The sequence below is a fragment of the Sturnira hondurensis genome, unplaced genomic scaffold, assembly GCF_014824575.4.
Source record: "Sturnira hondurensis isolate 20B ecotype Veracruz unplaced genomic scaffold, ASM1482457v3 Scaffold0006413, whole genome shotgun sequence".
Classification (NCBI taxonomy): Eukaryota; Metazoa; Chordata; class Mammalia; order Chiroptera; family Phyllostomidae; genus Sturnira; species Sturnira hondurensis.
The window spans coordinates 37,567,254-37,639,342 of record NW_028079044.1 but is presented as its reverse complement, the minus strand read 5'-3'; the positions used below and the strand labels follow the sequence as shown (position 1 = coordinate 37,639,342).

Genomic DNA, 72,089 nt, shown 5'->3' with positions numbered 1-72,089 from the left:
AAGCTTTGTTCTTCAGGGCAGATTAAGAATACTCTGCATTCTGTGTCTTCCATGTAGAAGATTTAAGAAATGACTTCACACTGTTCTATGACCTGTGTATTTGCAAGTGGACTAATGGACGTCCACGTAGTTCTGTTAAAGTCTACCTTTTAGGCAAACCCTGGGACTTGGAAACATTCTAAGGAAGCACACATCAGGAAATGTGGGTTATGAATTGAATAAAATGTAGAGTTTTAAATCTTTTTTTCCCTTATTCATTACATTTTAAGCTCAAGTGGTTTCCCATCTGGACCAAGAAATCGCACTGCTGAAATGTTAACATTCTCCCCTTTAGTATTATTTCATTATAATTCATGTTGAAGAGGCACATGGTGTAACAGACTAGAACGGCCATGGATTTGAAAGTGAGAACGTGTAAAACAATCTTTATCTTGGTAGAAGTTACCAATGGTTTAATGTGGACAGCCAGCGGTTTTCTGTGAAATGATTTCTTTCTTCCTTTTCCCCATTTCTCTCTGTCCATGTTTCTCTGCTGATTTTCGTCTTGGAAGCTTCGCTGCTGAAACACAGGTGGGCGGGCATGGAGTTTTTAGTTTCCTTTTCATGGTTTCGTTTCTGCGATGTGCTTTCACATCGCCGCTCATTTGAACAGTCTGACTGCTCCTTTCAGTACTGGTTTCGAGACAGGAGACAAAGGGCTGGCAAAGCACGGAGGAGTGATTATTGAACATAGGTCGCATCGTAGAAGAACTATGTTAGTGGTTGATTAGTAATAATACTTTAGACCTTTCAACCACCGTATTCTTATTATTTTCATTTATAATGTAGTCAACCTATGGTCGACTGAACTTTTTATTTTTCACCCAGAGAATTTGGCACGATGTTGTGGCATGATTACGACAAGGGAAGAAATATCGAAGACTAACAGAAAACTTCAGAAGAGAAATTGTTACTCTCAACCTCTGTAACTTATCCGTGTAAGTGCACAGTGTGAACTAAAGCAGCGATATTTATTTAACAAGCACGCATCAATTTCTTACTACACAGGAGGCACGAGAGTGCTAGGCGGACAAGCTACAGGAAGTCTCAGACCTCCTGGAAACTCCTGCGAGACCAGCTATGGTCCCCATCCTGTAGGCACTCGAGAAAAATTACGGTTTTAAAAACCTCCCAAACCATACTCCGTGGTTGACATTCCGTGGCATTTGCGATGATCATTTTCACTTCCAGGGGATTATGTCTTCGTGACTCGCTTGCCTCCATACTGTACATTCAGTCCAGACACAGAACTCGCTTCCGTAACAGTCTCTGCAGTAGATTCATTCTGAAGAAGGTTTCATAACTCTAGTAGAATTTACAGTCAATTTGGAGTCATAAGAAACAGTCACATTTTACACTAAGTAGGTCATTCACTCCCCTTCACCCTTTTTTCCTGCACTATGCAGACCAATTTATCTCTTCTGACTCTGAGCTTCAGGACTATATAACCAAAGAGTGAGTTGCTTAGCCTAATAAGTACTAATCACTTAAAATCATCACCCCCATGAGGCAGTTAGGATAACAAAAAACATAATGAATAATAACAGTAAGCAAAATAACAACAGCAACAACAATGACCGCTCTGTTCTGCAGATTTCCGTGTTTCCCCAGCTCCCACCCCACCCATCCACACAGCGCTGCTTTCCAACTTCAATATTGCATTTTCCTATTGAATTTCAATCACTTGGAGAAGTATTATATGGAAAATAAAACAAGTAATCTAACCTCCGCATTAATATTATTTCAAAGAGAAAATACATCAATTATTCTATATTCTGTGTTCATAGAAAGATTGTTCACATCCTGAAATGCATTGATCTCTCTCAATCATAGTTTAATAAAAAGTGATCTCGTCGCTTGAGCAGAATACAAAGTAGTTTTTTTGTTCATGTTTGTCCACCTTTAGTTTTTGCTCTACATTTCTATCAAGTCTAAGTCTCTTGATTTTAAATAACGGGCATAAAAAAAGAAATGAGCATAATACAACTTTTACATCTTTTAGGTGACATGTTCCATCAACCTTAAATTTGAGGGAAATTTTTGTGAGTTTCTTGTGTAGTCATTTGAGTCATTCTAATGAAATAAGACTTGAGGTTCAGAAAAGTAAAATCATCGTGTATTAGAAAAAGTGTCACTTAGAGAATTTATGTTTAATATATAAATTCAACCAGCTGCCCCAGACATCATGATTTAACATAATGACCGTAAGTTAGACACGAACCACACCTACATAATTTTCTTAGTGATTTGTCTGTATTGGTTCCAGTTTGATTTCTGTGACGATTTATTAGGCTTGTTTGAAAAGTATTTAGATGTTTAATATAGATGAACAACCCTAGGGAAGGAGTAAGCAAAATATCAGTTTGTAGCTTCAAAACACAAGTTAATGATAGCTAAAATTACTATGGGATCATAAAAACTATGGTAAGGAAGGCGGGAAGGACAAAATGAAAGGCCAATTACTTTTCTATTACATGTCACAGTGGAGAACGTTGTGAGTATAATTGAAACCTGTTAGAGAATAAAGGACAAATAGTAATAAAAACTGAATAGCCAGAGAAGAATCAGTTTTCAGACATTTCAAATACTTGATTGCTAAAGGAAATTTTAACGGAGACAGGAAGTTGCCTTTATATATCATTCTTAGTATGGATACCATTTGGAACATGAAAACATTTTGCAATGTACTCAACTGAAGGCCGTCACCAAAAAGAAAGAAAGTATTTTAAGAAAGACTACCATTGGGAAATATCAGTTTTACCTTTACAACCTACAATATTTAGACTCATTTCCCTGAAGCATATGAGAACAGTGTTTTTAACAAATATAATATATGAAAAAAAGAATGTTTCATTTTTACTTAGTTGTTAGCCAATTTTTTTTTAGTGAAGTAGTTACTTTTACTATATCCATGGAGCCTATGCTAAACTAACCTTCATCAGGTATTAAAAAAGAAAGCAATTTTTCCTGTGAAAGCTGTGAACTAAATCTAATCACATGCATTCAGATATTGCCCTTGATTTGTATCGAGGCTCTCTCATGAGTCGTAGGGATCCCAGCAAGAAGTCTGTTCACTCTTTTAAACATATGTCTGATTGCTATGGGGGGAAAGTTATTTCTCTTATACAATTTAAATATAAATGTCGAGTTTTCTAACAAAGTCTTACATCTGTGATTATAAAAGTCAGTAAGTGCCTTTATGGAAAGATAAGGAAATTGAGGCTGTTGTAGAGCCTGAAAAATAAGCCCGATACCTCTGCTCATGTGTGTTGCATATACTTTAAATATAGCCTGTGTCTTCTATTATAGTTTACCAATTATTGGCATGTTCACTAGAGCTAAGTGTTGGGCATAGAAACTTGGTGGTCTTTGAGACTTTGCTTTGTACTCTGGTTTTAGGTTTTACCAGGTCTATGATCTTAGACAAAATACTTACAGCTCTAAGACTCAATTTTACCATCTATAAAGTGGGCTGTGACTGCTTTTCCACCAGATTTATCATAAATAAATTTACACAACTTAAAAGTGAATGAACTAGTGTTCATAAACTTGTTTTACATGCCTGACATGGTAAATGTTCACTCTTTTATTAAATGGCATTTAGAAAAAAAATGTATTCAGAGTGTAGCATTGTCACACACCAATTCCAGCTCTCAGAAAACAGTGGCATGGAAAAGTGTAAATAAATTCTTGGGAATGAACATTAGTGCTGTTAATTTCTCCACTCAGCCCTAACCCTTAGCAGGTTGCTTTTTTATTAAAAGCAACTTGATTTCCTACAGGTTTAGTTTTAAGGTTATTTTTAAGGTATCTGATGGTTCCCATGTGAGCTCTGGCACTAGGCAAATTCTCACTTTAGCTGTATATCAAAATCGAGGTTATGTCCACGTGGAGCCTCTATCGTCAAAACTTCAGTTAAAAAAATTAAAAAAAAACATTTTGAGATAGACTATATGTGGCAACAAAGACACACTTTTGGGGAAGAGGATATCTGTCATTTGCCGCTCCTTTGGCATGTCCTCCTTCACGAGACCTGATGTCTAAAACGCTGTTTCTCAGGCTCTCTTGCCTACTGGCTTTCGGTTAGGTTTTGGGCTGGGGAATCGCTAGTGGGAGACAGGAGGTTTGGAGAGGGGCGGGGGGACCAGAGTTCCTGTCACTGTTCCTCCTCTTTGAGCATCATCTTTCCTTGTGGTTTTCTCTCCTCCAGTGTCCTAGCCTGGAGCAGGCAGCCTGGCTCCTGGCTTTGGTCCCACCTTGGAGCGCTCTCATCTGGTCCTCCCTCTTCTTCCTCCTGTGCTAGTTTCAGGACTGCCTCATGGAACCGCATTTGCAAACTCCGGCTCAGTTAGTTACAACAAGTCCCACACATGGGCTTGCTTTCAATGAGCTACGTGGTGGAATTCTGATTACTTGAGTGGATTCTGGAAGACTGGCATTTCTCTGTTGAAGCAGTGATTTCCCAAGGAGGGGCCATCCACAATTTATGAAAGAACAAGATTTTTGTGTCATCCTTCATAAATGCACGGTTTTCTAACACCCGATTCCTTCAGATTACTGACCATCAGCAGCTGCCCCACTGCTAACATTTTCCAAACATGGAGCAGTGAGCCCGGAAAGAGGCTGCCCTGCTGTTCTCAGGAATTCAACATGGCTGTCTTACCAAGGCGAAATGTGGTCCCTTCAACACACTTTTGCACTTTCTCTGTGTAGATGATTGTGATGGCACTTTTGACTCAAAGATTCTCTGAGTTTTGATGTCTTGTTTTTGATTCAATTCAGTCTTGTATTTTCACCTTTTTTCTAACCTGAGAAATGCGACATCAGTTAGTGTATATCAGCCAGTAGTTTCAGTAATTTAAAACACACCTTTAATTATGTACATTCTAAGAGACTTCAATGTGGGCCTCAAAGTTATCTTTATCAAATACTTTAAATGAAAAACCAGCTCCCACACCACCAGCCTTCCCCCCACCCTCAGCCGCCATGAAAAAAAGTCTTTTTAATACTATGTGAGTCAAAGCTTGCCTTAGTTCTTTTTAAAAAAATATTTATTTATTTTTAGAGAGAGGGGACAGGAAGGAGAAAGAGAGGGAGAGAAACATCAATGTGTGGTTGCCTCTCCTGTGTCCCCCACTGGGGACCTGGCCTGCAACCCAGGCATGTGCCCTGACTGGGAATCGAACCAGTAACCCTTTGCTTCACAGGCCCGTGCTCAATCCACTGAGCTACACCAGCCAGGGCAAAGCTTGCCTTAGCTCTTAAAGGATTTCATTTTACAGAGCATCATTTTGTAACTCGAAGCTCTCAATTCCTAAATGTATTGAAATTTATACGGAGTCTGCTAAAGACCATGTGCATTGATCAATCACTGGCTAGTTGCTTTGAAAACAAGTTTCCTCAGCTTTGCACTCACAAACCTTGTATTTTCACGGGCAGGCTCCAGCCCTCGGATAGAAGGTTGCAGTGTATCACTTGCAAAACACCTATTAAAACTCTACTGTTTAGTTTTGAGCATCTTGTTAAAACCCTCACGTTTAAAACTCTTTGTGACATGCCTACATGAAAACATAATCTTTCTTATCAGGGGTCATAAAAAATGTATGAAGAACCAAATCCTGCTATTTAAGATAAAAGAGAGGTTTATTGTGTATCACTCAAGTGCTAGTGGCTACCATGAGACTCTTTTAAAGATTATTAAATTAAGAGAATTCTTGAACATACATACACATTTTAGACCTTAGGATTTCCTTCTCATTATCCTTCCACTTTTCCCCTTTCTGCTTAAAAGCCCAATTCCTCTTTACGGCTTATTCCGCCCTTGCTTCTCATCAGTATTACCCTGTTGTGGAGGCCCTGTCTTCCATACCTACCGCCTCCTTATGCAACGACAGACATTGAATAATGCTCTTTCTTACGGCTCCCAGTCCAAGCAAGGGGCATCATTCCTGGCTACGTTCCATCTCGTTTCTTTATTATCCTTTTTTTTTCCCCAGATAAAATGCTTCATAGTATCCTTTTGTGTGTGTGCGGGGGGGGGGGGGGGGGGGGGGGNGGGGGGGAGAAGAATGACTATTTTTTGAGATGTCAATGCATCTTATTAAGGCTAAGTAGAGACTTAAATGGCCAATTCTGTGTCACATAGCAAGCACTTAATAAATGTTGGCCATTATTTTTATTATTATTATTTCCACATGTCCTTTGCTTTTCTCTAAAATTCTTAAGTGAAGGGGTCGGGGAAGACTTCAAGGTGAAAAGAAAGATGGCTTTGGCCTTTGTGTTAAAGCCTGTGGAGGGTTCTTTCAGGGTTCTCAGGTAGAGGCTGTAATGGTAGCATTGGGAAGAAATCAAAGAAATAAGAATATTTATGGTTTGCTGCTAGTGAAAACCCTCGGTGTGAGAACTTTCACACTTTGTTAGCTTTCTCTTTGTCTTATTTACTCTTATTTTCACTTATTGTTAGTTCCTTCTTGTTACTGGCAATAAAAAGCAAAACTGTAGTGTATTTTCTTCAGAAAGTAGACAAAGAAAATCTATAAAATCCAACCTTGATCTTGCTATCTGTGTGCCCTTGAACCAGTTACTTAACCTCTATGAGACACAGCTTCCTCTTTGGTAAAATAGGAATAGTACAATCTCTTTCTCCGAGTACTTGAGGTGTTTAAACCAGATAACATTTAATGCTCCTAGCACAATATGAAATGCCTTCTTATTCCTCCACCTGACTTCCCCTTTCCCCAAATCATATTAATGATGGTTTCTCTTTATGGTAACTCAAGAAGGACAAATCCAAATGGGTGTCACATAATTATTACTTTTAGATGAAAGAAAAGCTAAATGATTTAATATTCGCTTACATTTATCGTTCACTTATACAAACTAAACAGACCATCTAATAGTACACTGGTCTTGCATAGACAGCAAGGGGTGAGAAGCAGGGTCCTCCTTGTAGTAACTCTTCGTGGCCGCAGAGTCCAGGCCGCTTTCCTGAGCAGCTCCTGAGGCTCACAGCTGTGGGATAAAGATGCCAGCAGCAGCAGTGGGGATGGCATCTCAGGGATGAGGCACCTGCTAGATGCGGGGGCATTGTGACCTGGCATTCTGAGGATGTGAGTAGAAGGCCATAGAGCCTCTGGAACTGGATTCCCAAGGCAGGTGTTGACAGGTACTGAGCGAGCTCTTTAGGTTATATAGTGTCAGGAAGCAAGCACGAGTCTGAATTACACTCACCTTGCATGTTGTACTTAGGAATTTTTTGACTATCACAAGCATTGAATAGCCCACCCCTTTAAAAAATAACTAGCGCCATTCTTGTGCCATCCTCTTGACATCAAGATTTCTGATCTATTCGGCAAGTGAGCAAAACTGAGCTCAGCTCATAAAAACCTGCAGGGCTGGTTGGAATGCCAAGAGAGCAACGGCCCCGCTGTTGTTTGCTCTGATTAGCGAGATTAGGTAAAGGGGAATTCTGTGGCATTAGTCTGCCAGGGTTCATGTCCTGCCTCTGCCACTTACTACCAACATGACCTTGGGAAAATCACTTGGCCTCTCATGCTTCATCTGTACAATGGGGATGATAAAGAGGATTTGGTACTTGAGGGTTGTTGGGGGAATCAAAATGTGTGAAATACTTAGAACTTGCTGTCGTGTGCCAGCTGCTCAGTAACTATTAGCTATTTTAACTCTAGAACATGCTTCCCAAAGAATGGCCATGGGATGTTCTTTGTGATATATCGACCATTAGTCTTATCATTATTGTAATTTTGTTTCACTATGATTAGAAAAAAAGAGATTTAGTGTATTATATAATAGAGCTTTTTGTTAACAGATGCCATTTACTTTTAAAATGTATTTATGTAAGTAAAAAAATTATAGTGAGTTGATTCAAAGAACAGGAAAGGTTTGCAAAGTCTAAAATAGATACATGGTAAGTACTCTGGATGCCCACTTAGAGCCAGGTCTCTTCTCCTTCCTGCTGCCTGGAAGGACTTTACTTCCCTGGTGAAATGTCACATGCATCTGGTGATGCATCTAATTGCCAGGGGCAGGCCCTTCAGCATTCTCTTCCCTGTGCTTTCTGTCCTTCCCTGGAGATTTGTCTGGCTCCGCAGACGACTTTATGTGAGCCAAAGTAAAGCACAGTTTTGTTAAGCCATTGAGATTTCACATTCTGGCTATTGCAGCTTGATGGAGTCTGTGCTGACCAACCCATACATGGTGGTAGAGGATATGCTAGAAATCACAAAGTGGCCAGGGAATGACTGAGGTGTGTGGAACGTAATAGAAATCTAAAATACACTGATGAAAGCATAACAGATTGGCCTTGGCAGATTCTGAAAGGCTTTATAGAGAAACTGGTACTTAAATAGCTCCTGTAGGCTAATAGGAGGTTAACTGGTACAAACAGGAGTACAGAGCAATGGAGCAATGCAGGGGGTGGAAAGAGCACACCAGTGCACGGAGTAATGGAATCGGTGATGCATCCCACAGGCGGGAAGAAGCACAGTGTGGCTAGGCCTTAGGAACAACAGGTCGGGCTTGCAGGAAACAAGGCTGGCATATGAGTCAGTAGACCACTGTGAGTCAGGGAAGGGGAAGCACACTCAAATGGATGAATTCAAGGGAGTTTAATGAAGGTCTGATTTCCAGAGGTGTAGATAGCTTTAAGGAAACCAGCAAGGATAGTGGCATGTGGAAGTCTTTACCAGTCTTTAGCAAGGAGGAAAGAAGCCAGGGAGTGGTTACCTAAGCTCAGAGAGAGCTATGGATACAGGAAGATGGGGGAGAGCAGCCATTGCCAAGTTCATACAGGCAAGGAGAAGACAGGGAGTACTAACGTCTCAATGCCTCTAACCTATTGCTCTTGCCTCCTTAACTTCCCTTGGAAAATTTCACTGCCCTAATTACAAAGTTGTAAAAAAATTATTATAACTGCATACTGGCCCAACTATCTAGTGCTCTTCATAATGAATTCAACTCTTTGTGTAATGTAGTTCCCTGGAAAATCATTTGAAAGAGACAAATGGAAAACTCAATTTTAAGATTTTGAGTGTACCACCAGGTCCTAATTATTCAACACCTCTCTCTTAGAGTGGTATTAAAGGTTCTGCTGGTTCATTTATTTATGTATTTATTTTTCCTTTATTTATTTATTTCCTTTATGTATTTATTTTTCTGGAAGGTTTACCTTTTTGTTTCCTATCAGCAACTGTCGGGTCCAGTTCAAAAGATAGCTTCTATGTGTGTTTAACAAAAGAAGCCTAGACATCTTAAAGTTATCATTACCATCCCCTTATCATTACTTTATGAATGAGGAAAGTAATCAATAAGGGCTCAATACAACGAACTACAAAAGCAATCATCATTCTACATGTCTTAGGAATTAACTTCTTTTTTAATAGGAAAATCAGCACCCCCCAGTTGATACCTAATGAGGGCCAATTATTATGGCCAAAGGTCCCTGTGTTTATATGTACTCATATGGCCAAAAGAAAATTGTGAATGTTTGTTAAAAATGTCCTTTGAAATAATGCCCCAAAAGTTCAGGGTTTGTGGGACTGTTGTTGCATGTGTTTTAAAACATGTGTGTACACAGTAGCCTAGTGGTCCATTGCTGTGTTCAGTGTCAAGCAGTCCTGGCTTGTGTTCCTAGGTGTGGTATTCCCTGGTTGTATGCGCTTGGCAAACAGTTAACCCGTTTAGACTTCAGTTTACTCACTTCTCATGTGGAGATAGTACAGAGGATCTTAGCTTTCTTTTGGGGTTGTTGCGAAGAGTGGATTAAGTCTGGAAACCTATTAGCATGATGCCCCGCACATAAGAAATGCTCAAGAAATATAACCTGGACTTATCATTATTTACTCTTATTCAAGCAGAGTTTATACTGAAAAATAAGTATAGTCCTAGGCATAATTAGTAGGGTGTCAGCCTCACAGAACTGTCAAAAACTGATTTTTCTCATTGCAAGATCTTGTCCTATAGGAAAAGAATAATTACTATTTAAAAAATAAGCAACTTATACTTCTATATAACGGGTTATCTTTCTCTCCTTTCCATTTCCTCCTATGACAAGAAGGAGTTACAGAAGTTATCATAGGAAAAGACTTTATCTCAGTTCCAGGCCTGATAACTTTCCATCCCTCGTGTCACTGCCCCACACTGTCCCCGACACCATGGAAACAGCCCCCAAATCAGTATACCAATTCTGTGTCACTCGAATCTATTGTCTGCAGAACAGCCAGAGTGATGCTTCGGGAACGCGGTGTGGATCATGCCACTGCCCAGCTCAAACCCCTCCCGCCACTACCTACCCAGTGTATCCAGAACAAACAGAAATACTTTACTCTCAAGATAGCCAGCTGCTGAAGAGGCTCTGCCTTTATTTTCTACAGCTCCCTTTTCCCTCTCTTCGCCCCCTGCAAAATTACACTCACCCCAGACCTTGGCACTTGTTCCTGTCCTGGGATTCCCCTTTCCTAGATGTCTCTACAAGGTTGTATCCTCAGTCCATTTAGGGGCCTACTTAAGGAAACTAGTCTCGACCATTCTGACTAAAACAGTGATGACATCAGCCTGCCTCTGCTTTCTCTGGTCTATTTTTCTTCAGAACTATCAGAGTTTTAGGGGGGTTCTTTTTCTTCTTTTTTTTTAAATCGCCTTTACCACCTGTCTCGAACTCCAGCGGGCAGTCTCCATGTGGGCAGGTCTTTGGTTTCCTCACTGCTCTCTTTGTACTTCCTCGTGCTCAGATTGACATGTAGCAAGTGATCAATAAGTCTTTCTGAATACAAAGTGAATGTTCTGTTAGGGAGATAACTACTTGTGTACTTGTCTGAAGTTTATTTGCTTTTTTAGGCTATTCCTTCATCACTGGGAATAATCAGTATGTCACAAGTTTTAACCCAAATACTATCTTTGTAAGTGAATAAACCCAATAGTTATTATAAATGATGCTAAAGCATTTTCATGGAGAACTTTTATAATATAAACCAAGAAATCAATAGAGAAAAGTTCTCTATATTGGTCCCCAATCAGGAGATGTAGTAAAAGAGGGGAATAAAGTTCACAGGCCATCTAAAGAGTGATGAATACTAGACAAATGCAACTTTGTTTGGACAAAAGCTTTGATTGTCCAAATTGTTCTCATTTATGACCAGGTGGAACTGTAGATCAATCATTCTTTATTAGATAAATATGCTATTCTGGTTGACTGGCTGAAAATAGTTAGCTTTTATTCCAAAAACATTCCCACTAATTCAAAAAGTAACTTCCAGGTCTATGTTATTTGTTGAACAATACGATGTTCTCATCTAAAACATAGGAATCAGCATCTTTATGAAAACCCCAGACTAAATGACCAGACTTTTTTCTCATCCTTTTTTGTATGTGAGCAGTTGGTTGGTATGCTCTCAGGGTAAGGCAGGGTTTATAGACCCAGGTGCTGTATTACCCTCTGACTTCATGTCAGACATTCTCAACTCTGCCCTTCCAGTGTTTGTTAATTGGGTCACTCCTGCTTGACCAGCCAGTCACAACGTCCCCAGTCCATTCTCACTCAGATTCATTCTCCATTCAACCTCTGACCAGCTGTGCTTAAAATTGGCAGTGACCCCTTAGTGTCTGCAGGAGAAAGTCTGAGCTGGCCCCTGTGACATGAAGACCATCTGCTACAATGACATGTCCTGCTGCGCTAAGCCACTTATGTCTCTGAAGCTCTTTTCTGTACTAATATTGCCTCCTTCCCTCAACTCCCTTCTAGCACAGAAGGGTCAAAAAGATGACTCAGTCAGTTGGCAGCTTGGTGCATTTGCTTGCAGATGTAACCAGATTGGAAGGCTTTTTCCAATTTACTAGGTTTGTAGTCTCAGCCTCCGTTACCTCGCTGGAAAAAGGTGAAATCACTTACCTACCTCAGTTGTGGAAATATATTAGATGGCTGTAAAATAAAGCACATGGTACACAGCATGTGTCTGGAGGTGGGAACTGTCACTGATAATTGTTACGGACAGTGTCTGGCAGCCCAGTATGCCCGCGCTAACTGTGAGTTCTCTTCTCACCTCTCGGCGCGGACAGAGTTTCATCAGAGAGCCTCTTATCCAGTGGCTTTCTCTGCCAAATGAACCACCCACCCTTTGGAGCCGTTTAAACCCTTTCCAGGAGCTTTCGAGCCCAACTCGCTTTCGTGTTTGTTTCCAACCACATGGGATCCTGCAGGGGCCAGTTAGTAGCCATGCTCTGGAAATGAGGCAGAGTTCAGATTTCTCCTGCATTTCATGGGCACAGACAAGTCAAACTCAGTAAACACGTTCATTGCCACGTGGAGCAAAGCATACTCAAGCTTTGATACCACACATTCTGATGTCTTAAAAAGCCAAAGGGGAAAAATAGTAAATTGGAAAAAAAATTGGGTCCCAGCAACAGGACTCGACTAAAACAATAATAATCAGTGTACCAGCATTCATAGGTAACCTTTCTCTCCCATGGGTGATGATACTAAACCTTCTGGGATTAACTTGAAGATATCTGTAGGGGGAAAAGGCCACTCCTGATGCTAGCCCAAGTTCCTTTAGACTACGGTTTACCATCAAAACAGCAGGTCCCAGCAATACGTAATCTGAAAGCTCCCATTTTATATGAAGGAGTGTACACAAATTGAGATTAACATGCAATTACAAAAGGGTAAGGGCCTCTGAACTGAACCTGTGACACAGCAGGTAGATTTATTCTGACAAGGTAATGAATGATAAGGCTTTGGTGGGAGTGCCCATTAAAACCAATTACCATCAGCTTGAGGTGACAGGCTACCAAAATGCCTCCCGGGGACTCACCCTTTTTTCTGAGGCAGGTATTTTTGTGTCCGGGCATCGTTCTGGTTTGGAATGGTCCGAGTTGTTTTTCTTCTTAGAAATGCAGATGTAGCCATAGTTTTAGAAAGCCTCCAAATGGGTCACCCTGCTTTTTCCTTTTCGGATGGTTCCATTATGAAACGAGTCAGTTGCTTCCTGGAATGAGACCAATGCAAAGAACAATCCTAAACCCTAATTCACTGCAAATTATTTCTTTGAATGCACGGCATTCGTTGCTATTTGTTTAAGCAAGGACACTGCGGTTACAGCCCCGGAAAGGAACTAGTCATCAGGGCATCTTTCAGAAGGGACCAGATCACACACAGTTGGTATGAATTAAATTTGAACTGCGTTGCATTGCACTGGTTTACCTGTTTATAAGGTGGTATCACTACATCCTGCAATTTTTAAAGACTGTGTTTTGGGGCCTAATTTCTGCATATAGTAGCCTGATTTATCTCAGGGAGCCAAGTAAGCACATCACAGCCATGCAATGCTTGTCCGACCCTCTGTGCAGCTGGCTGTGGACTCTGTGAAGTTTTATTCTGCTTAGCTTTATAGTTAGGTCACACCCCACTAATCAGCCATGCACTCATACCATCAACTTGGGTGACACAGCTGGGCTTGGAGAAGACATGCTGAAATCAGAGCCCCAGCCCCGTCATTCACCCTCATTCACCATGAGCTGCCACACATGCCTCATCTAGAAAACTGGACAGATAAGAGCATTTTTGTGAATCTGTTTCCTAATTCATAAAATAGGGATGATAATACCTGTTTTGTAAATCTGCTATGAAGATTAAATTAGATACCTAGTGAAGAAGTTCTGGCTCATGGTCTGGACCCAATACATTATATCCTTTCTTACTATTGCCTTAAATGATCTTTCTTTTAATTCTTAATGACTTAGAATCTTGTGACCTCTTATTTCATTTTGTTCTCCTGACTGTACTCATTTGCTGTTCTACCACTTTTCCATCTCTGCCAGTCTGTTACATATGTAAGTTCTCTCGCTTACTCTGTCTCCTTCCTTCTTGTAAGTTTCATAAACTGTTTGTATCATTTCCCCAGGGTGGACGAAATCACTTGAATCCACTTGGTGAGTTGTTTGACTTTCTTAATGTAGCCTGACTTTGTAGCTATCTTGAGACAAAAAAAGTTTTTCTTTTTCATTTTTCCTTCCTTTCTTCCATTGTATTTACTCCCTCCCTTCCTTCCTCCCTCCTTCCCTTTCTTCTGTCTTTCATTCTTTCTGTTTTAGCACTAACATTTTATACACGTTTTTATACTTATAATTCTTGTACTATTTCACACTGAGAAAATGATAACTTCTGGGAAATAAAAGTGGAAGCCAAAAAAAATAAATAAAGACATTACTTCTGAACTTTTGCAATCCTTTAAAGAGAGAAACATTCTTTTGGTGATTTGAGCTCTAAAAGAAGATAAACCTTTCAGTGAAGAATGTCTACATTCCCTAATTAAGAGAGGCTATGCCTTTAGGAATTACCCAAAACCGTATGGAGAGCGACCACCATATTGATAGAGCAGTTTGGTTTTGGAATTCTGCAACTGCAGCAGGCCAAGAAAGCAAAGGAAGACTTGGATAATATGTATGTCACATCTGGTTTCCTTATTAAAAATGCACTGCTCACCAGCAGCACTCATAAGCTTATACAAGTCAAATTATGTATTTTGATTGCTTCTGGGTTTCTTTTATTAGTGTGTTGGCTGGTTCTTTGGAATTTTTTCTTCTCTCTTTATTTCAGTTAATCAGTTTCTTATTTTTATCTTCCCAAATAACTCAATTTCTCAATATGAAAGACTTGCTTTCCTGAAAATAGAGAGAATTATCATGGTCCAAATTGCCAAGTTCTATGCTTAGTTCTGTTTTCTCCATAAGTGAAAATTCCCATAACCAACTGGCCATCTGATTAGTATATTGAGTTCCAAGAAACAAAAACCTCATTTCTTTTTGTGCCTGTTTTGAAAACCTTACAAGTACAGAAGTATAGAATAAATATTTCATGAGTTCTGTGTTAGTTGTATAACCACTAATTTAAAAGAATTTTTTAAGAATCTACATGCGGGTTTCAGAAAAAAATGATCTTATATATAAACTTTATCTTTTTGGTGTGGGTTTCAAAGTTGGTGATTTTAATATATAAAATTTATCTTTTTGTGTAGTTATATGTATTTTACATATATTGAATGGTATGTGCTGAAGAAATGTATCTGCATCTTCAGTTCCACTAAAGAAAAAGGACAGGAGAAAACATGTCTCACAGAAGAATACCAGCTTATTAACACAGGGGGAATGACAAAATTGGAAAATAACCCTCTTAATTCAATGGATGGTAAAAACCATTGAATATGTTGTTGCTAGGAAACAATAGCCACATGGTCTCACAGTGTCACCCCACAGATTAGTTACTACTTGGAGAGAAACAGAGAAAGGTTCTTTCACAATGGGAAGATCTGGTAGACATGACCTTAACCGATTGACCAAAGTTGGCCTCGTCAAACGTGGGACAACTGGAAAGATGCGCTCCCTACGGTGACACAGTGGGAAATATGTGTCATCTATGTGGTACCCATGGGAAAGTATTTACACGAACCTCAAGGAAGCAATTGGACACATTGTGAGTTGTTTTTATCTGCCAAATGACTAAAACTCTTGAAGATTTTCAGTGTAATGAAAGGTAGAAGGAGCTGAGGAAGATATAGCAACCAAATGCAATCTGTAATCCCGACAGCATCCTGAATCAGAAAAAAATCAAGGGAGTTGTAAAAATTTGAATATAGACTATGTATATTAAATAATATTACCGTGTATTTAAAATTGGGGGGGGGGCACAAGATTATGAGGTTTATATAGAAGAACGTCTTCCTTCCACCTTTGCATATCACCTTGTTCTTAGGTGATATGTGCCAACGTGCTCTTGGGTAAAGTTCATGATGTTCATAAGTTATTCAAATTATTCACAAAAATGTGGGAGATAGATAATGGACAGATAGAGAGGGAGGGAGAGACAAGGAAGGAAGGAAGGAAGGAAGGAAGGAAGGAAGGGAGGAAGGGAGGAAGGGAGGAAGGGAGGGCTGTGGCCAAAGTGGCAAATGTTAGTTGTTCAATCTAGGTCAAGGATATATAGAGGTCAAGGGTATTTTATTTCAACCACTCTGCAGTTACAATCAGCTAGAGGTTGTCTATTTTTGTCAGGGAAGCTGATGCAGAGAACCTATCTTTCTGGCAAGAAAAAAAAAAGAGGCTTTCTGTATTCCTCACCACTCACCTCCCTGAGGAACGCACAGCATCTCCTTCTCAGAAAAGCCCCTCAGGTCCACACACAAGTGACCCGACTGCCGGCATTTATTTTCCAGGCACTTCTCTCCCCCCGAAGTGCTTGCAGAGGTTGAGGGACGAGGGAATGGAGAAAGATCCTGAAGCAGAAATAGAATTTTCTGCTCCCAGGTCTGCAAAGAGTGGAACAGGAAGTATATTAACTTACCTTCTCCAATGCCTTGTGATACGTGACGCATAGGTAGAGGCACTCAATTTTGTTCCACCTTTGCATGTCAGAATCTTAGGGCCTTTACAAACTAAAAGGCAAATTTAATTTGTTTTCAAGTTTTGTACCATACTTTTTTTTTTTGGAATTACATGGCACCAGCAAAGGATTAAATAAGGCCATTGACAGCATCCGTGCGTGTCCCATTAAGCATGCTGAGAAAACAAAGCCGGAGCAAATAACCTGGGGCAGGACTTGAAGAGCAAGCAGGAAGGCTGCAGAATTGTTTTGAATGCAGGGATGTGAAGGAGAGAAATCAGTCAGCAGGTGCTTTGGCCCCAGTATGCATTTAACCTAGGAGCTCAACAGAAAGGATTTTTTCAAAGACATTGTTTATAAAAGGTGGGGGGGAGATGGTGGTAATAAATAACGCAGACCCTCTAGGATCTCTGAGGTTCCTGGTTCAGCTCAAGCCCCAATGGAAGAGAAAACTGGTTCTCACTGCAATTCTCAGAGAACAAGAGAGATTAGGGAGATGAATGGATAAGGTACCATTTGGGGGGCTGGTGCTAACATTACTATGGTTTTCAAAACAGCCATTTGATTCAGTTTGACATATCTGTCTTTTTATTTAGCCCATCACTTCACTTAGAATGTCAGAAAATCTCACCCTGAAGTCTAGCCTCTAAACATGCTCACCATACTGATGTTCAGAGCTGTCTCCTTTTTCGATAAATGGTAGAGATAAGACTGTTAACTAAGAATTTTTTTAGTGTGATTTAGTGACGGGGTGGGGGAAATGTGGGAAAGAATGTGGAAAACTGAGTTTAATAAAAGAGCTTGCCAATGCTGTATATATTTTCTTCAATAGAAGGGAAATAATTTCTGAAGCTGCATGGGAATTTTCAAGACTATATATAAAAAAGTTATTTCACTCAGAAAAAAAAAATTACCCAAGCCTCAAGTTTTACCACCATTTATGAAATAAGTTGCCCCTTCCACTTCCCCAGGGGTAATTTCTTTAAGCAGCTCATTTTTATCCTGACCTGAGATTTTGGTGAGATTCATTTTCTCAGGGTAGTCTATAGGAAATATTAAACATACTGCAGGAGACTTTATTACAAGTCCCGAAAATAATTTATTTTAACCTTTTTATGTTACACAGCCTAGTGCGCATGATAAAATAATTAGATATATAGTAAAATAATCCTGATGGGGTTTTTTGCTTTATTTTTTTAATATAAGGCTAACCCTTTTTATCTACCTTGTTTCTTTTCATATTCATTTCTGATTTCAAGCAGTTTTTAATAAAAAATAAAAAGGATATTTAACTTTCCCAACACAATATTTCTTATACTTGAATTGTCCTCTTAGGGCTCATATATTGATATTGGAATGCAGTTTTCCCATTTCCTTTCAGAGGACTTGTTTCAAATAAGTTAGATTCAAATATTCTAGAAGAATCTATGAACAATTTCATTCTTATTTATAAAATGGCTTTGGAAAGGAACGTTTATATAAGAGAGAGTGGTACAAAGCACATTTCGGTCACTTCACCACAGATGTCTGAGCCTGTGTTTCCAAGCTTCTTACTATTGGGAGGAGTCGTCTTTCCCTTGCATAGTTTTTCACTCGATATTTCACCAACACCTTCAGCAGGGAGACCAACTTCCTGAGCAAGGCGGATGGATTGTTCAACACTAAAATGCCCTCTGTCAGAACACCTTGTCACTTGGGGAGACATTCTAAGTCCCTGTTCCCTTGATTGAGTTTCATAACAGTCCGTCATTACGCGTTAGACTGTTTTATATCAATATTGATTGATAGTTTACTCTGTTGAAAGTAAACTGAAGTTCACCGACATCACACATGGAATGATGGGATGAAGCTGTGAGCATAAGACTCATGTCATATGAAATCGATGTGGACATTCCCAGGTGCTCTGAGCAATTTTTTCACACGTAGAAAACAAGTTTTGCACCCCGACAGGTCAATGCCAGAGAGCGCAGAAGAGGCCAATGGCGGCTGCTTTCCTGAAGCACTGGCCCAGTGCTCAGTAAATTTAATTTGACTAATTATTACGTAGAAGCCACAGGGGAGCTCTGATGTTCTATCAGTTCATCATTCAGATGGAAAATATGCATACTCAATTTTTCTTTAATGGTCATCTAGTTTTATCGGTTATTACAAAAGTTATAGCAAATATCTGATAATAATGGTGATAAAATATTTAATATTTATTGAGTACTTACTGTGTGCTAGGAATATGTGAAATATTTTCCTTCGTTTATAGTAAATATCTACAGTTAAACATTATTTTGATTATTGAATACTTTGTCTTGTTTTACTTCTGTGTGAATCTTCGTAACTCGTCAAAATCTTCTCCACTTGGAATTGCAGAGTATTCATAGTTCATTTTATTTAGTTAGCTCATAGAGTCAGCTTTCTTTTTGGTTCATAGGCCTTTGAGATGGCATTATAGAAAACCTGCTGGCTTTGCTGCCTTCTTTCACGTTCCAACAACTGGGGGATGTCTTCAGTGCCAAGTGAATTAAAGTACACCTTGAATTTTTCAATTATTTAAGTATACGCATGATATAAGAAAAATGCAGTATAAATCAATAGGAGACAGTAGTATAGCTTCTCCTGTTTTTGCTTTTGGCAGGGGAGTATAACATTTTTAAAAGAAGGCAATTGTAAATCTTAAAATCATTATAGATCATTAGAATAAGTTTGCATCAAGTGTCATAATGTAGGCTAGTTCAAAGGCTACACCAAAATAGAAAACAAAAATATAGTGTGTTTGTGGTTATTTAAATTCCAAGAATGCTCAGTTTATACCTAATTTTCTTTATACTTTTTAAATTCCATTATACATGGAAAATTCAACACTCCTGCCTTTGGCCTTTCTTTTGGATTACTCCTTGCGTGATTATTACTTGGGTGTGCTACATGAACACTATGCAAATGTTTCCTAAATTGAATGTGTTCCTTGAGAAATTAATTTTTGATGGAAAAAATAGATCCCTTATCAATGAAATAATTCTGAACATAATCAAATGGTCTCCTGAGGATGCTGTGGTGTCTTGTTTACTGCAGAACTTCTCTTGGTAGAAACACAATTAAATTTCACTAATTTTAGAAAAGAAGAAATTTAGGTCTTTAATTCATCCCTGCTTTGGTCAAGTACAAAGGATGCCTGCCTACATGGCCAGAAAATTTTCATGACCTACAGAAAGGGCTCTTTCAAAATCGACGACACTCTGATCGGGAGTCAGCAATCAGATTGTAGGTAGAGGTATCTGCATGTCTGTTGTGTACAGCTGAACTGGGCAAAAAGTATTTTCTTCTGATGAGGCAGTATGGTAACAAAACAAGTAAACAAACAACCAACCAAACACAACTCTTGCGCCATGGTGTATTGAGGACCAAAGTATACTTAATAGATCTCCAATTCCCAGACATGCTTCAGTAGAAGTTTTAGAAATAGCTTCTTAAATTATGCTATTTAGGGACAGAATAAAAAAATGTATGGATACATACAATTCAAATATTCCAACAACTGGACAATTCACAAAATGTTCTAATAGCAACTTTGTGATTAATGAGTATTAAGAGAGTACCATTTGAAATAAAGTTTGACCTCCGATTCCTCTCTGATAATAGTTTATATCTATGAACAACTGTTAACATTCATCATTACCAAAATTGTCTCTGCTTTTTTCACAAACTTGGAGTGATCCCAGTTAATAGTAATGGGGTAGAGCAGAATGTTTTAGACTTGTACCTACATGGGAATTAAGAAACAATAAGTAGTGCTTGGAAAATATATTATGAAAAATGGCACTAATTTATATAAAAACAGTCCACATGGCTGCCTACAATGTTGTAGCATCCCTCCCCTAATCAGTCATTATACTGTCAGTCAGTGACTTTGACTTTGAAGTTAAAGACAGTGAAAGTCAAGACTGGCATATGAGTTTTGACCTTTGGGTTAAAATACATTTTTTATGAAAAGAGAAAGTATTTATCAATTATCAAAGAGCAAAATTAGTATCAGACCTGAGAAAATTGAGCACAGAATAAGTTTTTTTTTTAGCATTTTATTCATTTTTACAGAGGGAAAGAGAGGGAGAAAGAGAGGAAGAGGAACATCAATGTGTGGTCGCCTCTTGCGCATCCCCAACTGAGGACCTGGTCCACAACCCAGGCATGTGCCCTGACTGGGAATTGAAAGTGACTCTTCGGTTTGCAGGCTGGCACTCAATCCACTGAACCAAACCAGCCAGGGCAGAGTAAGTTTGGTTTTGATGACAGGGTAGAAAGCAGAAAGAAAAAACAAAGTTTCCACGTGAAACAATTCGCTTTCTTGACTAATTATGCAACAAGTCTTTTACTGTGATGGAACAAACACTTAAAACGCTTCGTGACACCAAATAGTTCATTCCATTCTCATCTCCTAGCTTTCCACTCTTCATTCCACAAAGGCAGAATCTCAAGTTTCTATGCTTTCCTATCAAGACTCATAACACCTTTTCTTCCCATGCCATCTTTGAAATTTCTTTATTGCCAGAGATAATGTCAATCTTCCGAATTGCTTGATGGTATCATTTTTCAGTAAATTGTGAAAAACATGTATCCAGATTGGAACAGATAAGCCTAAAAGTGGAGAGGCTTTAATATTCCAGTTAATGTTAACAGTATGCTATTGTTACGTTTTTCTAATCATATGGACCAGGAAAGCATATATCACATATATTTATTATTTACTGATATATTTATTATTACATGCATAATAACTAATTACATATAAACAATTCTTAACTAAAGAGAAAGGACCAAATGTCAGACATTAATGTCAGTCCTAAAAGCACCAGTATTGCTGTCTCTGTGAGAAGCACTGGGAGCTAAAATCACTCCATGTGACTTAATGATAGCAGCTCATTCTCAGTTGAATTGTGTTTGTAAGATGGAGCTTCAAGCCCTGCTAAGATATCATTTTTACACATGATAAATAAAGCTGGACACTAGCTTAGTTCAGTACTTTCCAAACACATTTAGCACAGGGATCTTTTTCCAAAGCACCCCAATGTCTTACATAAAAACATTTTCTCTTTGTAGGTTCAAATTTATAATAATTATATTGTATCACAGAGTCATTGACAATAAAGAGGCCATTCTGATAGCTAAAAATTCTGAAAATGAGTGTCACAAATGAAAGCCAAATAAGTTTCTGCATTCAACTTTTTAATACATTTTTGTTTTATTTCTCTAGACTTGAGCAAATCCTAATTCACCTATATACATAGTTGCAATAGCAACAATTTTTAAGCAGCTTTGCAAGATAGCAGAATGAATATTCCTCCAAGGTTTGCACAAAAAGAAGTCGGTGTGGTTGCACAAATGAATACGGCAGCAGATACCATCAATATGTTAAACTATGGATATAGTTTTATTACATGTCTTAAGACAGTTAAAGTCATCTTTAAAGTTCAAACTAAAATTTTGGGGATGTTCCAAGGACCTCTTGAGAGGCAATAGTGGGGAAGAATTGGAATGCGTACCAGAGGCTCCTAAGAAGTGTTCTTTAGAAATGTTTTCTTAAGAATAGAAGAAAGCACCAAAGTGGTATTATAGTTACTTATTGTAGAGCTTTTCCAATGTCATCAGCATTATCAGTTTTCTCCTCTAATAATTCAGATACAATCAAGTCATTTCAACACAGGCTTACAATGGATAAATACTGACAAAAGTAACTCTTAAAATGACGATTGTCATGGTGGTTCAGAATGCCATGTAAAGATGGTTGATGGGGTAGGTAGAAAGTACTAGGCTGCAGGGCTAAGGAGCAGAGAAGAGGAGGAAGCACATTCCCAAGGAGATGCGATCATAGACACAATAATCCAGGAGAAAAAGAGATGGAGCCACCCAGCTAAATGCTGCTCACCCTTTCAGGACTCGGTTTAGATAAGACAACTTCTGAGAAGCCTATGCCCATCTCTGAAACTGCATCCCGGGCTCTCACCCTTGCAGTGAAGTAATCAGAAATTAGTTGTGGAGGTCATGGATTTTTTTATATACTCTCTTTCTGGGTGCAATTCCTGGGTCCGCATTGTTGGGGTACCTTCTGCCTCTTCCTGTCATACATGATATGCCTTACCTGACCCCAGGCTATGTATTTATGAGGACAGAGGTCCGGTTTATCATGAGCACTGAGACCTAACTCGGTGCCTACCACAGAGTTGGTCTCCCCTAAACATTTGTGAAATCAATCAACGTGAGGAAATGATAGTTATCATTGCTACATAGAAAGAAAAAAGATAAATGAGAAAGTTCATGATCGTAACCCAGGACGAGCAGTGTTGGATAGTAAAAAGGAGGCATTTGAGTACATATTGGCAAGGTTCATTTTTTAAAGAACCTTGATTGTTGTTGTTCTCCCATCTGAAGACAAACGCTGTGACCCGTTTAGACTTCCCCAGCTTAGCGAGGGGTCAAGTCAGATCACTTCAAGGGCTATCCATCACCAAATATGGCTCTCGGTGGAGAAAGTGGTGACGGTGATGATTAAGCAGGAGCATTTCCTCCCCAGGAGAAATGTTGGAAGGAGGGCCTCCCCATCCTCTAAGTGCTGTTTTTCATTGAGATGCAAAGTTGAGATCTTAATCTCTCGGAAGACTGCTCCATGTGAGACAGCCAATAAAAATAATAATGTATAGTATCTTGTATTTATATGCATCGCTTTCCTCGGCTCTAGAGCACTGTCCTGTTCATCACCCGTGAGCTCTTCCCTGCGGGGTGTCTAGTAGATAGAATAGGGGATTTGGACCTGGGAGAACTAAAGCTCAGAGATAAAATCCAATCTCATGTGGCTAAAAAAGTGGCAAATTTTGGATGGAAACCTGATGCTTCCCATTCAGATTCTTTATGACTGGAGTTCTATAAATTCATTGCTGATACAATTCCTTGTGTGCAAAATCTCCCAATGTGCCTTCCTGGATACAGGTATAGCACAGAGTAGGGAAGTCTCTCTGTCTTTTTTTGGGGTAACTATGGGAAGGAAACCCAGCCTCAAAAATAAATAAATATTTCAGTTAAACTTACAGCAGGTCCCCAAATAATGTTTTGTTCATTGTTGTCTTATTATAACATGGATGAGAAAACAGAAGTGAGTCCCAGTCTGGGCTGCTGTCTGTGTGGAGTTTGCATGTTCTCCCTTTGTTTGCATGTTCTCCCTGTGTATGCGTGGATTTTCCCCAGGTACTCTGTTTTCCTCCCACCTCCCAAAGACGAGTATGTGAGGTGGATTGGCATGTGTCCATTGTCCTACTCTGAGTGTGGATGTGGACATGGGGCACCCTCCGAGGGAAGGGCATCCTGTCCAGGGTGGTGCCCACCTTGGGCCCTGAACTGCCAGAAAGGACTCTAGCCACCCTTGATCCTGAACTGAAATAAGTAGGTGGGAAAATCACCATCTTACTTGTTTTTTGGTTTGTTTTATTCATCTTTCTTAAATGCCTGTGTAGTGGACACTAATTTCAATGTTTAGTATTATGAGTGTTTTGGGCCTTTATTTAGAAATTTAGTGATATTTTTGTGACCACAAGTAGCCTGTAGGAACTTAACCCTTGTTTATGTCAATTAGCCTAAGGACAAATTGGTTTCCTTATTATGCATCGATTTGCTTAAGGTTACAGTTTCCAAGGACATACTTACCCACATTGCATGAGGATTTATTCTATTTATATGTTTCTAAAGATACGTCAGGGAAAATGTATCACTCATTCTCTTCCTGAAGCAAGTGTGGTCCTGAATTGGCAATTGCTGTTATATTTTTTTAAAAGTTGCACTGTTGCATTTTAATGCCTGATGAAGTGTGTGTATTGTGGGCAGCGCCTTGATTCCAAAGCACTTCATAAGTGTTTTTCCATGCATCCATCCATTCCCTTGCTCTTGAGAGAAAAGAAAGAGGGAAAAAATTCTCCCTCAAGTCCATTTGAATAATGATAGATGGAGATTTCCTGAACTCTCATCAGATGTTTCAAGGTTCTTTCAAAAGCTCAGAGCTATAGAGACACATCTGTCCACCATCAACTGTTAATAATTCAAAAATCTTTCTAAATGACCTGAAACAGAAGTTGTGTGTGTTTCCAAGTCCCAGACCCCCTTTCTGTTACGTCTGAATATATCTCTAGCACTCTATTTTACCTCTCAGGGTACACTGAAAAACTGACCTCTTTTGATCTGGGCACATAAAGAATCTGACAGCGTTTCCCCCTTGTGTTCCTGATAGTGAGAAGGCAGGACTGGCCAAACTATGTTTTACACCCAAGGATGTGGACAGGAATGAGCCGCAGAAAGCCTGGGGTGGCGGCAGCTATGTATGGCAGGGGACCATTGAACAGGGATTTGTCAGGTGGAGAAATGGAGACTCCCCTAGTGGAAAGGCATTCCTAACTCCTCCTGCAGGTGGAAGAAATGAACTCCAAGGCAGTGCTGCCCCACGAGTGGGTTTGGTGCCTTGGAGAGGAAAGCTTCAAATGCACAGTAATGTTTATTTTTTTTATTTTTATTTTTTAAATATAATTTTTATTTAATTCTTGTTCAAGTACAGGTTTCTGTCTTATATTCCCAACCCTTCCGGCCCCCCACCCCATGCTCCCCGCCTCCCTCCCCTTTCCACCCCCCACCCTTAGTTATTGTCCATGTGTCTTTTATACTTGTTCATGTGAGTCCATTCCCTTTTCCCCTATGATTCTCTCCCCTCTCCCCTCTGGGCCCTGACAGCCTGTTCCGTATTTGAGTGTCATTGCACAGTAATGTTTAAACAGTAAATGAGATTAAATGTTATCACACAGTTCGTTCCCTTTTTAAACTCTGAAATCAATGGAGTTTCTTTGGGAATTTTGCATATTATTATGTATTTAAATTTCTGTCTTACCCCCGAATACATGAATATGTTTTTGGAATACTTTATCTGAAAAATAAATTTAGCTAATAAATCCTGGACCCATGTTAGGTTTTAGTGGTTAGGAAATGTCTCAATCAATAGTTATAAGGAGGATTACTATCCTCTTTTGAAACCTGACCATTGCTTAGAGACGATTGCTCACTCGAAGAGGTCGTGACCCACTGATGCGGAGAAAACCAGGTTTCTCGGCTCATCTGGCGAGGGCGTTGCCCAGACAGGGCTGAGGCCGCATTTCCTGATGCACAGCATTAGCTTGTCTCCACCCCCCAGGCTGCTAGGCTGCACAAATGGAGAAGTCGTGAAAAAGTCTGCTTTACACTTAATTATGTTAAAGTAAATATGTGTAATCTAGTTGATATTTAACTTATTTTTGTTTTCAAAAACGAAGGCAAAAGTGAGTTGCAGCTTCAGAAACAAACAGGCTCCTTCGGCAGTGATTGTGTCGCTATTTTTTCCAATTGTGCTGGGGCGAGGGAAACGGTGTAGCTGAGGATGATAAAGTGGAAGGAAACATCTGTCTCCCTCCCGCCACTGGAGCTGGTTAATGGATGGTAGGTTTATTCCAGCATCCCCTTCTCTGCCTGGTTTTGGGAGAGAGCGGGCTCAAGGGGGAGCTTGTGGGAGATTTGGGAGGTGGGAGGAAAGCAGAAGCCATGGCTGAAGGTTGAGCCTCAGACCTGGTGATGGGCAGCTGCCGGGGCGCCCCGCCGGCACTCGCCTCACCTCCACTCTCGGCCTAGCTCATTTCCCTGACCGATGATTCCGCTGACAAATGGTGGCCTCTGCGGAGGGCATCAGGTAATTGGTTTCAGACCCCACAAGGCCGCAGTTGCACAGCAGGACCTGCTCCCCCATAGGCTGCCATTTCCGGAGACATCTCCATCATCCTCTTGTGCTGGCCCCGCATCCGTGGCCAGATGTGTTTGGCTTCCTTCCTTTCCCTGCAAGCTCCAAAGAGCGGTTTGGGTAGAATGGGTGAGGACCACTTCTCTGGCTCTCCAACACCTCCTTCCAGGCCTTGATGGAGGCGTTGGGCTCCTGACGGAATTCTGGCTGGTAGAGGGTCTAAAGTCAAAACAGAGAACATAAACATAAAACGGATATGATTAATAACCCACAGAAGTGACCCACTGTGAGAGATGATTTGTTAATGTGCTGCTCAATGAGAGCGAGTTAGTTCACCATCTAGCTCTGTGACCAGTGTGTTTCTTGAACTAAGAACAAAAATGACGTCTGCTATTTTGTGAATATTTATTATAACTCAGATACTGTATACTCCCTCTTTCTAATCAGTTTAATAGTAACCTCCCAATAAAGTGATCAACAATTTTAGAGATAAAAACTGACATTGCACATGAGTAAGGAACTTGCTGAAGGTTGAAGCAGCTAGCAGGTGCTGAGGGTCAGGTCTGTCTGATTTCTTCTTACTCCCCAGTGGTTCTACAATACTTGCATTGCAGTGGTGATTCCTACACAGCACTGGCACCTCTGAGAGAGACAAGCTAGGGATAATGAAATTAAACCAAAAAAATAAAAAAACCAAAAATCTGCGTCCTTTCTGATTATTTGGAGCTGCTGATAGCATTTCACCTTAAATGTTCCTACAGAAAGCCTTCTGGTTATCTATGTTATGTTTTTATTGTTTGAGGTTTAGTATTTTGAATTGAAGTGGCTGATATTTGCAACCAAAAGCACCTGAACTAGTGTGTTGAATCAGAGATTCTCAATCTGATGGATATTGTGATTAATACATATTCTCCACAGAGATAATTTACTGGCCTTTCGTGTTGCCTGAGTTACAAATGTCCATACCTGCTCAATTGCCTTTAATTTGATCACTAAGCAAATTTCTCTTTGAGAATTTATTTTCTCAGATACTTTGAGGCTGGAGGCAATTGCCTTTTTTAATGTTGGAGGCAAGCAAACTTTCTCTTTGCCCACTTAGTTCTCCTGGCTGGTGGAATAATTCAAATGATACGCACCAGATTGGCAGGAGAAAATCAAGTTTTGATGAATGCATCAGGGGAATACATATAATCATAAAAACTCGAAAGACAGTGAGGCAAAATGAGGTATGTATGTCATTCTGGACTAAGGCAGGGAAGATAGGCAATTCGCAGGTGGAGGAGAATGAGCAAAACATGTGGTAAACAAAATCTTTCAGGGCCACCCAGAAGCACTGGGACACAGAGGGAGGCCAGCAACAGATTTTTGCTTGGGTCCTCTCTGACTTCATTCATATACGTTAAGGGAAATGCTAAGGTGACTGCTAAGCTTCCTTTGGGAAGCAGGTTTTTCTATTGAAATTCTTTAGACATACAAGGGGGAGGTTAAAAGCTCTTTTTGAGTTTGTAGGGCTTTGTTTCTACCTCAATGTCATCTGCATACCAGGGTGTCACACCCTGGGGACAATTGCCCTGGACCCCATAAAAATACCTGTGTTATATAATCACCCACTAACAGAAAAAATCCAAGATAGTAAAATAAGCCATGATTCACAAGTCCGTAGTGACTTGAAATATTTTTTTCCTTTTAGACGTGAGTTGTGTATCTATGTGTGTGTGGGTGGGTGGGGCGGTGAAAATAATGTGGAAAAAAATCGTTATGCAAATGGTACAGCCATTAAAGAAAACAGAAAATTACTCCATTGTCCTTCTAGGCTATCAGTGAATTTAATAATTAAAGCGAACTTTAATTTCCAAAAAGAACGAGGTGAAGGAGAACAAAACAAATGAGTTAGATTCAAGTCAGTAGAGTCACAGATCAGGAGCAGGTGGAGGTCTGTCTGTTGCTGAAGCCAGCACACAGCCCTAGGTGGTGGGGGAAGATAGACTTGTCTGGATCCTTAATCACATTCTAAATTCCATCCCCAAAGATAAATCCTTAATGATGTCCATTCACTCCCATCTCTGCCTGAAACCTAGCAATCTTCAATGCCAGCAAGCTGTTTAAAAGACAAAGGAGATTAGGGTGATTTGCTCTTTGTTTTTAGTTTAGTTTTTTTTTTTCCTGAATGCATTAGGCCTATTTGACCACACCAGTAAACTCATTTATTACATTTAAGCATTAAACACCAAAGAAACTTCCAGTTCCAGAAATGGAGGGGCAGTGGGGAGGGGTGGGGAAGGGAAGAAAAATGCATTTCTGTTGATCACATCAAACTTTAGTTTTCTTAAAGTTTATTTCAGATAAATTTCTCAGGAATGAAATTTTACATTAGCAAAGCTGCAGAGTCAAGGGGTTTCCAAGTGAGTCTAGTAGGAGTTCAGCGACCAAGTCAGGTGTGAGGAAAAGGCAGAAGGGTACGCACATGCGTGTGATTTGCAAGCAGTGTGCCTCCCCAGCTTGTTTATATGTATATAAATGTATGTATAAAATGCACATCTATTTATATATAAATATATGTACACTATTTAAAACATTTATAAAATTTCCTCTCCATGGCCCACCTGCTCTCACAGATCCTCACTGACGCACCTTCCCATGTAAGCACAACATATATGAGAACTTACTGGTATAAAGAAACATCAGGGGGACGAAAAAGGAAAGATTCCCTAAAAGCATCTCCAGGGCCTACTTTTTAACAGAAATCTACATTGAGATACTAGTTGAAAATGAATATTGTAAAATCTAGTTTTGGCTAGACAACAATTGCGTGGAACGCAAGCTGGCTTCCGGAACCCTTTCTTCCTCTCCTGAAAGCCCGTCCTTCTGTGCCACCAGGTCCCCACCTCTTCTTTGCTTACTTTCTTCCCAGTAATGGGAAGGACTAATGAGGACTCTGTTTGGGATCTGAAGAAGCTATTTCTCCCCAGGTTATTTACATCATACTGAGGGGCCCTGAAAGGTTCAAGAAAATTTGATGATTCAAAATGGGGTTACTCACTGTCATTGTGATTTTAGGCATTATCATGGGTAACTGAGGAGATATTTTTAACAATAATTTTGAAAGCATTGTGCTTCATTAACCATACTTACTGCTCACTGCATAAGCACGGAACCAGGACGTAACAGGATTTACTGAACAAAAAATGGAATGTAGGGGCACAAAAAATAACCTTTACCTTCTCAGTTCTTCCTCTGGCTGGGTTAAATAATCAAATCAACAGGAGACAAATCATTAGGAGAAAATGCCCACAGTGTATTAGGGATATACATTCAAGGGAACCATAAGATAGGAGACCCAAAGATGCATTGGGCAGTTGAAGTTCATATGCCATTTTGAACAAAGGAGAAGGGGGGCGGGGGTCCATTTCAGAGGGAGAGGAGCCAATTCACAGGTGGATGGCAAAGAGCCAACCTGGTGAACAACCTTGCAGGGCCACCCAGCAGCAGTGGGACACAGAGGGAAGGCCCAGAAACAGGCGCTGCTGGATTGCTCCCTGCCTGCCACATTCAGTGTATGTTACCATGCTAAGGTAATGTTCCCTTTCGTTAAGCAGGTTATTTTATTCTGAATTTCTTTAGGCAGGTAAGGGGTAGGGTTGAATCTTCCTGCTGAGTCTTTTGTTTCTTAGTTACCAGCCTAAACTCAATATCCCCAAAGGTGCATGTTGGGGTGGCCAAATTAGGGTCCTCCTCAGCACCATCAGGGGCCACATGGAGACTTTTAAATGTACGAATGCCCCAGAGTGGGTATTTTTATCTGTTTTGTGTTCTGAGGTGTCATGATGACCTAGAACAGTTCTTGGAACATAGCACACCCTTAGTAAATGTTTGATAACAGACTGAATAAATAGATGAATTTATTTATTTTTTATCTTTTGTGTATGAAAACTTGGACCAAGGAAAGGAGCCCTTTAAACTTCAAAACATGCTCTTTGCTCAGGATTTATGAAGCAAAGGGCATTCTGCAGCGATGTCTCAGGGATGACGCTGTGGAACAGGCACTGATGTCACTGCATCACCCAGGAATGGGTCGGTGAAGGGCTGCAGGCACCATACCTCATACCCCACCTTTGCATTTTTCTTTAGCCCTCACACCCAAGATCTGTGCCTCTTCCCACATGACCCTTGATAATGCCTACAGATTGGAAGGTTTCCAGCAGTGATTGGCTAATGTAATTCAGGTAATTTAGATGGGTTGAACTATATTTATGAAGTCATAATCCTTCAGCTAATCTAAATGTTTAGACAAGCTATTGAGAGGTGCAAACTCTGGACCTGCTCTGAATATTGTAGGGAGAGGCTGGACAGTTTTCACATGTGCTACATTTAACAACAAATGATAGACACACTAGTAAAAGAATGAATATCACAGTACACTCATCACTGAAGACATCATAGACCAGTATAAACTGTCATGAGTATTCATGCTTAGGGAGTAAGTACAAATAAATTTTTATTTTTCAGAAAGAAAGGGAGGAAGGAAAGAGGAACAAACATAATTATGGGATAGTGCTATACTCATATACTTGTGTTTTCAAGACCAGTGTTACTATTCAGAAGAGTTCTAGTTATAACATGAACTTTATGTTTTTCATATATCAGAGGCATTCATTCACTATTTCCAGGCCAAATGTCTTCATCTTTCAGGTTGTCAGCATCTTCATTTTCACACGAGTCTTGACCTAGCGTGCATGCGCATTTCCCCTGAATATGAGATGAGATGCTCATTTATTCGCTTCGGTAGATTCTCCTAAACCTTAATCCAATAAGCCTGCTAAATATACTGTCAAGAACACGGTGGCTTCGTAACAAATGATAAAGTGAATTCAGCCATACGGGACCTGGCAGCCAGTCCAAATCAGCGACCCACAGATACAAATCAGTCGCTGTAAGACAGAGGAAGAGAGCTGTTAAGAAGGACATGCCAGGCAGACTCTGCAAGGACACTGCTGAGGCCAGGGAGGATCTGGCAGTCCACGGCAAATCGACCTCGGTATTTGGCAATGACCACAGCCTGAAGCACACTAGTTCATCGCCCTGATCAACCTTCTTTCTTACTGTTACGCTAATAAGTGTGCAGGAGACAGAGCAACATGAAGGGAATGTATCTATCCAAAGGATAGGTATGCTTTATATTGGAGACCCAGGGGAGGGCCTACAACCATTCCAGCCCCTGCCTGTGCATTGGTCCCCCCTACCCACATGAGTAAGTCACCCTCTGTATAAAAGGTATCAGGAAACTGGAGGAGAAAATTGGAAAGGAAGAGCAAAAGCTGTCAGCAGAATAAACAGTAACGATGCTATTTGAAAACAGTCAGTAATGCAAATCCACCTTCTCCAAACAACGAGTATTTATTCACTCAACAAGTGCTTGGGCTCGGAGTGTGTGCCAAACACAGGGGCTCTTGCTGATGAAAATGGTGAATGGGACAGTGCCTTTCCTTAAGGGACATACAATGTAGGGCAGGTTTATGGTGAAAAGGCATTGGGTTTTTATTTGTGGTGACTTAATGATACAATACAGATTCATGTAAATAGTCTGGTTGCCTTAAATTAAGGGAATGGAGAATATTTTAAGGATAATTTCCCACAGATACTGTTAGCATTGGTGTTTAGCTAGATATTGAGAAGGGTGACCAAGGGGACTTAGCCGTTGAGATGAATAGAATGGGAAGCCTGAGCCTGTTTGCTTCACCAGGAAGCTGCAGCCTTTCCCACTGCAGGGGACCACAGCATTCTGCTCCACCGAGGGGATTAGCTCTCTTCTCTCCCCGCCTGCAGTTTTGGATTGTTGGCGAGTACAGTGGGAAGTGCTGGACCATAGAGAACGAGGGGGTATAAAGCCATCTAAGGCCCATGAAAGCTTGGGAAGTTGATTTGTCATTTTGAAAAAGGGACCTGTTCTGCCCTGGCTGGTGTAGCTCAGTGGATTGAGCATGGGCCTGCGAACCAAAGGGTCATTTGTTCAATCCCCAGTCAGGGTACATGCCTGGGTTGTGGGCCAGGTCCCCAGGAGGGGGCATATGAGAGGCAACCACACATCGATGTTTCTCTCTCTCTCTCTCTCTCTCTCTCTCTCTCTTCCTTCCCTTCTCTCTAAAAATAAATAAATAAGTCTTTTTAAGAAAAGAATGAAAGAAAGAGGTACCTGTTCTGTCCCAAGCCCAAGCAAATATAATTTGAGAGGAACAAAGAGGCTCTCTCTTTCCTACCTGGCGATGTACTCACCCATTCACCTGTGAGTTTCTCTCACCCGAGGGGAGCACACAACCGTGCCGCCCTAGCCGCTACGGGGCCACAGCAGACAGTGTGGGCTCCAAAAGAACCAAGAGCTCTGTCTTGCCCACCCAGGAACACACATTCTCTCTCTGTAGTCACGCGGCCATAGCAGCTGCATGGCCAGCAGCCGTGTGGACTCTGCCACTGGAACCGCTGGGGACAAGCTAAGCTCCCTGGATGGAGACAGAGACCACTTTGCAGCCAACTGTGGGCTCCAAGAAACTACGCTTTAACATGAAGCAAAAACTCTGGACACTGGCTTTTGTCTTGACATTGCTGAAGCCATGATTGGACTCTGTCCAACGGTAGGACAGAGGCAGATGAGACATTGGAAGCCCAGGGAGCAGCTTCTGTTTCCACATGACTAAACCATGCAGCACCCCAATCTCCATGTGTGCGTCCTTGGGATACTTTCCTCGTGATCCCCTGGAGGAGCCTACTTTTCACCCACAACAACTGCAGAACATGTTACCCCCAGTAACAGCTCCGAGGCTTGGATATATCATGGGGCAGCTTCCATTTGAGTATTGGGTCCTTTTTAAAAGCTGTCATATTTTATGAAATGTAGTTTATAAAGTTGAAATTCTCCTCCACTTCTTTGGTATCCCAGAGCCTTGGGAATGTACTATTCTGGTATATGATTTCAGGCAGCTTACAGAGACTTTGTTAGTATCTTCCATGTAGACTAACCAGTTGTTTTATGTCTATAAAAATGCACCCCCCCTTTCTTTAGGACGGCAGTCTACCTCACTAAACAGAATACTTTACAATCCAGCCTAAAAGCTTTGAGTTTGTATGCCCAGATCAAGGTCTGGCATTACCCCCAAGGACCATAAGAAGTTTGTAATCAATGTTCTCAGAAGTGATTCTTCCCAAAATACTCTGTGTCCCAAAGAACTTTCTCCTTTTACCCCTAAACACCGCAAACGAATTTGTCCCATTAATTTCAGAATAGCCCTTTTGGCCCCCAACCAATCATTGATGATGTATAAATGTTGAGATCCCTTCTCAAAGGATCTTAATTCATAAATAAGACAATTAAAAATATCAAAATAGAGTTCTAACTTTTTCTTTTTGTCTGATAGAAATGTAAAATACTGGAGCATCTGCTTCAAAAAAAAAATGAGTATCTGGCAACTCTGCACTCTCTTAAAATAACAAATAAGTTGCTTCTCACCTGACAACTGGCTGTGTCGGGCATGGCCGCCTGGAGGCTGTGCTCGGGTTGTTGAGTGCAGGTACCAGGGCTCTATTCCTGCTCAGGGAGTGGTCCTGGACCCAGCAGAAGTAGCAACAGTTCTGCAGGTACAGAATATTTACTGACCCAGAGCCCCACTCTGCCATTTACTGGCTGAGTAAACTTTGGCAGCTCAGCCTCTCAAAAATCTTTTTTCTCATCTCTAGAATGAGGAGACAAACTAAATTTGTGGTTTCCCGGTCCTGTCCCGGGGCTAGAGGAGGCCAGATTCACACAGGGACTGGGTTTGAAATCAAGGCTCCCTTGGCTTGCCCAGAATTTTCATAATCAGAATCTCTTCAGGGCCTAAAAACTTTCTTTTTTAACACACACATCAACGTGCCACCAGGTCTGAAGACCACCGGGTTAGGTGAGCTGTGAAGTGTTTTCGGCTCTGAAATGATTTCCCAATTCGATTCTACAAAGAACAGCCAGAGCATAATTGCATTTACTAGGCAGTCACATGAAATATCCCTGGTGGGGAAATTTCTATAAAACTGCAAAGAACCCAGCAAGACTTGGGAATAAGAGAGAAGGCTGAGGAGACAACCCCTGTCTGTCCTGTGTTATCTCTTCTGTGGGCTCCCCCTGCCCCACAGACTCCTAATATGCCTCTGGTGTGTTGGTGGCCACTACACACATCACTTCCTTTACGTTGGAAGCCAGAAGGGGGCAAAGAACTGAAAGTCATTATCTTTCTACCCAGAAGGAATAACATTGGAAGGGAACATCAGGTAGATGTCAAGGTGAGAGATTTACCTTGCTTATCTCACTTTAAGATTTAGCAATTGAACAAAACATTTTTTAAAAAATATTTTTTTTTTGGTAAGATTTACTGGTTGAGGCTAATGAGGGTTCGAAAAATGCTGAAGGGAGCAGTTCTATCCCATTTAATAATGGCAGTAGGGATTCTGACAGAATCTCCATTAGCAGTGCCTCTTTAAGATAACTTAATTTCCTGATTAAACATGCATTTCTAAATCACATTGACATTTTAAGAGAGAAACAAATAATGGTGCCAATTCTCTTGGGCACAGGGGAAAACAATTATTTTTCTCTCTGCCACTACCACCTGGCTCATTTCACTTCTTCCTGTCTTAGAGGCAGAAAGGACTACCTAGCTCAGAAACTGCATGAATCTAGACACGGCAGTCTGACTAGCTTGTGACCTTGAGGTGGAGACTGACCTTCATCAGTGAAAGGATTTTCTGGGTTGACTGAGGCAGCACACAGCTGTGTGAGGTTGAGTGCATGAGTGTGTCCCTGACTATGTGGTTGTGTAGATGTTGGGTGCTGAGGGGCAACCGAACATGGGAGGATTGTGTTTTCTTAGACTAAACCAGGACCTGGCAGGCTATGACCCAAATATGTCCTACTGTCTGTTTCAGTACATTTTTATTGGAACACAGCCATGCTCCTTCATTTTCATGGTGTCTTTGGCTGCTCTCATGCCACAGTGACAGACTGAAATGGTCGTGACAGAGACTGGATGGCCCACAATGCCAAAACATTGACCATCTACTCCTTTACAGAAAACATTTGCCCACCACTGGAAGATAGATTCCCTAATGTGGTCAATATCTTGTACAGAAAAGGAGAACGCAGCGAATGCAGCAGCCTGCAGACAGATGAACACCCTACAAATGGGGGGCACAAAAGACTCCCCAGACAATGCAGAAGACGGTCATGTGCACAGGTGGGCTCCCCGAAGCTCGGCCTCCACTCAGAGCACCGAAGATCTGAAAAGCTCCTTCTCTGCTCATAAAAGTGGGGAACGGGCAGCTCTTCTACTTTAAACAAAAAGCTTTAATTTATTTATAACTCAGGTAGAGTTCAGCTCCCTCCCTCCCCACTAGGTTGGCTTTATAGGAAGGGATTATATAGGATAATCTTGGGCCATCAGCAGCCATCAGCAAGTCAGGACCTCGTTTCTCATTTCCCAAGTTATCTCTTTTTAGACACAATGTCATTGAAAAAAAAGCATCTCTGGTAGACTTAGTGAGAAGATTAAGAAAATTCACTTTATGGAGGTATTTGATATCAAAAGCTTATTTATTTTAAAATTTTATTTTAGCCCCTAATTTTTCTGCAGCCTCAATTAGTATTGCCTTCCTTCACTGAAAATGAATTTTGAAATGTGCTTGTATACATTACAAAATTTACTATAGAGAATGAGTTTATTCTCATTCAAAAACAAAAACTAAAGGCTTATACTACACTAAGGGGGTAGAACTGTGCTTCAAAAGTCCAGCCATGTGGCTCTTTATGGAAATATAATGAGTTAAAGATGAAATTCCATTTCTAGTTTGCATACATCTTGTAAAGATTCTGCCCAGTAAAATGGTAATTGGAGACGTTTTTACAATAAATATTACAATTTTTAATCCTAATATTGTAAACTATGAAATGTCTTCCATTTCCCTAACATATGTTTTTCGTCCTGTTTCTCAGTCCAAGAGACAGAAAATAAAATAAACACCTTAACGAACGCAATACCAATTCTCTTGAGGCTGAGCCTATCTTGTGGACATAACATGGACCAGAGATTTTGAAGCTTCTCCCCAGAGAGCAAAAGCCTGCCTCACTTCTCCACCCAATGTGGTCTGCAGAAGTATTCAGTCTGGTTTGCTGCTAAATTGCTACAGGCCCCCAATAAGTTGCGATGTGCAATTATAAGTGTATTTGTGTGAGCGTGAGTTAATTGTCCCGTTCAGAGCTGACAGTAAAACACGCCAAGATGGCAATGAAGTTAGGGTGGGGTTGTTTTAGACACTGGGAGGCTGATCATGAAAAGATGGCTCTCCGTTGGTCTTCTTTGTTAATTGTAAAAACATGAGAAGCCACTCCTGTTAAAGCCTCATACTGGAAAGAAAATATCTTGAGTATTTCTCCCTAGTGATTACAGACATATTAGGAGGAGGAAGGAGACTTCGGAGGGGGAAGACTTTCAAGGCATTGGGTATTTAAGTGGTTCCTTGTCTCCAACTTGTCTGGTCAGTGTACGGACTTATCCAATGGCCATTTATTTTCATCCATGCAAATAGCCGGGCTGTCATACTTTCCGATGAGGGGGCTTCTGCAGAGATCTGGACAAACTCATCCCAGCTGGTCTACCATCTGACAACCTGATGGTCATGGGGGACCTCGGTGCACGTGTTGGCCACAGTGCCAAAAGGCAGAAGACAATGATCGACCCACAGAGAATTAGTCTCTTCCTGCATGGTAAGCAGGCCAAGCAGAAACTTTAATTACAGACAATGGCTTTAATTACAAAAGTTAAGGGAAAAGAATCCTTGGTAGTCCGCAAGTCAAAAGTAGTGGTGTCTCTCTCACCCATTCCGCCCTGGTTTCACCATAGAATGACAAGGAGTTAATCATCTGAATAGGTGTAAGACCGTGACTCCCTATGCTTCACATCATACTAGCATGAGCGTGGGTGTTGTGTGCCACCCGTGATGTTGGTATCCGAATACACTGAACTCATAGACAATAGGGATACCTAAAAGGAATTGGTAAGCATAACTGAGCAACCATCATAGGATAGAAGACTCCTTTTCGGGAACTCAGCATAAATCATTTTATGCCATTATTTGCCTACACCAAACTGTAAACTGTACTGTGGTATTTTCTATTCTACAGCATTGCTTTGAATGGTTTCCCAAGTCTGAAATATTGTAATTCTGGCCATCTCAGGAAATCCCCTTCTCTTTACCTGTGATATATATATCTGCCGAAATCTTGACGACATTAAAAGCTCAGCTCAAATATCACTCTTTAAAACTTGCCTTTTTCATAATCACTTGAAATTATCTTTTTACTCAGAAGCCTATAGTATATTTTTTATAGATGCCAGGGACTTAAATTAGTTATTTTTATTATAGATAACTATGTATGTGTCTTAATTGGCCTTAAAGACATTTGTCTTGTTTAGTGTAGAGAATTTAAGATGTTTATTTTTGTGTCCCACAGCAAAGTCTTTGATATAGTAAGTTCTCAATTAATAGTTGTTGAATCAAAGATCTATTAGCTTCGTTCTGAAACTGCTCTAGTCATTGTGATATGCTTTCCAGATTTCCAAGGACTATGTTTTCTGACCTAAATTTGATTTCATACTTTTTACATATTTAGAGGACAAGCAGCCAGAGTATCAGTAAAGCATAAATCAAGGATTTTTAGCTCTGATTTGTCAGGGAAAATATTGGGTAAAATCTGGTGGGAAATTCACTCGATGTCACTTTGCAAACATTGGCTTTCCAGAATACAATGAATACNGATATAGTAAGTTCTCAATTAATAGTTGTTGAATCAAAGATCTATTAGCTTCGTTCTGAAACTGCTCTAGTCATTGTGATATGCTTTCCAGATTTCCAAGGACTATGTTTTCTGACCTAAATTTGATTTCATACTTTTTACATATTTAGAGGACAAGCAGCCAGAGTATCAGTAAAGCATAAATCAAGGATTTTTAGCTCTGATTTGTCAAGGAAAATATTGGGTAAAACCTGGTGGGAAATTCACTTGATGTCACTTTGCAAACATTGGCTTTCCAGAATACAATGAATACTCTCATAATTTCTGTAAGGCAACAAATCTTTTTTTGATGTGAAATGGCTATTTAACGATACCCCTTTCCTAATTTGCTAGTTCTCAGGAAAGGTCATGTCTACCAATTAAAATTCAAGTGTATAGTACTCTAAAATGATAACATAGTCAAGTATGGTAGGAAATGGCACCATAAAAGAGGAAAAATCAGAGCCCGAAATAAGTTTCTGACAAAACAATGGGAGTAAACATAAGAAAAATGGTATTGTGTGCAATGAAATAAGGAGTTCTAGCCAGAGTGAAAGGTTAATAAACCCTTCTCCAAGTTCCTTCCTCACCAGTAATAAATCCCTCCATGGGAGTTTCTGTCTGAGTTCATTTATAAAAGGCCATAAAAAGTGCTGAGCTCAAACTGGATATACGTTTTATGCAAAAATGATGCAGACTCACAAAAATATGTTGGAACTGAGCTATTTTGGGGGCTGGTCAAAGTCAGAGAGTTAAAAAACTGGAACTTAATTTTCAAATCATTTACTCTACTTGCTTTTTCCTTTGTGCCTGGTTGTGATAAAAAGAGAAGACTTATGTGCTTTTTAAAGTTTTATATGAGATTTAAGGGACTATAGCTTCTTTTCTTTCAAGGTGGACACAGCCTGGAGAGCTGCTAAAATCAGCACCACACACTATGTGGCAAGGCTGTGGCGTGCTTTCTTTCCTAGGTGCCACCAGTTCAAAGGATAACTTCGCTTCCACTCCTGAAGATCCTTTGGGATCTTGATTTTATTAAACTCCGAATATTGAATTTTGCTCCGTGAGGTCAATGATCAGGCTAGGAAAAACATAACATGGTTACCTTTGGAAAAATTCAGTGCTACCAGACGAATGTTTTCACTGGACTACTAAGGTTTTTTTTTTCTTCTTAAGGGAAAGATGCAAAGAATTGGGGGAGTGCGGGTGATTCTCCAGAGAGGGGAGCAGCCAGCCCTGCTGAGGCTCCATCCTCACAAACAGCACCCCGCACCACATCTTGCTCCCATTACCGCTTCCTCCAATGCATGCCGACAGCTGAAGTTCAGAGGTTGCCTCGTTTCCCTTGTCGTTGATGTTAGTTCAACATTGGACTCTAAAGGTGGAGCAAATGCAGAAATTAGAGCGCAGGAAGAGGAGAAGGACTTTGGCAGCCAAAAATAGCATGTGTGTTACACTTGAGGCGAGCCTGCAAATTAAAAATGGAAAAAAGTGGGCAAAAGTGAGATAATTGGCTAATATAAGTATCTGTCAGGCCTGACTTTCTCACAGAGATTCCGAACTGAGAAGCAAATGAAATTGCTCACCCCAACCTGCAACTCTGTGTCTTTCCCAAAACCTCAGGGTCCTTTTATGAATTTCAGCTCCAGCAATCTGACCTGTGAGTGGGAAGGAGTTAAGGACTAAGGCTTCCTTACCTATTTTACTCCAAAACTTGGCATCTAAAAAGGGCAAAGAAAACAGAATCTTCGCTTATTTGGAAATAACTACAGACCATTGATGAGAGCCTAGAAATCATGAGAACGTTGTCTTTCCATGTTTTGAGGACTCACAATTGAACCTGCTACTTGGATTTCATGAATCAAGTTGCGTCTACAACAGTAAATAATGATAAATTTGTGATAAGTTGAAGAGTTTAAGTTCGCTTTAAGGGAGACCGAGATAAAATCACCTATGGCAAGCAGAGGTTAGATAAATCACAGCATACCTCTCCATTCAGGTGCTGAAACAGGACAAAAGGCCATGTCAGATCACCTTATCTCTATCAGCGTGCTTGGAAAGCCTTTGTCCTGAATTCTAAGGTGTCGTGGGGAAGCCTGTTTGAACTGTACTTCATTAGGATTGCATAATGTTCACAGGATTAAAGGCTAAGCTTCCTTTCTAATTAGTCATAGAAAATGTACACTAGGTTTAGAAGTATTTCCTCCTCAGAACAATAAGATGCTTTTTATTTTTTTAAAGGAGATGTTTCTTTTAGATGGTGTGAGTGAGGAGACTTGTGAGCCTCCCTGGATTCCCGAACAACAGAGAGACGACTAAACTGCCTCCCATAAAAACGGAGTAGAAATCTGATGGTGAACGTTCCCACTTTGAGAGGGAAAGATTGTTGAACAGAGAAGAGACCAAAGAATATGGGAGTGAGAGGGCTTCATAAAAAAAAAAAAATTCCCAGGAGCACTGGCCCAGACCCAATTAACAGGGATGTTCAATGGAACATTTTAACTCTTCGTAGCAACTGGGTTGGAGCGTGCTCCTATAACAAATCCTTCCTGGTGGAAGAGGTCAGTAGCAGGACTTATAATGAGTCTCAGTGAGAGAGTTTGACAGGTTCAGGCAATAGGAACTCTGGGTCAAATCAGTCCCCAAGATCTCTTTCACATCCTGGGGACAGTATTATTTTTCCTATTACATATAGAATGGTAGTTTTAAGATTTTACATAAAGCCAAGAAACCAAGGTGACCTCGGTTGACGCTTGAGTTATTTGAAGTGGGACACTTTGAGTTTTCTTCCATAAATGGCACAGGACCACCCATGATGGATACAGGGAATGGGGAATTAATACTCAAGGAGCATAAGAGCTCCTCAAAATAAATGGGGCCAGTAGCATCATCAGAGGACCCATCCAAATCATCTTCACAAAATTGGCAATGAACCACAGTTTTGGCACTAAAATGGAAAAATAAAATCTGTATATATCCTATGTATTTCACCTTATCCCCAAGAAGATGCTTCCCTAAATGTTTCCATATTATTTAAAAATTATTGAAATGCCCTAAAAACCTTGCTGCTATAAGGAAATCAGTAAATAAAGTAAAATTGCAGAGCAAAATGTGTGCGCCATTTCAGCGAACCCTCAGGAATGTCCTTGTCTCCCTGGGAGACTAGAGATCCCCACGGTCCTATGCCTGTGTGTCCACCTTGTAGCCTCGTAAGAGTATTTCCAAGTTGACAGGATCTAGAACGACCTACCTTCCTCCAAGTTCCCTCTGTGAAAAGACTTCCCAAGGAGTTCTAGGAAATATCAAATCCTGACCATGCCATCATAAGTGAGCTTACAGACTATTAGGGCGTTCCCTTATGAGAAATTCAGCAAAAATTTAGGCCAATTTAAACCAGCCAAAGAGCAGTATAAAACAGTCAGAAAATTACCACATCAGAGACTTCAAAGTATGAGAGACACTTCTTGAAATTAATTCCTAATTTATTTTTAATCTATTCTTCCTCAGATTAGTTCATGTCCAATAGCCACCAGTAAGGCAAAGAATATCTTTACCCTAATAAAAACCAGCATATTTTATCCCTCTCAGAATATCGTGGTTAGCAGGTGAAATTATTATTCCTCACAACATGCATGCTAATTGAACCTCCACTTGAATGGAAGCACTGCACTGAGAATTCTACTTCAGAATAGAATCTGTCTAAGAAATTGTGACTGGCAGCGGCAGAGACTAAAATTCTTCTGTGGGTGGAAGCCCTGAAAATGATTCCACCATTCAACCCCAAGATGGACAGGCTTTTGGCATATTTCAACTGTTTGAAACCCTTACTAGTAGATGTAGGTCTAATTTCTAGGAACTCTTATTGAGAATGTGGCTGATTTAAATATAATCATAACTCTGTTATTTCTTAAATTTAGACATGGCTTAATACTCACTTTAGCTAAGAGTTATATGTAACAATGCATTTCTTAAATCCCCAAAATATTTGTGTAACTGATTAAATCGGAAAACATCTACATGTAAAAATCTCCTTCATATTTTGTCTTAATTAAGATATAATGATGAATTAATATGATTTAATTCACTTTAAATCACACATTTTTAGAAGATTTTATTTACTCTTAGAGAAAGGGGAAGAGAGGGAGAAAGAGAGAGGGAAATGTCAATGTGTGGTTACCTCTCACACACCCACCACTGGGGACCTGGCCTGCAACCCAGGCATGTGCCCTGACTGGGAATCGAACCAGTGACTTTTGCTTTGCAAGCCTGAGCTCAATCCACTGAGCCACACCGGCCAGGGCTACATCATATATTACTTTTTAATTATATATATTTACCACTTTCTAGCATGTTTTTAAATTTTTATTATCTTCTTTTATTTTGGAGGCAAAATATATTTTATAGATACCTAATCATTACAAATAGCGTATGTTCTTCAGGAACATGTTAATTTCCAAAAATTTTCAAGGTTAACATTGCACTGGATATAGAAGTTACAGAACTGCTAAAACCATTTTTATGTTAATACCCTGCATATTACACCACAACAGCAAACAAATAAAGGCTTTGTGTGAAGAAACGGCATTGCTTTTAAACGGCCTTGCTTTTGTATCCGAATAGCGTTGTGACTCTGTAGCATATTTTATCGTTCTGTTTAGTAATTTCTTTTAATTTTATGACATACCTAAATTGCTGTGATCAATTTTTTACTAAAAAAGTGGCAACGAAAACTCAATCCACAATAACGTTCTTTGACAATTATAGTAACAAGAAATAATTTTAAAGTTAAAAGTACATTAGTAAAATACTTCAGGAATTAGATTAGTTACATTTTTCTCTAAGGGTATTGGAATGGGAATATGAGTTCAAAGAAAAAACAATGTCAAATATCGGACTGTTAAAAAACAGCTCTGTATTGTGACATTTGAAAAGGCATTATCAGGAGATATCAAAGGACCATGGTATTTCGATTTTATTGGGTATCTGTTAAGATGTGATGTAGTTGTGTTATTTAAGGATTTTAATCTTATAGTGGAAACTGCAATTTTTATAACTATTTAAATGGAAGAGGAACACTTTTAGATGACAATTTTAAACAATGCAAGAAGAGATCCATTTAATACATAGAAATATTCTCCTGTCTAGTAGAGGGAGTTAAGCTCCCCTTGCCCCCATTCAGGGTGGGCTGGACTTAGTCTTGCTTCAAAAGAGTAAAGTATAGGAAAAGAACAGTAAGTTTACTGCAGAGAAGCCTGGCCAGCACTGGCTTACCCACGTGACGAACATTGCTAGTGATGTCATGCAGATATCAGGTTGGACATGATGAGAAGAGCATCTCACACTTTCAGGAGTCTCTCCAAAACCCATACGTGGAGACTCATCACAAGAAAAACATTGAAAATCATAGTTTTTCAGGATACCTGGCCAATACCTCTTAATACTACCAAGGCCATGAAAAAAACCCAAGCCTGAGAGTCTATCACAGATCAGAGGAGTCAGGGGAGACATGCTAGTTAATGTAAACTGGAAGCCTGGATGGGAGTCTTGCGAGCCCACACAGAGACATTCATGAAAAAAACAAAACAGCTGAAATCTAAATAAAGTCTGGGGTTTAGTTATTTAAAATGCGTAAGAGATTCAAAGAAATTAAGAATTCTTTGGAGGGCACAAAGTAAAATAAATAAATAAATAAATAAATGAATAAATGAATAAGTAAATAAATAAAGACCATTGACCGCACAAAAAATCTTACAGGTATGCGAGTTGATATGAGGTGTCTTGGTTTTTTAATTCAAATGTTTTTACTACACTTGATCTTAGCCAAAAGGCCGAGAAGCTATCAAATGTTTTTAACCGATACACCTTGGAAATAGGTTATCCTGAGTAACTGTAGTTTTTAGTAACTAAAGAAAGAAAGGGAAGGAATGGGAGTACAAGTGAGCCATCAAAATAGGAGTCTAATAGAAAGTTAATGGCCCGGAGCGCCCAGGAAAAAGTAGTGCTTACAAGTCCAAGTGATGGACTGGAATGACCAAACCAATCATTCCGCAGACACCTGGCCATCAGCTGAGTGCAGATCAGGAGTAGAAATCCAGTTTTGTGGGTAGTGACAATGGACCATTGAGAAAAGACTGCAGTCCAAGAGCCACTGGATTGCTAGAGGCTCACACATCAGGACACAAAGCCAAAATCAAGCTGACAGACCTGAGGTTCAAGGTTAGGACCAAGACAACAGAAAGCAGGAATTAAAACTGAGTTCCATTGGGTTTGGCTAAGGAAGTACTTGGGTGATATTTTCCAAAGCACATGTTATTGCTAACAGTATCATTTCGGTCAAGTTGCTTACCCTTCCAGTGTCTCAGTTCTCCCCTTTATGAAATGGAGATAAAAATAACACCTACTCCACAGAATGGTTATGAGTATTCAGTGAATCATGATTTGTAGAACAATGCCTGGTACCTAGTTAAGTGTGATGTAAGTGTTTATAACAGAAAAATAAATAGCCCCACGCCTAGTAGAAGTGCCATCCTTTCGCAGTGTTGATGTATTCCACTCAAATAAATTAGTTGTCTCATTTGGCAGGAACAACATAATCATATGCCAACACTTGAGTTGACCTACATGGCTTTTTCTTTAAAAACTCCAGGATGTATCTCATTTGTGTGAGTTGACAAGCATTAAAAAGTGAAAAGGTTTTCTTTTTCTTGTCTTGCATGGCAACACTCGTTGACCTACATGCCCTGGGTAAGCACAGCGTAAATAAAGACTGCAACAGAGAATGGGAAGTTTCCAGAAGAGGCAGGTATGAGTCATTTGCAGTTTATCAAGATAGGAGCACCTTGGGATTTGCATAAAAATGAAACCGCTGATTAACATAACAGAGCAGCTTGGTTATTTATTTATTTATTTCACCATGACACAATTCACAATGACTTCTATCTATAAAAATATATTGAGCCCTGGCTGGTGCAGCTCAGTGGATTGAGGCGTGGGCTGCAAACCAAAGGGTCACAGGTTTGATTCCCAGTCAGGGCACATGCCTGGGTTGCAGGCCAGTTCCCAGGAGGGGGCATGTGAGAGGCAACCACACATCAATGTTTCTCTTTTTGTCTTTCTCCCTTCCTTCCCCTCTTTAAAAATAAATAAATAAAATCTTAAAAAATATATATGTATATATATCTTGAATGCTATATGACACGCGCTCTGGGCAAAATACAAATGCTATTTTCTTTTGAAACTTAGTAGGGTTCCTTCACTTGTTTTATGTCTCAACATTTTTAAAAACAATTATGTCTCTTTTCTATGTCAAACAATCTGTATCAGCTCAGAAAACAGTATGGTTTATTAAGTGACCTGTTGTTCCATAATTGAAGATTTAGAGAGACTTCATATACTAAAATGCCTCTAGCCTTTAATGTACATGCGTGTTGAGGATATGTAAAACCTATATCCTGAGCTATTGGTAGAACATTCAGACCGTTTCAAATACTATTGAATGATGGGGGAGAGCTTGAAGTTACTAATGTCATTGAAGGAAATTTAATGAAATAAAGCATTATTTCAAACATATGATTTTTGCCTCTTTTTTATTACAGTCTCATGTAATGTGGGTGCATATGCCACTACTTGTTAGTCACAGCAGCACAAACCCATAGCTGTGAACACTGGGGATTGAGGGTGCTTTTGCCAAGCTGCCCTGAGAAAGTCTACCTTGGATGGGAGCAAAAAAGATATATCATAGGAGCTGCAGAAGACACATGTGTCTAAACTTCAGGAAAGCACTTGTTTTGCTTGCTATACCATGTGGGGTTATTTTTTAATTATTGCAATAACAAAGTTCTGAGCCTTAGATTAAATTATTAAACGATGGCTCTCCTTTTGCTGTTCGGGGAATGAAAAAGAGAAAGAAGTCTTTGATGCAAAGTTGTACTTTGATTACTTGTTATGATCAAATAGTGCTAGGTAAATTGTTCTATTACTCATCACTTAATTTGTAATAATTACTGAATTGATTACCGAGTGACTCATCATAAAATCAACACTTTAATATAATTAGCTTTTTCTTTTCACCAAAATATTGCCATGAATTTAAAGAATACAACATCACAACACAGGGAACATACAAAAAAATTCCTATATACCCAGCCAGATGGTAAATATGTACCAGGTTGGGCCCTATGAAACTGCCTATGGGCAGGTCAGAACTGGTCAAATACCAGTGCCTACAGTTGGTTCAATCTGGTATTTACAAGTTTTAAACAGAAATGATCAGTTTCGCTTTCCAAATGATTTAAAATATGTAGTTATTGAAAGGAGAAACTTGAATTTTTATGAATAAAATAGAATGATTTATCAATAGAATAAAGATACAGTCTGACATGACTTGTCTGAAAGAAAGCCCATTACCCAAATGAAAGGGTGGTTATACTGTACACTAAAACACTAGATTGTTCTCTCATTATTATCATAATTGCCCTATCCTCGACTAAAAATAATGTTCAGTATATGATTCTGCAAGTAAGAGGAAAATAAGACATAAAGATCCAAAAAAGCAAGAAAGATAATCAAGAATCTATAAAATAGAACTGATAAGTTTTTTTTTTTTCTTTATGGTAACATCTCTTACTTTGGTCATGGAAACCTATTTTATTGTAAAACTTAATGTACTTCAGGTAAGGTTGTGAAGTGTATTCCTTAACCGTAAAACCTCTCCCATGAAGTATGAGGTGGAAGGAGAGCAAAGGTGAGGCTCTATTACGTATCTAGAGCATTAAGCATTTGGTCATTGGCCTGAGAAAGAAGGGCATTGCGTCCTGAGATGAACTGTGGGCAACAATGCCCAAAAGATGGCTGGGTGGAGATCACAGATGATCTTGACCTACGGTATGATTTTTCTCAGGCCAGCCCTGGTTATGCATCTGACAGGCACTTGCCTGAAAAAACACACAGAATCTGAGCCGTGGCTGAAGCGTGCTCCACGGGGAAGTAAGAGAAGTAGACAGAAAAGCCGGAGCTGTAGCTGTGAGGAATGAGCTGATTATTCTTAACCAAAGGCTGTGAAATCTGTTTCTACATTTTCTCTGCCCTGGAGATTGAACCAGCCGTGATGTATCCTTTCATTTCCTCGCTGAGTTACATTTCAGACATGCAGCAGTGGTCAGCTGAAGTGGTTGATTCGTCGACCGTGCCTTAGATGTATTCGATATGGGGATGTAAAAAATAAGCTCTAGGTGTTGTAAAAGCAACGAGAATTATACAGGGTGAGGCAAACTAGGTTTACAGTTGTTTGTATGGAAACAACACAATATTGATAAATAATAACACATGAGTGAACTCTGTTTCATACTCCCAGCTGTAAACCTATGTCTGCCCCGCCCTGTAAAATAAGGGTGAGTGCAGCCACTGTGTCTAACAAGACATGCTGTGAAACAGTTTTTCAAAACTAGGTTTTAAAATTAAACTCTGACTCATTAATAGGGAGGTCAGGGTTGCAGTGACTGTCCTGTATGCTTGGTGATTTAAAATTTAATGTGGGGGCCAGGCTGCCTTATGCTCAAGACTCAGATCTGTCCCTTTATGTCTTGGGCAAGTTATTCACCCTCTTGGAACCTATTTCCTGGCCTTAAAGGTAAGACTAGTGATACTGACATCCTAGGTTTGTGGTGGGAATTGGTTGTGATAATGAATATAAAATGCTTGAAAACTGGACAGGGCTCAGCCCATTGTGGCTATGACTTTTATTATGGAATTAGAGAAACATGAAGAGAATATATGATGTAAGCTCTTGCCTTAATATGATTTTATGTATAATATACAATGTAGAAGGTTGTTTCAACATCTTTGGAGATCAAGAGTCAATGACCATAAGTTAGAATTCAATTTCTCTGAGCTCAGTAAAGTCTTTCATATGTCAACTAACATGCTTACTAAAACCTAAACATTCTACCTTGGCTGGTGTGGCCCAGTGGATTGAGTGCCAACCTGCAAACCTAAGGATCACCAGTTTGATTCCCAGTCAGGGCACATGCCTGGGTTGTGGGCCAGGTCTCTAGTGGTGAGAGTGCAAGAAACAACCACACACTGATGTTCCTCTCTACTTTTTTCTCCCTCCTTTCCCTTCTCTCTAAAAATAAATAAGTGGAATAAAAAAAAAAACCCTAAACATTCCTTCATGTTTTGTCTTTGCTGGGGTGGGGGTTGGGGGCAAGAAACTGATTATCTTTAATAGAATATATTTAAGCATTGTTATCATTTTTTCTCTTCTCTCTTCAAGTAAGTTATCTTGATTTTACGAATGTTCACATAGCTTCCATTTCTTTTCGTTTTGCCAGTACTTTTACAAAGCCTGTGCTTATGAACCAAATTGTAGTAATGTTCTTCTGTCAACCGAAAGCCTATAGGGTTTGCCCACCACTCACTGAAGTTTACTAAGGTTGAGGGAATATATTCCAGTGGCACTTATACTAATTTTATGCTTTCAATACAATAGAAATAGTAAATATGTACACTTACCCCATTTCTCCAGCTCAGAAGAAGGATCCTTCACAAAACCATAAAATGATAGATCGAGCTCCTATCAGTGATAAAATATCTTTGTTGGAAGAAAGACTTAGGCAAATAATTAAGCAGAGAGTCCAAGAGCAAAACAAAAAAGTGGAAACCAAAATTAGAATTAATGAAAATCTTGAAGATTTATCTAATTGAACCACAATGCTGTAATCCTCAATCAAACACTGAGCTAAGTAAACCCTTCAGACTACCAGTTCCTGATTCAGCAACACTGAAACACTTATCGATGGCTCTTCTTGGCTTTCTTCTCCTTTCTCTGCCATGGAGACCCTATTAATGGAAATTACACATAAGTTTTCTTGACTTTGTTGCTACAGATTTATTCCTATGTCAGCAGGTAAGGATGGCAAATTCTTTGGAATCCAAAACCGCATTAAGAAAATATCATTATATTGTGCTTGGAAATTCAATGCTGAAGAAATAAGGAGGTAACATCTCTCTGGTCAAATGAGAAGAATCATGATTTAGTTGGCATTATCTGCTGCTTTTGGCTCACGGGAGGCAGGCAAGTGTGCTGGAGAGAACATTTGCTTGTAAAATGTGGAGAAATGGTACCTGACTCTTCTCATTACCCTCTTCCAATAGCACTAGGCAACCCATTGGATGAGAGGCCAAAGAAGGTATTATTCTCAACTTTGGCATAACATACCTTTCGCTCATCGTTGCCACAATTTCCCCATTCCAGAACCTGGTGAGTACAGAGTGAGTCTTCAGTTGTCAACCCTAAGATATCCTCCTTCCTCCATTCTTAGGTCTAATCTCTTCACTTCTTAAGCTCTTGCCGGGCATGGCAACATTCATTACAATAGAATGAGACAGTCAGAGAGGACCTACCTGGAGCCTGACCCAAATACAGAAGTGTCGTTCTAGAATAAAGTAAAATTTGGAAAAAAGAACAAGGGACATGAAGGAAAGTAACATAACCACACATTACATTATTAAATACTTAAACACAAATAAAATTTTAGATCTATTTATAACAGTTTCTAAAGAGTAATAAGCTGCTACTGTTTATTGACTATATATCAAATAACATATCTGCTTTGCCTGTATTCACTAATGTAATCATAATACTTTATGAAATAGACACAATTATTATTGCCCTCATTTTTTTTTTTTTTTTTTTTTTTTGCTACATACACTGAGTCAAAGAGAGGAAACTAGTTTGCCCAAGTCACCTGCTAGGAAATGGTGGAGCTAGAAGCCCGGACAGTCTGAATCCCCAGCCTGTGCTTTTACCCACAGACACCTGTGCAGTAAGGCCTGTGATGGTCACAGGTTGGGAGGGATATCCGGACGTGAGTGGGTTTGCCACTCTGGTCAGGCAGATGGTAGGTGTTGATAAATGATTCAAAAGACAACAGGCCTGCAGTCCCCTGTGCTATTGAAGAGCATCACGTTAGTGTCAGAAATATTGAGAATTTCTAGTCATAGAGATCTCGGAGAATCGGAACGGCTACTCAGTGTGAGTCTCAGATACAGAAAATACACAGATCTGATGACCTGAATGGGATGTCAAGATGGAGGCTGAGATTCAGAACTAAAGGAGGAGCCTTCGTTCTAAGTAAGATCAAGGCTAGACTTTTAGTGGGACTGACTTGAGGCTAAGTTTGATGCTGCTAGAGTGGTGGGGTTTTTTAACCCCAACCCGTGCTGGGTAAAAATCAGTGCAGTGATGGGCAGGGGGAAGGGTCTGTTTAAGCCTCCGGACGGTGGTCGAAGAGCCCACTCTGCGGGCTGAGCCCGGCAGGGTTTGCAGAGCTGGCCTCGTCCGTCATCTCAGGATGGGCAGGTTATCCCAGCTGAGGCCAGAACCTAAGTCCGGATTAGAGGAAAGCCAAAACTAGATCCCAGGCCGCTTTGAGGTTTATTATCTTGTTTTCCCCACACGCAAAGCATGGCCCAGACCTGCTTGTGAATCACGGAGATAAAATGACTCAGAATACTCTGTTTGACATTGATGGCTGGTTCAAACAACACGCCCACACGTGGGAGCTGGGATTTCTTAGCTCTTCCGCTTGATGTGGAAGCACCTGTCGTGTTGGGGTTGTGCTTGATTTCCTAGATTTTACTGGCCTTTCGGATCGATTCTTTCTATCTCTATCGCTCCCATGTAAAGCTTTTAAAGTTTAGGTCACCACAGTCCGTGGTGGGTTTTAGCTCTTGGGAGCTGACGAACATCCCTCAAACGCTGAAGGATGTCTTTGCTGGAAATCACAGCATGGCTTCCATTTTTTCCCAAGTGACACAGAGTTGGAAAAATACTTCATAACCTTCTGCGTTTCTTCTTGCGTATGAGTTTGCAGGGAACAGATTTATTAGAAATAGTATGTCAACGTGAGTATGTAAGGAAACATTTGATGCCATTAAAAATGATTCTACTTATCTGGAGGTTGTGGGTTCAGTGGTAAGGCAAACACAATGTTCTCATCTCTAACCCATACCTTAGTATAAAATCATAAAATCACTTTGTGCCAAAACCAGTTCAGTATTGGGCACATTACTGAAGCAGGAGAGAGAATACTAACTCTCTGCAGGGTTGTGGAGAATGGTATTTGGCATAGTAAAAAGATAATAAAAACCTATTGTTATTATAATCACAACTACCACCGACCACTGGGGGAAAGTCGCTGTGGTTGTCAGAAGTCCAAAGAGAGCACTGTGTATTATTTATATCAGAGTTTCAGCATAACTTGTGGGCAGTGAAGGGTGGTATGTGGGCATTTCCATGAATTGTCATAGGAAGTTTTGAAAACCTTTTTTTCCCTTATGGTATCACAATGAGAGTTGTTGATCAGGTACAGGGGGTGGCAGAGGTCACACCTGCCCTGGTAGGGTTATGTGATGGATAAGAGAAAACTAGCACCAGTCAGACCAGCACTGAAGTCTCCTCTCTGGTCTTTGGAATTTCATTACCTCTCATCTTCTCCAAACTTTATGTGGGAGAAAAATAGTTGCTTGGGGACTCTCCCTTTATCTGAAAAACAAAATACAGGGAAAACTGATAACGGGAATATATAAGGTTAAGAATCACATGTGGAAGCTTCCCAGTGGAAACTCTGACACAGTGTGTACATGCAATAAGTGGTTCTCTGATGACTTTACCTGTGTGGGTGGCAATTCTGTGCTATATTCAAGCACAGGAGGCTTGGAATCAGGCAGGCAGGTGTCAATTCTATTTTTTGCTCCACCCCTTACTGCGTGCCTCTGGGCAGGTTACCCAATTTCTTTAAGCCTAAATCACCACACACCAAAAGTGGAATTAGTAATACCTATCTGAGCTGTGCGAGGACGAAAAGGAGGACATTTCTGGAAAGCGCTTAGCATACTGCCTAGGATATGACAAGCACTCATTAAATGGTACCTACTTTCTTGTTTTTCTCATTGAAGAAGGATTCTTTTTTGCAGCCTTATACATCAGTCCTGACATATCACTGTGAGAGCACACTAGTGGGGGGCATGGCCTAGGTTGGACACCACCAAAAATCAGTAGCGGTAGACAAGGCAGGTTTTTGTGGGCTTTTCAAAGCCACATACGTGTTGTGAGCGCAAGTCATGCCCTGGTTTCCAAACCTAGTTCCACAGAATTCCCGCTGGGTGACTCTGGACAACTTCGTCAGTCTTCATGTGCCTTTGATTCTTCATATGTGAAATGGGCTAACACTGGTAACCTTCTGGATTAACGGAAAGCATTGCATGAGATTAACTTTGAAAATTGCTTAGCGCAGGGCCTGACACAAAGCTGTGTGAGTTGCTATAATTATTGACCGACATGACTTCATTCTTGGAAGCTGCTTTCTTGGAGAAGCTTTCAAAAGGTGTAATTGTTAGAGTTTTTAAAAAGATGGCTAAAAATAGAACGCATTTTTTCTCTCAAACTGCTACTCTCGTAAAGTACGTTACATGCTTTTTTGGATCATCACATTTTAAACTTATATCTCTTTCTCCTTCCTTCTGCGCATGCCATTTTGCTTTTAACTCTCAGCAGCCTTAAACTGAAACGCAGTCCATGTGAAGTTTACCCTCTAATCAAAATGCCAGTTCTTTTAAAAAATTCTTTGTGTTTGAGGTTTAGAATCACAAAAGACTGGAACCCTTTCTTCCTTTAGATAGTAAAGGAGCATGCTACAAAAAAAATATTTTAAAGGCAATATTGAGTTTTACATTATTAACAATTCAAAGATTTTTTTTTTCAAAAGCCGAAACCACCAAAGCCTCGGGCCAATCTAGACATGGTAAAATGCAGCCAGCCAAGCTGGCCAGTGGTATTACTGTGGATGAGTTAGAGGAGGAATCTCCCCCAAGCGATGGTAGCTCTCAGAAGGGGGCCTGCCCTTCACAATTGAAGCTCTTTGAAGCTGCCTTTCCTTCAAGCAATGAGAAGTCTTTGTGGTGATGGGAAACATACATTTATAATTATAGAAGAACATAGTGTACACTAGACATGGTAGAAAAGAATGTAAGGGTTTGAAGGGAAGTCTTGAAATACACACAGCCTTACTCACGCAGTGTCTTTCCTGAAACACTGGTTATTTCCACTTGTACCTGATTGAAATGGCCAGGAGGCAGTATATCCTGCCCGACCTCTTCTCTTTCCAGCACACTTGGCTCTGACTCAACCATGCGAAGATGGCACTATCATGTTCTTTGTGTAAATAAAATTGCCAGAATAAGATGTGTAAAATCATGAAATGACTTCAAAATGACAGCATATACTCACTTGGACAGTGTCTGAGAAAATGAGCAAAATGGAATGATGCCTATAATAGTAACTCCTTTAAGCAAAGCTTAAGCTGATTAGCCTGTCCTAAACTAAATCAGTACTTTTTACTATAAATGTGGAAATCAACCCTAATATCCCTAATTTATTCGTTCGACTATTCTAGGATATGGATTAAGAGATTCTCATGTCTGACTGATAGGAGGAAAACAAGGCAAAATGAGCAGAAGTATCAGAAGAAATGATGCTAGTAAATCTATTAACACATCAAACTAGTTCTGTATTTCTACATTAATTTAATAAGTCTAAATAATTACATATTGTATTTTGAAGTCTCAGTAGAGAACATACAAAAAAGATAAACTAGCCCTGGCTGGTGTAGCTCAGTGGATTGAGCACAGGCCTGTGAAGCAAAGGGTCGCCGGTTTGATTCCAAGTCAGGGCACATGCCTAGGTTGCAGGCCAGTTCCCAGCAGGGGACACACGAGAGGCAACCATACATCCATATTTCTCTCCTTCTCTCTTCCCCTTCCCCTCTAAAGATAAATAAATAAAATCTTTAAAAAAAAGATAAACTAAACAACCAGTAAAATCCATGATGGACTTCAAACATAAAAGGCATTAAAAAAGAATCCCACAACTCACCACACAGTGGAAGGACAAAAATAAGAAAATAAATAGCCCCAGAAAATCCTCAAAGAATTTTCTCTTAGATAGCATGTTGCAGGTAAACCACTGGAGGCCTAAGATATTTCTAAAGCATTTGTCTCTAAGCTAATAGTTAACCCTAATCTAATTAACAATGATGATGACAAAACCCTACAATTTTACCCTAATAGTTGGCCATAGTTACACAATATGGTCTAATAAAAGCATGGGCTTTGGAGTCAATTAGACCTGAGGTGTGCATTCTGGGTTATTACTCACTAGCTGCATGAATTTTAGCAACTAACCTTTCTGAGCTTTGTAAACTCCTATGTGCATAACGAACATAAATGTAAGAGCTACCACTAAGTATGTAAGTTAAAATATAATGATTTACATAACAAGCCTAGCTTAAGTACTGGACTATAGTTGATATTTCAATGTTCGTTTTTTCTTTCTCTCTCTTGAGCAATATTTTTCTTGAAATTTGAATATGCTCTAAAGATAAAAGAGATTCCTTTTAATACAAGAGCCAGCCTAGGTCATTTGAAAGGACACATCTGCCTCTTTATCTCTTCTTTCTTGTGAGCACATGCATCTGTGCATGTGTACATGTGTGCATGTGTGTGTGTGTGTCCAGCCACCTGTCTCTGTATGTCTTCTTGCTGGCCATCAGTAAGCTAACTTGGGGCAAAGCAGAGTCTGTTTTATGCATAAATTGTTCTAAAGTTCAGTAGGTGACATTATTTAATTCTGGCTTAATAGCCTATATAAGCTATGAAAGGTAAAACTCAAAGATAATGAAGAAGGTGATTCATTGAATTGACATTATTATAATCATATACTTCAATTTCATTATGAGGAAGTAGATGGCACATATGACTAGAAATCTTGACTAGATTCTTTTCTTGACAGCACTGCTGATTTATTATATGACTCTAACAGGGGTGTGTCAGTTTCTTATCTTCAAAATGGAAATCACAGAATAGTGGCTCTCTTCCTCACAGCAGTTTCCATGCATAAATTATAATTATATGGAAAGGAATTTGGGCACCCCTGATACCAATTCACAATAACATTTTGAGCATCTCAAATGTACTATTAAAATTACCAGGCAAAAAGTAGTGCTGATATAAAGCCAGATGTTGTGTGTTGGTGAGGGGGGGTTGTATAAAATCGACATTTGGGGTATTCTATGCTTTGATTTAATGACTCCTAAGCTTGGTGCTAGGAACCAATTAAAATAAGTAGCAAGAAGTAAACACCAAATTAAAATAACAGCAGAAGTAAACACCAAAATAGAATCATAAAGGTACCAGATTATTTTCCAGATTATTACCAAGACTGGTAAAAACAACGCAGAGCAGGAATGGCTCACATTAGAAATGATGATTTCTTGCCCTGGTTGGTGTAGCTCAGCGGATTGAGCATGGGCCTGTGAAGCAAAGGGTCGCCGGTTCGATTCCCAGTCAGGGCACTTGCCTCGGTTGCAGGCCAGGTCCCCAGTAGGGGACACATGAAAGGCAACCTTCTCTCCCATTCTTTCTCCTTCATTTACCCTCCCTCTAAAAATAAATAAATAAAATACATATATTAAAAAAATGATGATTTCTCAGTTGGATTTCACCTGTGACGATACAAAGATAGCCAATAACTGATTACCTTTATATGACACACACAGAGTGTCCTTTGGGAAGAATTAATCATAAAATGGTCCTAGGGATCGTGGGTGGGAACTCTCTGGAAATGAGGATCAGTCATAAAGAAGGTCTAAGGGAACAGATTTGACTGGAAACTGTGAGGGAAGGAGATCATAATTCTTCATTACATCCTACTGCCTGGCAGAATGCCTGACATAATAGGGGATCAGTGAATTCTTGTTGGATGAATAAACAGCATCAAACAGGAGGTAACTTTGAGATGCTTAGTATGGAGAAGCTGGTGTTCCTACATAAATTACAATACACATAAATTGGAGAATATTAATTTCTAAGGCTTCTTTCTCTAACATAGTTACCCCAATTCCTATAACCAGACGACACATCGGAGTATGATTAACCAACTTTAAACACCACCTTCCACTTCTGCCAAGATGGAGGCATAGGTGGAAACACTGTGCCTTCTCCCACAACCAAGTTTGAATACAACAAAGGTTTGGAGAACAAAGACACAGCCAAAGAACAGAAAACTGAATTATACAGAAGTCCAACAACAACTAACCGTTCAACCAGGACGGTAAGAGGGGCGGAGCCAGCAGCAGAGCAGGGTCGGGCAGGAATGATCCCCCGACCTAGGCGCAAAAGTGGCCTGGACCCAGTCAGGGTGCGGGGCAGACTGACCACGGTCGCACATTTGTGCACAGTGAGACGGACCGTGCAGGCTTCAGGAGTAGAACCCAGTGGTGGAGGGCTGACGGGGGTGGCACACTCGCATGCAGTGGGACGAAACGCGCGCGCCCCGGTGACAGTGGCAGCTGCGGCACCTGTGGGGGCCAAGGCAGGAGGTGGCAAACTGGACCCCATTGCTCCTCCTTGACCCCGCCCCCACATACAACGTCACAACCCAGGGACTTAGTTGCCCTGCTCTGGTGAACGACTAGGGCTCCGATCCTGCTATGGAACAGGCACGAAGAGCCCAAAAGATGGCGCAAGAAGAACTCAAAGTCCCAGAGCCGATAATTCTAAGTGACCGAGAGATTGCCAGCCTCTCAGAAGCACAGTTCAAGACACTGTTTATCAGGATGCTCACAGAACTGGTTGATTATAGTCACAAATTAGAGGAACATATGAAGGCTAAACTAATTGAAATGAAGGGAGATGTCCAGGAAACCAATAGTGATGGAAAGGAAACTGGGACTCAAATCAATGTAATAGACCAGAAGGAAGAACGAAACATCCAACCAGAAAGGAATGAAGAAATGAGAATTCAAAAAAATGAGGAGAGGCTTAGGAACCTCCAGGACATCTTTAAACGTTCCAACATCCGGATTATAGGGGTACCAGAAGGGGGAAAGAAACAGCCACGAGTGGAGCACTTATTTGAACAAATAATAAAGGAGAACTTCCCCAATCTGGCAAAGGAAATAGATTTCCAGGAAATCCAGGAAGCTCAGAGAGTCCCAAAGAAGTTGGACCCAAGAAGGAATACACCAAGGCACATCATAATTACATTAGCCAAGACTAAAATGAAGGAGAGAATCCTAGAAGCAGCAAGAGATAAGGGGACAGTCACCTACAAAGGAGTACCCATCAGACTGTCAGCGGATTTCTCAAAAGAGACCTTACAGGCAAGAAGGGGCTGGAAAGAAGTATTCCAAGTCATGAAATCCAAAGACCTACAGCCAAGATTGCTTTATCCAGCAAAACTTTCATTTAGAATGGAAGGACAGATAAAGTGCTTCTCAGATAAGGTCAAGTTCAAGGAGTTCATCATCACCAAGCCCTTATTATATGAAATGCTAAAGGGACTTATATAAGAAAAAGAAGATGAAAAATATGAACAGTGAAAGGACAGCAAACTCACAGTTATTAACAACCACACCTAAAACAAAAGCAAACCAAGAGGACAGCTAGATCAGGAGTGGAACCATAGAAATGAAGAACACATGGAGGGTTAGCAACAGGGGAGTGGGAGGAGGAGAAGGGGGGAGAAGGTACAGAAAATAGCATAGACAGTAGGTAGAAAATAGATAGGGGGAGGGCAAGAATAGTAGGGGAAATATAGAATCTAAAGAACTTGAGACACGTGGTTATAAACTAAGGGGGGGAGAATGGTGGGGGAGGGAGTGTGCAGGTGGAGGGGAATGAAGGAGGAGAATAGAACAACTGTAATGGTATAATCAATAAAATATATTTAAAAAAAGAAAAATTGAGGCCTAGAATTTGAAAGTTGTCACTTAAAAAAAAAACAAAACACCAGCTTCCTTTCTCTCTGTTCCATATTTCTCAACACCACCCTGTTGCAGTCTAACATTGCTTGACTTGAGTTGTGTGTAGCACTCTTCCTGAAGGACTTGGCTTAACTGGCAGCTACTCCTCCCTTCAGCCAGAGGGAGAATACACAGGCGTAAACCATACCTGGATATTGCATCACTGAAGAAAGTGAAAGTGACTTGCAGCATGCTCTTCTCTAGCTTTCTCTGAAAGCTTAGTCGATAACAATGTCTACCATTGGTTTGGCATTTACTGTGTGCCCCATAATCTCCCGAGAGCTGTCTGTAGTGTCACATTCAACTCTAAAACTGCTCTACACGTTGGGTTGTATTTTTGTCTCATATAGAACATAAAAAAAAAAGAAGCAGAGAGGTCAGGTAACGTGCCTATCGTTGGTCCGTTCCAAAAAAGGCAGGAATGGAGCTGACCAAAGTCTTTCTGGCACTAGATCAAGTCGGTATTTAAAATCCCCTTTGAGAATCTGTGACAGGCAGGCCTCTCGGGACAATTAGGTCCTCTTCACCACGACAAATCACAGCTTTTCTCTTACACTGAGCACCCTCTTGAACTATCTGTTCCTTAATTTCTGTTTTATTCAGGATACCTTCATCGTCATAAGAGTAACCCTATTGAGCTAATGAAACAGAAAAAAGAATTACATTTAAAGTACGTAAACTCTTTGCTCTGTCACAACTTGAATTACTTCTCCCTGTCCCACGTGTATTTCACACACTCCGTAGTCGAGTGTGGTATGGTCAGGGCTACTGCTGTCTGCCCCAGGGACCACCAGAAACACGAGCACAGGAAGCACCGGGACTCTTTCCTCCGTTCTCATCTCCCCTTTTCTGTGGATAGCTGGCTTCATTTTCAGACTGGCTTCCTCCATATTGCACGGAGCGTGGCCCCTGGAAGAGGCCTGTCCTTCTTCCATTAGGTTCAGTTGAAAAGCATGGCCTAACCCTGGCTATCTCTGCTTGAACCTGCATCTGGAGCGATCACTGTGGCCTAGGTGGGAATTCTCATCAGACTACGTGCAGTTTGGGGAAAGAAACAGTTTCTTAAGAGAAAGAGGGAGCTAGGCAGACAAATAATAGGTCTCATTACAATCTCATCAGGAAGTATGCTTATGTGATAAAAATTTATAGATACCTCCAATGAAAGGAAAAGGAAACAGATAAGAAATATTTCATCCTAAGGTCAAATTAGAAAGATCCAAGATGGATCTTTGTTATTATCTTCTGAGGGTCCTTCATTAAGGGGAAACATAGCTGTAATATATTTCCTGGGGTCAAAGAAAGGGTCTTAAACTATTCCCCTAACTTTCCTAGCAGAGTACTATGTGTTCTGCTCGTACTTAATACATAAAGGAGAAGAGAAGAAAAACAAGAAAGGAAAGAAAAGAAAAGGAAAGGAAAAGAAAGGAAAGGAAAGGAAAAGAAAAGAGAGGAAAAGAAAAGAGAGGAAAAGAAAAGAGAGAGGAAAAGAAAAGAGAAGGGAAAAAGGAAAGAGAAGAAGAGAAAACTAGAGAGGGATATAGAAGGAAAAAAGACAGATGGTTAGAAAGACTATTCCATTGTCTTATAAATCCACTGAAATTTGGCAGAAAGTAACAAAAAAAACAAGAAAGATATGAATGTATACAGATGGGGAATTTTAATCTACACCTGCCCTGTTGATTAGATATTATGTAATATTTTATTTTTTTAAGGTGGAATTCCATGTTATTTGATAGCATTATGGGTTTTTTCCAGGGAGCCAATAAAAAGTGTTAAATTGGATTACTTACGTACATCCCTTGCATCCTCTTTGTTCTAGCTCATCAGTTGGCAAGCAGTTGCAAAAACCCAGCCAGGAACCCAAGTTCTGAACAGGAGTTGTCCTTACAGTCTATATTTACTGTGCTTATTCTTAAGGATACAAATTAAGAAGTGTCACTTTGAGAAAAATGATGTTTTCTAAAACTCCAAAGTTATCTGAACCTATACGCACCTAAAAAAATCTTGGGTTGGGCATATGGTTTGAGGTTTGAATTAAAGCTTAGGTTATTCTTATTTTATCTGCACTAGTTTTCCATCAGTAATTATACTGTTTCTATATCTCTGTCTTTCAAAGGAGGACATTATCCTGGGTTTGGATATAGTAAGAATAAACTAACCAAGTTTTCTGCCCATATGTCAAAAAGAACCTGGGCTAAACATGTCTGCAGGTTCAAAAGCCTTTAACTATGTGTATATTTGGTTTACTTTTGTTGGTTTCCATTTCTTAGTTTTAGCAGGCCATATTTATACACCAGAAATATAACAGTAAGTAAGATACCAGGATCTCTCAAACCTCAATATTACACAAATAGGTAATCATAGGATAAGGTCACTGAAGCATACATTTCAAAAAAAAAACTTCCGGGTTCTTTCTTGATGAATGAACCCAACATGTCTATTAAGATCTGTTATACTCACAGTCCTCTCTAAGTGAGATATCCCTGTATGAGATTTTCAGCAAAGGAAGACAGTTATGGGACCATATTCTGGATTAATTACTGCATTCTCACCTCTACCTTTCTCCCACAGTCACTAGCTCAAGACTCGATAACCAACCCTAAGACAGCTAATCTGTAGGCTAGGTCTATGTCTAGGAAGTGTCCTACTATGGAAGAAGACAGTCACTGGGTCCTTTTGGGAACTTAAATGGGACAATGTGGAAATAATAAAGAAGTTAGCATGGAAGCCAAAGCTTCCAGTAATTTTCTGAGTCACATCAAGACCATAGTCATCCTTAGAGTAATAAAATAATGGTCAACATTACTGACCATTTCCAACAGAGCAGCTATTTTTCGAGCATGACTTCATTACATTTAAATTTAAATTAGTTTAAAATATTTTTATTTTATCCTTGACTTAATGAAACCAAGTATTGAATGAGATGAGGTATATCACCCCTGTCTGAGCAGTCAGGTTTTGCAGGGTTTGCATTCAAATCTAGACCTACGTCTCTTCATAACCTACAAAGTTCATCATCATACTGTATGGTAAGCTGAAACAATGAAGAAGCAGAAGTTAAGAAATAACATACAGTGAAGGAAAAATGTGTGCCTGTTGGTACTGAGGGGAAAATGAAGCTACACGGTGGAGAGTCTTGTCAATTTAATAGTGGGGTTTTCTCATTGTTGATGTATTTATATTTGTCTCAATTCCACATGAATGAAAAACTGAATGATTGATAAGGCAGCACCCGTAAAATAAACTTCCAGAGTCATTTTCATGAAAAAGACAAAGGTAATCTTACCACAGAATCTCATTGGCAGACTAGAGAAATATTGCAACTCACCCCAATAAAATAAATATATCAACAAGATTAAAATCCACTTAAAAATAACAACTGCTGAACCATGGCAAGTAGAAGCCAGTAAACATTGGGATACATGTTTCTACCAAGTTCTAGCCAAACCGCCAAATTGTTCTACAAAGTTCTGGGCATCTAGCAGAAGCTCAGAGGGGAGGACGGACTGGTCCTAGAATGCAGGAGAGAATAGAAACAGGTGTAGGTTTCCAAAGGAGCCCAGTAAGCATTGTGGTTCCTTCCCCCTGTAAAAGAATCATTTTTCACCTGCTTTAAGAGCTCTTGGGGTTTATTTCTTTTCAGATAGCCCACCTGTGCTTTGCTCCCTGGCCATTCTTGTCTTCTTACCATTTTTGAGCAGCATCCTCAGCCGTGCCTTCTTTTCCTTTGTTCTGAAGTTGCAGTCCATACCTCCTATAACAGACAGAATGAGGGAAATGTCTGATCTTATCATAATGAGCCTCACAACATTATCTTTTTTGAGAAACAAGGAACCATGTGGAATAAATCAACATTGCACAGCAAAGGCTAACACGTATAGTCTTGGTAGTAAAGGCTTAGCACAAATAAAGTTCAAATCTGACTTTATTCTTAATACAAGCCAGCAAGTTAGATAGAACTCACTCCGAAATTGAGCAAATTCTATCAGGGTAAAATTTCTCCCCTATTATCCTTAAAGGAAGAGAATTCTGTGCAAATGACAGTAAATCTGGATGAGAGGAAGAGACTCATGGTAATAACGTTTAATTGTTAGAGAGAATTATGTAAAGGACTAAGATTGTATACAAGTGAATATCAAAGATGATAACTTTCTCTTTCAAGCAAATGATAAATAATATATTTCTTTTTTATTTATGGTAACTTTATATTAGTAAGTTGAATTTTATTTAAATATTCTCTAATTTGAATGTTACTGAATTGGGTAAACATTTACCTTTATTAGTCCAAAATAATAAAGATTTACTACACAAAACATTTAATTATCAAAAAATAATGGAATCATTTTTTATTGCTTACAAAATATACTATAATTACCTATGGAACTTTATTTATTTTGGCTTCATATCGAAGAGAAACAAAATCTCAAAATCAGTATCTTAAGAGATTCTGTAATCCTATGTTTATTATAGCATTATTCATAATAGCCAAAATATGGAAACAACCTAAGTGTCTGTCAAAAGAAAAACAAGTAAATAAAAAATGTGGGATATATATAGGAGTTGGCAAAGTAGGGTTACAGTGGTGAGTATGCAAACCAGCTTATTTTCTTATATCATTTACTGTATTTTCCATATGAACAACTATAAACCTACTTTTGCCCACCCCTGTGTGTGGGTACACACACATGCTAGAATTCTGTTCAGCCATAAAAAAGGAGAACTTGCTACTTGTGACAATACGGATGAACTTGAAGGGCATTATGCTAAGTGGAATAAGCCAGACAGAGAAGACAAATATTGTATGGTATCATTTATATGTGAAACCTGAAATAAAGGAAGTTGAACTCATACAAAGAGTAGAATGGTAGTTTTCAGGGACTGGAGGTGAGGGGATCTGGGGAAATATTGGTCAAAGGATACATTTATTTATAAGATGAGTAAGTTCTGAGGACCTAATGTACAACACAGTGGCCGTAGTTAGTAACACTATATTGTATACTTGAAATTTATTGAGAGAGAAGACATTGTTTTAAACAAACAAACAAAAAAATAAGTTTGTGAGGCCATAGATATGGCATAGATGTGGCAGGTCTTCATTTCCAAGGTCCGTTAGGGGGACCATGTGCATGACAGCAGAGACATGCCTGTGTCCCACTTTAAGTGGGTGAGCCTTGCCCACTCTCTGCTCTGCCTCGGGCCTGCTGTGGGTGATGGTGAAGACCGTGGAGGCCTTGTGGAAGATGCAGGAGCCACAGCCCTTGGAGGTGAGCCACCTGCTGATTAGCAAGAGGCATTTGGACTTCATGGGAACAATGCATTAACTTCAATGATACTGGTTTTGTTGGAAGAGTAGCTAGCTCTACCCTAATCAATATCTGAAACATCTTTTACTTGACATTAGAGTTGGCCTGATTCAGGGTTGAAAGTGAACATTCACAATAAATTTCCTCTAAAGTCAGAGAACACTCTGTCAGCAGAATTCCTGCAGTAGCGGCGTTTTTTTTGCCACTATGGTCCCCATTTCCTACTTCTCTGAAGTTGGCAACCACACAGCATTGTACTATATGTTGCACACAACAAGACAGATAAAAATGGTATGCTGTTAAAATGTCAAAAAAAAAACCCTATTTACATTTTCTCTTTTTACTACTAGCAGGTTGTAATGTGCAGAAAAATCTGAAATTCATGGGACCTTGTTAACACATTTTCCTTACCTTTGATTCTTTAACTTTTTGTTTTCTATACCTTTACTTTGATCCTCTTACCCTAGTAAACTTATAATGAGATTGAGAAAAAATAGGTTTACTACTGATACGAAGAATGCATCAATTTATCAGTCCATTAATGACGTCAAAGCATACGATTAGGAAGACAGTTATCTGAATTGTACTTGCTATCCACATGTTATTTGCAGAAAGACTATAATGACTAGGAAAGTACATACATCCTGTGAAACAAGTACACTTGAATAGCCTACAATGGGAAGAGAAACTTCCGGATTAGGTGATAGATATTAGAAATATCATACATTTGTAGCTTCAGCCGATTCACTCTTGAATGCGGTGTCAGCATAGATGAAATCAATTTGACTAGACAAAGCTTATTCCCTAATCTCCTGTCAAAAGATAAACTGAGGCATATAGAAATATATGAGTATGTTTGAGCAAAACTCTCTTCAAGTTTGACAGGATCCAATCTAGTAGATAAAAAGGAGCTGCGCAGAACAGTACAAAATTCAACTTTCTTAGCCATAAGGGAGTGGGAGCAAGGACATTGTACTAGGCAAAAAAGCAGATTATTATGAGGTTATTCTTGTAGGCAATGGCATGGATCTTCTGGGCAGCCTGTCTCACTAGTGCTGATCAGGCAACTCCTGGTTGACTGGCCTACAGTCCCATTTGTGGAAGAGGTAAATCTATAATTAAGTCTCAGTTTGGTGACACGGGACTTAGCATAAGCAATGGCCTGCCTTTTGGGTCCAGTGTCCTCTTTTTCGCACTTTCTTTTTCCTTTTCTTCCTGGGCACCCATGTTCTTTTCTTTATTCTCAGTGAAATCATGTCCTTACTGCTCACTTCTGATGAACCGAAGCCCTAAGACAGTGATTGCCCAAGGCTGCTATCCCCTGGCCCATGTTCAAAACCAGCCACCTCACTTTTCTGCACCTTCTTTCTGAATGGTTCTTCCCATAAAAACTTGCATTATCACAGAGCCAAAGAGTAGGAGGAGGAAAACTATTTGATATGGGAGAAAGTTAAAACAGTGCAAAGGTTGAGTCTAGATTTTCTCTTATCAGCTGGAGGACATTTAGGTCTGTCTGGAGCCTCCATAAATAAAATGTAGTCATCTATAAAATGCAGAGAAATCGCAGGGAAAACACTTACTTCAGTGACAGTACATGCTCACTCTCAATAAATGGAAGCTGTTAGTATCATTTTCAGTAAGCTTTGCCACACAGAAGGCCCTTCTCAAAGCCCAGGTGAAACCGTTCTTGGTTAATTATATACGGCCGAGGCAGCCTGGAGATGCAGTATGATAAGGGGAAGGGAAGAGTCTTAATAATTACAACTGGAAAAATTTGACTAGGCAAGAAAATGGGAAGAAGGGGATAGGTCATAGAAGTGATAACTTCAATCGTGTGTCAAATCTACTCTTCTGTTAGTGGAAAAAGAACTTTGTGGTGATCAGTGTTTATATTATTGCCTCTCAAATATCTTTACTCTGTGATTAGGAGAACTGGTCAATCTGCCTGGGACACTCCCTGCTTCTTCCTCAAGCAGGTTAACAGTTACTCACACCTCCAACATCTAGTGTAAAGTCACTTCCTTTGCAGGCCTCTCATGACCTCTTAAAGCCAGGTTAGCTGCCCCTCCTATCTCCTGCCATGGAGTCCTCCCCTCTATGAAGTTCTAGTGCAAAGCACACATTATTGTAATTGTCCTTAGTCTCACACTCTGGACTATAAGGTCCTTGAGAACAGGTATTTTGTTCAAAAATTGTATTTTTCATGCCTAGGGCAGTTCTGAAGCCATAGGAAACACTTAAAGTATTGTTTAATAAATGCGTAAATAAATTAAAATCCGCAGTGTGAGAGATTGAGAAAGACAGGCCACTGGGAGAAAAATATACAGGAGCATAGGTTAAAATAAAAAGTAAAAGTAAACTTAGAGTACATTGTCCCAGGGATGGGATGGCAAGGGAACATCATGCTTGTTGTTAAATGTTGGAAGGCTGCAAGCTCACTGCCTTGTACTTAGTAAATTATCAAATGGTAGCTGACCGCTTCTGATCGGGTTTGAGGATGTAAGGGGGGGAGAAAGAAAGTCCCCGACCTCACAGAGCTAACACATAGTGGCTGCATAACGGAGAGAAATGTAGTGGCTCACAGAACTGAAGCGTTTGGTGGGGACTTCAGGAATGGGTAAGTCAAGAGGCTCAAATAGTGTCTTCAGATACTCTCTCTCTCTCTCCCCTGGCTCTGCTTTTTATTTTGTTGACCTTCTATTTCTAGATTTTTGAATGATTTTATTTATTTATCTTTAGAGGGGAAGGGAAAGAGAGAGGGAGAGAAATATCAATGTATGGTTGCCTCTTGTGAGTCCCCTGCTGGGAACTGGCCTGCAACCCAGGGATGTGGCCTGACTGGGAACCGAACCGCAATCGTCTGGTTTGCAGGCCTGCACTCAACCCACTGAGCTACACCAGCCAGGGTCTATTTCTAGATTTTTACTCATGGAAATATGGCAATCACCAGTAGCTGCACATCCTCCTTCAGATTATCATCTCGTATATCCTAGGAGAATAAGACAGCTCTGCCTTCCTAATAGCACCAATAAAGCCATAGAATCAAGTTATATTCGTCTGGTTCATAAATGACCATTTCTTAATAGATCAGTGTGGCCAGAGAGACAAACTGCTCTGCTGGATGTCTTGAGTCATCTCTCTACCTCTGGAATCTAGGGCAAGGTCGAACCTATGAGTGCACATGGCCTAAAACTGGGGAGTTTTGTCAATGACAAAATGAGGGAGGAGTTAATGCTAGAACAAGGCAGGCATCAGACAGGTAAAACCTCATATTCATTAGACACATACACACACAGACATGCAAGATCTTACTTAGACAATATTTCTTCTGTAGGTCTATCTCCCATAACAAATTTATTATCAATACTTTGGTATTATTCCTGTACACATGTCCTTATATTATAACATGCATTCGTGTCTATGAACCCAAACAGGTGGCTACACACCTATTTTCAAATATTAAAATGTAACAATGAAACCCAAAAAATAACAATAGCCACATAAAGAGATACTGGTATAATGCCATGAATATCATTATCCTTTTTGGTAGAATCTATACTAGCCAGAGTGCTTTAAACTGTGATTGTTCACTAATTGCATTACCATCGATTATTAACGGCCTGCAGCTCTCACTGTCCAGGGGCTTATGGGTATGGCTGTTCTCTGCGAGGCTGTGAGCATCCGCTTCATTGGGACACTGCATTTCTTGTTAACTCTAAAAGGCCTTAAAGACCATATGGTCTATCCTCTTATTCCATAAATAGGGAATTAATTCTGAAGGCTCAGTACCATGCAGAAGTTAGAGACTCGACAAGCCAGTTTCCTTACATAAGAGCCCAAATGGTGGTTCTCAAATAGAAAAGAAATTCTGCAGCAAACCATGTCCCTCCTTACTTTATGCACATGAAAAGCGAGAGTGAAGAACAAAAGTAAAGAACCAGGTGGCCCCTTTTTGGCTAATGTGAAAGCCCCCCATTATAAAAAACTTAAAATGTGATAACACGCACATATTATATTTTAATTATTTTAAAGCATGAGGCAGCTCTTTTTTCTACTTTCATTATGAGTTTTAAAAGGCTGTAGTCATTCTAGGATTCTACCGAGTAGCAGTTTATGGGGAAACTTGACCACGCTGGGAAGCAAGAACCAGTAACTGATTTTGCCCTTGCAGACTCTTGAAGAAATGTGACCTGATTCTCTTATGTTCCTACCTCTGCTTTAAATACCAAAAGAAACGAGTGAAAAGTTAAAAGGCAGCACCTGGTTTCTTTGTTTCAAGCCCTAATCAGAATATTTCATGTGCCCAATTCAAATAAGGCTCTACACAGAGCTATCACTGTCCCTAAGTTCTTAGCCATGGGAGGGAAGATGTGCTGTGGTATTTTACATTCATTTGCATTTATTCCAACACGAAGTGGGAATATATGGGAAAAAAGTAAAAATCATTGCCATATTGTGTCATTGAAAACAATAATAGAAGAAGCACCAGTAAAATAAATAAAAAAACAAACCAGATATATACACTTTACTGCATTGTTAATTTATACATATGGAAGTTTTGCTATTTAACAAAACTATTACCCTACCATTAATATCTTGCTGCTAAAAGTTTTAGTAATACCTTTTCTTTTTCTCCTGAACTAGCTTTTGTGCTCAAGAAACTTTCAGCAGAAATATCAGACAGATATCTCCTAAGGAAAATAGTTCTAAAAATAGAATCAAATCTCAGATCTGTTTTATTTCTTGTGAATGCCTCTAATTCTTGAATCGCTGGATTACAATCTGTCCTATTTATATTCCTTCCTATTTCTGGAAGTTGTTTTACATTCATAATTGACATAGATGATGAGTGGAAATTAATACGATAGATATTTTTATTTGGGGTTACTTTGCCCCTGTTCAGGGATGAGCCCTTATGGTTCGCAATGTAGTTTTAAGAGATCTTTGTTCTTCAGTCATTTTTCTTTGACTTTGCCCACAATATAAGAAAAAAAATCCCTGTAGGCATGTTATATTTTACTCTAATTACAGAATTCTTCAGCAGTAGCCAGTGCTCTAAAACTTTTAACTCACTGGAATGGATGTTTTGGGGTAGTGACAGCTATAACACTGGGTAGGACTTTGAAGTGTTTAAAAATTCCTCCCCACAAGATAAGCCTGAAGCTGAATTTCAGCCAAGAGTCTGTAATTGCCTGAAAGTGTGATGTTTTCCATTTGTTTCTTCAAAGTTTCTTCTATTTTATCCACAGAGGCAGTACTTTTTGTTTCCAAAACTCATCTTTTCCACAATGTTTTCCTACCATAAAGGGACTTTCGACAATCTACCTCAGAGAAGGTTAATATGTTATGACCAGAGGTAAGCCAGCCAATCACTCTCTAATTACTAATTAGGTGTATTGATAGTGTTTTTAGAGAAAAATGATGGCCACATGTTAGCCATCCCTAGACAAGATGAACTCAATGAAATCATTAGGAAACAATACAAGTTCAATGTGTTCTTAAAAGGCAGATCGGAAGATATAAAACTAAATGATATAATTATAGTTATGTTGAAAAAGTCAGGTGAGCCCTGACCAGTGTGGCTCAGTTGGTTCAGCATCATCACGCAAATCAAAGGTTTGTTGGTTTGAGTCATGGTCAGGGCACGTGCCTGAGTTGCAGGTTCAGTCCTGGTCGGAGCCAAGACACGTAGGCATGGAAACTGACTGATGTTTTTCTCACATTGATGTTTCTTTCCCTCTTTTCCTCCCTCCTCCCCCCACTCTATAATTTTTATAAAGTTTTTTTTAAAAGAAGAAAAAGTCAGTTGAAAGTCAGCTATAACAAAATAATGACTTTAAAAAACAGTTCTACGGAGGTATATTTTTCATGTCATCACCATCAAGTTTAGAACATTTTTATCCCCTCAAGAAGATTCCTCATGACCACTCACAGTTAATTCCCATTCCCACCTCCAGGCAGCCAGCCACTAATCTTTCTGTACCTAGTAACTTGCTTTTTCCAGACATGTCGTATAAATGGAATCATACAATATGTGGTTTCTTGTGTCTGGCTTCTTTCACTTAATCATGCTTTTGAGATTCATTCACAATACAGCATCGGTCATTATCTGTTTTTTTTTTAAATTGATAAACAGTATTCCATTGTATGGAATGATTTTTAATGGCAATGATTTCACAACTATGTTTTTCAGTGCTTTAAAATCTATAAAGGTTCATGGATAAATTAATCCTTGTTTCCCCTACAATCAGCTAACAGAGGAGATCCTCTGACTGAAAAGGGCTTGAGAACCACTGATCATATGAGATGCTGCACAATTCATTCACTAACTAATTCAACAATTATTTGTTGAACTCCTATTATGCAACAGATACTGTGCTTCCTAATGAAAAGACAGTAGGGAATCCGGGAGATGCAGTCTCTGTGCTTATGACTGCCCCTTATGGCCTTCAGGGGAGATGGGCTTTAAAGAAATGACTAAGCAAATGTGTTTTGGTTAAAATGGAGATGAGTGCTACTACATAAAAGTACAGGCTGCTGTAAGCATGAGGAATGGCGACATCCAGCCTTGTCTGAGACTCAGGAAAGATTTCCCTGTAGAAGCTCTATTGAAGTTGAGATCTGGAGGACAAAATATTTGGACAGGTTTACTAAAAATAAGAGAGGTGTCTGCTCAAAGGACAGATTTGGGGAGGATGATGCATTCAGGGAGCCGAGAGGACGCCAAGGTGGCAGAAGTGTGGCGCTGAAGGCAACAGGGTGAGCAGGAGGCAGCGGGGGGCTCGGGAAGCATCAGAGGCCCGCCAGGCCAGAGCTCCACAGCCGCCATAAAGACTTTATCGTGGGGTGAAGGATGCCGTGCAACTGTAGGCGGCGTGAGAGTAATATGATTGCATTTGTGCTTTCCCAAACTGTGACTCTGCCTGTCGTAAGGAGAAGGGATGTTTGAACAACCGCAATATTGTAGCCGCTGGGTAGAATGAGCTCACTCTTAAGGGGGTTTGCGGGCAGTTTGTTCCTTTATGATTAATGCCGTCCCATCCCCCAGAACTGTGCTGCCACATAACAGGAGTTCTTCTAGGCATTTTTCCAAAAGACTTGAAATCAGGACCCTAAGGGACATCTGCATTTCAGTGTTCATTGTGGCATTATTCACAGTAGCCAGGATTTGGAAACAATCCACCTGTTCATCAATGTGTGAATACATTAAAAACGTGTCATATATGTACAACGAAATATTATTTAACCTTAAAAAAGGAAATCCTGCCATATAGGACAACATGGATGAATCTGGAGGACACTATTCCAAATGAAATAAGCCAATCGCAGAAGGATAAATGCTGCACAGTTCCACTTCTGTGAGATAACTATCATAGTCTCACTCACAGAAGCAGAAAATGTAATGGGTGGGGAGAGGGGACAATGGGAAATTGTTGTCCGTGGCTATAAAATTTCAGTCATACAAGCTACGGCAGATCTAGAGATCTGCTGTACAGCCTTGTGGTTATATCAGTAGATAACGATACCACGCAGTGCACTTAAAATTGTGTTCAGAAGGTATATCCAATGCTAAATGCTCTTACCACAATAAAAAAGTAATTGTTGAATAAATGATACTAGGCAGCATTTCTTAATTCAGGGATAGCCTTACTTGTCATAAATTCCGAGGGATTCTTGACTACTTCAGTAATAAAGTTCTTTTCCATCATATGCTTGCTAATAGGTTTTACTGAGTCAGATAGACATGAGGGCTATTATGCCAAAAATAGTGAATAACCCCGAGATTGGGCAGAGAATACGTCCTTCCTCTATATCGAGCCACAGCGAGGAGAAGGGTGAGGATTCTGAGGTAGATTCATGGGAGAGCTACCTCACGTAGAACAATACTAATACTTCGACTAGGTAATACTTCAATCCGAAGTGCAAAGCCATTCTAAACACAAAGGAAAATACACCAACAAAACAGACCATTGATATGTGAGGAAGAATACACAGAGAATCAAACAGAGCTTCCTTGTCAGAATGATGCCAGACTTCTGACTCTTGCTGCTGGTAAAACTGTATGGAGGAACGTTATTACATCGTGGCTGCTCAACACCTGCTGAGTGATGTCTTCCTTCATCAGCACTGAAATTGCTTCTTTCATCTCCAAACTCTGCAAAATGTAAAAACATTTCCCTCTGCTCTGGCCTATCTGGTCTCTAGGAACAGATCCCCAAACCTACCGCTGACATGTTTACCAGGAGCACCAGTAGGCTGTCCTCTCCAAGCAGAGAACTAACATCTTGAGATGGCAAATCTGTGATGACCTTCGTTCCTAGTGCCAGTTTTCATTTTTTAAATTTTAATCATGGAGAAGTCTCTACTTTTTAAACACCCATGAAGTATTTTAGAATTTATTATATGAAAAATTCTTGGCTACCTACTTGTCTCCATTCATCAAAAACTTGGAATGCGTTTATACTAAGCATGAAATGTCTCTTTGGAATTTTACTAATGGATTAATGATGCTAATAAACATTGTGGCAAACCAAGAAAAAAATGGTGGGATATTTATTAGACTCCCTTCTAAGAACCTGTTAAAAATAAATGGAATAATTTAATGATTGAATGTGCTTGTTTACATTTCAAACCTGATTAACTTAAATTTAATCTTTGTTTTCTTTCTTTAGATGCTGTGTAAGTCCTCTGTCATTACTTTAATTGGAAGCATTAATAAGATTTTAAGACACTTCTACTCAAAACTATATGCAAATTCATGTAGATAAACCCAAATCTGGTTAGGTAGAAGTCCCATTTCTAATGTATTAACTGAAAGCCAGTGACATTTTTTTAGTCTTTTATACATATTTTTAATGTGTGTATGTGA

The 72,089-nt window shown here is 39.8% G+C and overlaps 1 pseudogene; it reads right to left on the bottom strand.

Annotated features, from left to right (window-relative positions):
• Nucleotides 1–43,823: 43,823 nt before the first annotated feature.
• On the bottom strand, nt 43,824–43,895 carry LOC118989053 (uncharacterized; annotated as a pseudogene).
• Between the last annotated feature and the right edge of the window lie 28,194 nt (nt 43,896–72,089).